This window comes from Pleurodeles waltl, chromosome 7, assembly GCF_031143425.1.
Source record: "Pleurodeles waltl isolate 20211129_DDA chromosome 7, aPleWal1.hap1.20221129, whole genome shotgun sequence".
NCBI lineage: Eukaryota > Metazoa > Chordata > Amphibia > Caudata > Salamandridae > Pleurodeles > Pleurodeles waltl.
The window spans coordinates 823,907,383-823,979,471 of NC_090446.1; positions in this window are offsets into that span (position 1 = coordinate 823,907,383).

The following is a 72,089-nucleotide window of genomic DNA, read 5'->3' on the forward strand; positions in this document are numbered from 1 at the left end:
TGAAGAAAATCTTTAAAAAAGTGACCGAACGTAGGAAGTTGACTGGGACTTCCCAGGCAGTGTATCCAAAGAGGCCTCCAAGGACGTCAGATCAAGATTCAGGTTTGTCCCGGTCGAAGGATTTTCACCTTGAAAAAACTACTAAGTACGAAGGTAGAAATCTCCACCAAGGGCTCCCGCAACGCATATCCTAGGAAGAGTTCCAGGAGGTCGGATTGGACTGGCAGGTTTGTCTCGCTGAAGAAAATCTCCAGAAAAACGACTAAGTCCTAAGGTAAACATTTGACTGAGGCCTCCAGCGGGCTGTAGCCGAGCCGGGCTCCATCATGGTCGGCTTTAATCTTTGACTTTGCCCCGGTTGAGGTGCAACCAGATGACCAGATTGACTCTTTTTGTTTCTACGTACTAGAAAGCATTAATTCTTTAAAAATTCATATCTCCGGTTCCCCTTTTCCGATTTTATTCGTTTTGGTGTAATTTTAAAGCTAAAAATATTTCCTATTTTATAAACTGAATTTGGATTTTTAAATGGTTTCCTGTGTTTTATTTCATTACTGTTGATACTTGAATGCTTTATGCTTTATCTCCTAAGTTAAGCCTTGTCGCTTGTTACCAAGCTACCAAGGGTTGAGCTAGGTTTAATTTACTGAGATCTACCTAGTCCTAAGTGGAGGTTAGTGGCCTATTGCTAAGTGTAGGTACTTACCTGCCCTTACCAATAACCCATTTTCCAACAGCCTCCCTTTCTGCTATCCTTTTCTCTGCCTCACTTTGTGCTCGCTTCTCCTCTAGGTTTAATCTGGCCAACTGTAATTGAAACTCTCTTTCCTCTGTCCTTTCCTCTGTGGTCAGGCCGTGACTTGAGACACTGCCCCACTGCTGTTGGCAAATCCTCTAGAGAGCCATCCTCTGGCTCTTCCACCTCAACATCCTCTTTTGAACAGGCTTCTGCCCAGGCCCTCTTCGCCTTTTGATACTCCTCCTTCCTGGGGGTACCCCGGGTAGTTACTCCCATCCATTTGCAGAACCCTTTTAGCTGGGTGACTTTGTATGTCTTCAGCTTAGCTAGGTCAAACTCTCCAGCTCCTCCTTGAGACCCAGCCAGAGAGATGTTGTTCAGGATTTAGATTAAAATGTCAAGCAAAAAGAAATTTCAGCAAAAAGAGAAAAAATCAAATTGACCTTTAACTGTGGGTGGGTATTGCACAAGTAGCTATTGTATGTCACTGCACAAACACAAGTCCTATCCTCACCGCTGATCACCAATGCTAGAAATTGGGTCTCTAGTTGGAAGAAGTATACACCTTTGTCCAAGTAGGGACCAAAATCCTAGTCAGGGTAAGTCACACACAATCCAAATGATCCTGTGCCTACCCTCTTGTAGCTAGGCACTGAGCAGTCAGGCTTAACTTAGAAGGCAATGTGTAAAGTCTTTGTGCAATAAATCATGCAATAACAGTGAAAACACCACAAAAAATACACCACACAGGATTAGAAAAATATGTGATATTTTTCTAGTTAAATTAAGGTCAAAACGATAAAGATCTAAAAAGCACAGTGGAAATATCACTTTTTGCAATGTTAAGAAGAGTCTTACATCTTAAAAATCAACAGTTGTCTCTTGTATGCACAAAGTACCTGGTTTGAGTCAAAATTACAAGCACAGAGACCGCAGAGGAGAAGATAAAATGTGCATTGGATTATCTGATGTGGCACAGATGATGTCGCGTTTCTTTCCATGCTGCAAGGGGGTTTGCATTGATTTCCGGTATGCAGTTTTGGGTCCTCACTGCAATGCGGGGTTCTTTTGACGCCCAGGGATGATGCGTGTAAATCCTGGCTGTGCAGGATGGAGTCACAGGTGTTGCATCGATCCGGTAGGTAATGCGATAAATTTTCTGTCACACAGCAGGTGCTGTGTTGATTCTTCACTCAGGAAGTCGGGCTGCATCTTTTCAGCTCGGCTGTGCGTTGATCCGGTATGGCTCTGCGTCAAATTTCTGGTCGCCACGCATGTGCTGAGTCGCTCTTCATTCGAGAAGTCGGGCTGTGTCATTCCAGTTCGGCTGTACAGCAATTTTCTTGTTGCAGGGCAGGCTGTGCGTCTTTTCCAACAGGCTTGGATTTTCAGTGCACAAGGAGTTTCCTTGAAGAGATGAAGTCTTTTTGGCCCTGAAGCTGAAAAAGGAGGCACGTTCAATCCAAGCCCTTGGAAGAGTACTTCTCAGTAAAGTCAGAGGGCAGCAGGGCAACAGCAGGCAGCAGTTCTTCACAGCAAAGCTGTCCAGATGAGTCCTTTGGGCAGCCAGGCAGTTCCTCTTGACTGGTTGCAGTTTGAGGTCCAGCAGTGTCTGATTTGGTGGGGTCAGAGACTCAGTTTATATATTAAAAAATGCCTTTGAAGTGGGGGAAACTTCAAAGAGTGGTTTTGAAGTGCCCAAGGTCTCTCTGCAGTACGGGTCTGTCTGCCAGGGTCCCAGTAGGGGGTTTGCAGTCCATTATGCCAAGTCAGGCCACTAGCCTTTGAAATGTAAGTGTCAGGCGTTCTACCCTTCCAGCCAGGAAGACCCATTCAGTATGTAGATGAATGCAGATGAGTATGAGTGTCCTGTGTTTGTGGTTGTCTGGGTGAAATGCAGAAGGGAGCTGTCAACCAGCCCAGCCCAGATGTGGATTGGAGACGAGTTGTAAGGCACAGATGGATTTTAAGTGCAGAGAAATGCTCACTTTCTAAAAGTGTCATTTCTAAAATATTAATATAAAATCCAACCTCACCAATAAGCAGGATTTTCTATTACCATTCTGGCCATACAAAACATGACCTATTTACCCCTTTCTACCACTCAGACAGTGTGTGAGGGCAGACCTACTACTAGCCTATGAAAGAAGCAGGGTGCCCAGTAGTGGAAAACAAATGTAGGGGTTTTCCACTACAAGAACATATAAAACACCCCTGTATAGGCCCTGCCTTTTACCTACATAGTACCCTGCCCTATGGGTTACCTAGGGCCTACCTCAGGGGTGACTTGTATGTAGAAAAAGGGGGGAGGGGTTTAAGGCTTGTCAAGTACTTATTAAATGTCAAGTCGAAGTGGCAGTGAAACTGCACACACAGGCCTTGCAATGGCAGGCCTGAGACATGGTTAAAGGGCTACTTATGTGGGTGGCACAACCAGTGCTGCAGGCCCAATAGTAGTATTCGATTTAGAGGCCCAGTGCACATATAGTGTACATTACTATGGACATACCAGTAAATCAAATATGCCAATTGGAAATGAACCATTGTTACCATTTTTAAGGGAGAGAGAGCATATGCACTTTAGCACTGATTAGCAGTGGTAAAGTGTGCAGAATCCTAAAACCAGCAGAAACAGTGTCCGAAAAGTGGAGGGAGGAAGGAAAAAAAGTTGGGGGCTGACCTCCCTAAGGCTGTCAGGTCTAACAGTGAGTCTGTATCTACTTGTATAACATTGAAGCTGACATGTGTCTCAGTGGTGGCTGCCACTTAATAGGGGTGGTGGGGTTGGATGGTTGGGATGGGGCGGGGTGTTAAATTTTTTTTTCAAAAAATAAAAAAATGTACCTTCTCCTTTTGGAGAAATGGTTTGTCTCCCAACTGTCTTTGTCCTTTTCCCTGCAGCCACAGGCTACCCAGCTAATCACAACACTGCTGTCTCCAGCATGACAGCAGCACCATGATTGGTCTGAGTGGCCTGCTTCAGTGGTCAGATTGGGAGTGGGAGCCATGCATGTTCCCCACTCAGCTGTGCAATACAGCCGGGTAGAGAACATGCAAAGTGCGCATGTCTGTTTGGCTGGCCCAACACGGCCAGCCAAACAGGCATGCGCACTTTATGGTGCACATACATCTCCTTTAGCCCTCCTCCGGCCCTGTCCAGCACAGTACTGCTCCCTTACAATTAGGAAAAATAAAATGATAATTACTTAGCATTATTAGCATTTTATTTTTCCTTTTGCTAAAATCCAGTGGGGCGATGCTCCTCTACCTTAGTGGAGGAGCCACCGCTGATGTTTCTATGTTAGCTGTCAGGCAGGTACAGAGAAAAGTTTTCTGATTAAAGTGCTGACTGCATTTGTTTAATGAAAAACTAGCTGTGACCTGTCATGTGTTGTGACTGCTTCTACTGGACTACCGGCTCACAACATTCATGGAATCATATTTCACAGAATACTTATTTTGCCTGTGGAAAATGACAACAAACTAGAGTACCTATAGGTTTGTGGTGATGCTTGTCATAAAGTGTCCAGACTTCTGTAGACATTGAAAGTCCTTGTTATTGATGAGGGAAGCATGGTATGCTTGCCAACTCAGAATTCAGGAGGTCTTCAGAAATGAGTACAAAGCTTTTTTGGTGGTAAACTCATCATAGCTTTTGGTGACTTTCTAAAGTTGAATTCTATCAAAGGTCAACCAGTTTATAAAAAACTTGTTCATGAAGAACTAAAAGGTCATTATGTAGTATTGGAAATCTTAACATATGGTGACATTTCCAGCACGCTGAGTTGACAAAAAATATGGGACAGGCAACAGATGTGGAGAATGGGAATATTTTAAAACATGTGAGAAGGCGATTAAGTAGCAAACAAGCTAAAAAAGCTGTTGGCTCTCACATGATTAGATCTCTATCCTCACACAAGTAATCATCAGCTTCTATAACGCAACACTTTATGAAAACTCAGAAACAGATTGTGTGCCTAATGCACAATTTAAGTTAGAAAGTTTCATTTGGAAAAAAAGGAGATAGTGGCTCTTAGTAATAAAGATAAAATGGAACATCAAGGTTTAAAATAACTACTATGCCAACATCTTTTAAAGAAACTGGACTCACTAGAGAAAGGTTTCACATACTGATGGTTTAGAAGACTCTAAACCTTTGTAAATATTGCAGAATAATTTTGCGACGAAATCTGAGTGTCGAGGAGGGATTAGTGAAGGGTGCAATAGGGAATGTGATAGATTTCCTTACATATCCCAAAAGAAGAGAGAATTAATATATTCTGATTAAATTTGATAACACGGAGGAAACAAAATGAATTGGAAGGGGCACTGTCAGATGTCTCCTTGTAAAAGACCTTTATATGAAAAGACAACAGTTTCCTAGGTGTTTGGGCTATGCTGTCATGGTACACAAATCTCAAGAATTAATTTTTGATGCAGCAATGATAAATATAAGTCACACAGTCTGTGAAGAAGCAATGTCTTATGTTGCTTTGTCATAGGTGAGGACATTGTCAGGGTTTTACCTTCTTGACTTTGATGAAAGCAAAGTCAATGCTGACTCGTCATGTGTGATAGAATACAATCATTTGCACGGGATCTATGCTCCTTATCTAAGCTTGTATCCAATTGTTGACAAGCATTCAATTCATAGAAAGTGAAAAGGATCTGAGATTGTAGATTTTTCAATAGATTTAAAAAAGTGAAGCATCTATAAGCGCTGAAAAAGTTAAAAACTAAAGAAGCCAGTAATGTAATACGTTTTCCATTTTCTAACACTTATGGAGTTACACGTTACTGTACTGTAGTACTTAATGTTCCATTCCACCTACAGCCGGTAGTCAAAACATTGTACAAAACAAAGAAAAACCTTTATGTTAAGATTTCACAACTCTGTTCAGTTTAGCACACACTGAAAAATATATATGCAGTTCTACTGCATTTATAAGTGATGTGGCTGACTTATGTAATGGTGGCACAAAGTTAACTTGAACATGCAAAAATGCACAGGAGATTTTCCTGGTGGTGCTAAATGTATGAAAATAAGAGGGAACTGCAAATAATGATTTCTTTACAACAAACTATTCATAGAACCATAAATGTGTCAAATGTTGCACATCAGGCAGAAGACATTCAATCAGAGCAATGTGTGTACCTTATAGTACAAGATTGCAAGTCAGTGGCTTTTAAAAAACTATTTGTAAAAGCAGTACATAACAACTCTACTGTCTAGGTTAATTGTATGACACAGTTCAAAATATCTCAGTCACATGCTACAATGATGTAGAGCTGATGGTAGCAAAATCAATATTTATATCACTAACGTTAAAGGTGGTTATACTTCAATTCATAAGTAAGCATACACTGCTGTTGCTAAAATTTTTCATCTTGGACACGCAATCAACTCTGATCACTATGCAGTGTACCTTAAAAAGTCCCCTGGTGGTACTGAATGTAATGATGCTTATCTTACAGTAAAGCATAGGATACCCCATATTCCTATGGCTAAATTTCTGGAGGAAATCATATTTACAATATTCTATGAACATAAAAACTGAGAAAAAACATTAAAGTTCATAATCATTACTGTTACGTGGCCTACCAAGGATAATGACTATTTAATGATGGAACTTTTTCTATTATTAATGAATGGAATTAAAACAAATACACATTTATCAATGTAAGATAAGCACCAATGTTGGTCTCATGCATATAAACCCTGAAGGTATTTAAAAAAAAAATATTTGAAATATTTTTCCCCACAATTATATAACAGATTACATTTCATGAGGCCAAACAAACTGTTAGTGTTCAGGTGCATATCAGTTATGCATATAACATCAGAATATTTTCAGTGAAAAATGGTCTATTAAAAAAATGACAGTCTTGTGAGAGGCTCAGAAGGGGAATAGAGGAAGCATTGCTCCCTTGTAGTGCATGTGAGGGATTGTCTCAGTTGCTCGCATAAGCTCTTGCAAACTCTCACAAGAAGCTCAAGATAGCTGCCGATTATATTGGGCATTTCTGGTTCTCGGAGTCTCACAAGAGTTTTTGAGAAGGAAATAAAGGAAAGTGCAAACAGCATAGATAATAAAACTATGTGGTGTATCTGAATAGAGCTATTTATGCTGTTTTCTACAACTTAAATTTTTTGTGTTTGTTATAATTTTTGTAACATTTATCTGTATTTTATTTTTTTAAATACAGAGGAACAAAAGCATACAACTTGGGGGGAACAAACACCAACAATAGCTCCTTAAAAACAAAAAAGAGACACAATTTGGGGGTTCATTTGTGATCTTGGACAAGCTTGGACAAGCTTGTCTTGTGCAGACCTGCTTGTCTCCGGTGAAAAAATCATCTGCTTAAACAAGCAGCAAAATAGTACTTTATTCAGAAAACCAGGGTTATTGTTTACTTTTGCACTTAGGCCCAGATTTATGAAAAATGAAGAACAATTGCATTAGCTCGGTTGTATATCAAAACCTTTAATGCGAGCTAACATCCTTCCCTAGCGCCATCAGTGTGCCATATTTAAAAATTGACCCACAATGGCGCTAAGGAATGGATATCGCCAAAATAAATTATGCTAACCATTGGAACATGCTGTAAGGAAAAATTACGCTAATGTTCAAAAGACTGTTTTGCAGCATATCTTTTTATGCAAAACGGCTTAGCGCCATATTTAACCGCATTAGTGTTAAAAAAAGTGCAAGCCCGATAAAAACATTGGGGAGCACAAGATGGAGAATGAAGGCCAGGAGAGACCACAGGGAGATCCTAAAAAGCAACACACCAGCCAGGAGGGCCCAGCAAAGTTCCAAGGGGAAGGGGAACAGGAAGCAGAATGTCATTTTAGTGAGGCGGGGCATGACATCTTGATCAGAGAGGTGACGGAGCACCAACACCAGCTCTTTGTCACCTCCAAATTGCCAATAGGTAGGAGAGAGGCCATATGGCAGGCAATAGCAGACAAAGTTAACAGCGTGGCAGAGGTGAGGAGGACTGTCACCGAATGCAAGAAGTGCTGGCACAATTGCAAGCACAGAACTAAAGAGAAACTGGCCAGGAACTGAAAGGCAGCACTGCAGACTGGAGGTTGAAGTCCCGCACCACAGGAGAACCTGGATGAGGTGGAGGAGATGGTCGCAGCGGTCATACAGGAGGAGCTGGTTACTAGAATCAAAGGACAGGACAGCACAGACTACCAAAAACTACCACAAATGCAGGCTAAATTGCAGGGGGGGACTATTTTGAATCTCACAAATGGCAGAAGGGGGAGACACATAGGACACATTCAATGCATTTTAAAGGGTTGCATCAGGAGACATATGCCCTGAATCAAAATGCCCCATCGCAACCTAAGCCACACATATACAACATGGACATAAGTTGTTTAGTATGGATTTACACCACCATGTAAATATGCAGCACATGGCCTGGAAGGGATGTGCAATTAGTGTGGCTGTGCCACAACAACACCCATTGCATATTGTCATTGCCCCAGATCCAACACAACATGTTCATCAGAGACTGGTACTGAAGTTTATACCACACCAGGGGTAGGGTCAGGATGCTGCAGCACAGCAAAATGCTTTCCTTTCTCCTTGTGTCATTGCCCTTCTCATGTGAGCTGCATCCTGCAGCACACATTGAAATGCCACCTTGCCATAATTGCTTGTACATGTGTAGGAAGAGTCACCTCCCTGCATCTAAACAATCTATCCCCTCAATGTAGGCACCCTTTCATCATGGTGCAATGATGCCTACGTTGGTGCAGGGAGAACAAATCTGCACAGGTACAGGGGGAATCACAGGGGTGTGCCATATTCCAATAAGCATGGTGCATCCCTGTGTTTCAAAAACTGGTGCTGCACTGTGTATTATACATTGCTGCAGCACTGAGCTGTGCCACTTGAGAAAAAATCAGGCCCTAAGTGTGCATCCTGTGGAACGCAAATGACACAGGCTGGACCAACAACAACTCCCACACACCTCCATGCACCGTTTGAGAACGCGCACAAAAGTGAACTCATACAACACATGGGGCATGTCTGTGACCATCATTTGTGCAGCTGTACAAGTAACTGCAATCTCACCATCTAACAATGTTGAGTGTGTTGTGTGAATGGTTTGTGTACTGCATAATGGGACATTCAACATGTGTAAGAACTGGCACAAATGACATCAAAGTTGCACTACCGACATAATGTCCCTAGCCCGTAATGCAACAGTACCATCATGCAAATAGTTATCCATGTGGGTCCAAGCTGCACATTCCCTTTGTGCCACATCAACAAAGTCTCAAAATGCATGCATTGATCCACATTCTACATCCTTAGCCCAACATATGCTGTATGTAAGGAAATGTCCCAAATGTAGGGAAGGACAAGCTAATGGGGCAGATAATCCCTAATGATTGGACTGTCCCTTCCAATTAGCACATGTGTGGAGCCTGCTAGAGGCAGATGAGAATGTAACACAAGCATTGTACGCAATGGGACTGCCTGTGCTATGCTGCACTAGTGCCATTATTCATGGTGCCAATGCATTATAGCACCAAAAGAGTGACAGCACACATTACACTACTGTGGGAATGTCCACCACGGTGAATAGGAAGGCAAATTACGGTGCCACCGTGGTGTCAGTGGCAAGGAGCCTAAAAGGAAATTGTTGGTGTGGGATCAAAGCACAAGATACCTTGTATGGTTGCCCCATGTGTGATTCACAATGCTACACATATTATACAACTACAACCTGGGGTCTGTAACATGTCACTGAGCCTCCAATAGCAAGTAAATAATGTGCCATGTCAACAGTCACCACAGTCATAGATTGACATATAACTATCTCTTTGCAGATGATGATGACCTTCCTCCTGCTGAACTGCTTGTCCTGGATTTTACAGAAGACATGGTTCACCAGCTGCCGACCATCAATGAAGAGACACTCCAGGATGTCCTAGGTTCCCCCCAGACACCACCTCCAGTCACAGGAAGGATGCATACTGTTGCAGGGTCTCAACATGAGCCGCCCATTTCCCAACACACAGCACCAGCCAGTCCTGGCAGAACCCTGGACTCCGAGGACCCAGACATCACCTTTCAGAGGAGAGTTGTAGGAGGCAAGCAGGACATGGCTAAGTAGGTGCAGATGGTGATGGGGACCATGGCAGGCAGCCTAGAGGGAGTGTATAGGTTCCTCAGTCCAAAGAAGGACAACTCAGCTGCCAGCAGAGGCACCCACTCCCCGCTACATGGACTCCAGGACTACCTGGCCAATGTAGCTGCTGTCATGTGGCATAAGCTTCAACAATTACCCTCCCAAAGTTGCAGCAGCATTATAGACAGCAGGCTGGGGGCTAAGCAGAATACCCTGGAGTCCATACAGCGGGAAGTAGACTCTCTCAGGGAAATCATGGCTGCCTACCACTGTGATGTTGCTGTGGTGTTGAGAAATCAGCAGTTCATCCTTGCAGCAGTGATGCCTTATGTGTTCCCATAAATGGCAGCTGCCGGGACCTTTGATTCCACATCTCTATCCCCTGATGTGTGTGTGGCCCCCTCAAGCTCAACAACAGCACCAATCATGGCACAGGAGGCACCACACACATCAGAGGATGAAGATGTGGAAGGAACAATGTTCACAAGGAAAACCACCTAGTAGCACCAGTCTGTGCCACATGGACAGTATCTCCTTAGTGCTGTGCTTAAGATCCTGCCAGTGTTGTGACAGCTGTCAATGTGCCCTCTTCACTCAACCACTGTTGACTTGTCTGCTATGTAATGTAATTGTCTCAAACCTTACCTATTGGCAATTTGGACACCTCACTAATGCACACTTCTCCTAACCATTTCTCATGACATGTCCCTCACTTCTGGACTCTGACTGTACAACAAATGTTTCAGGATCTCTCATGGGGTCAGTGAACTGGCATTGTATTGCACTGGAAAATACACTTGCACCTGTAAATAAATCACCCTGTATACATGTACCATTTCAAAGTTTACTGTGATCCATCAACTCAGCTAAATGTATGCAGTGTGTGAAGCTATGCCAATGAGAACAGAACCTAATTAAATGTGTGCATTACTGTCAGACTCAAAGCTACACACTAGGAGCCTAACATGAAAAAGGTAAATGATGGTGTTGTGGGCTACAACCAACTTACAGAGTCTTAAATATATGTATTGAATGGATATCCACTGAAGGTGACATATGGCATGTATGGTTCAGAACCAAGTGTAGGCTAATTTACCCAGATGCAACTACCAGTACAAATTATATGTGTGGTTAAGAAAAGATGAATTTCACCAGTGACAGGCAGTTGTCAGTGTGGCAAGATACAGCTCTTAAAATAGCTGAAGTCATATGTGCCACACTTTTCACTAATTATTCTGCCAGACCTGAGCAATGACAGTTGATTTTACATACTTACCTGTCCAAGATTACAAATACATACACAATGTGAATGACTGAAACTGTGAATGACAAATGTTTTGAGAAACTGATGCCATTTAGCAGCCAATCTCTTAGCTCCTTAGTCATAGGGTATGCCCAAGGACATCCATGGAAATAAAGATAGAAAGCATACCCTAAGCCATTCCTCCTACTCAGCCAGGGCACATATGAGAACATGCAGACACTCAATTTAACAGGATCTATTAAAATGTATTAATAACATCATTTCAAAACCTAACCAATACACTATCCTACACTAAACTAACCTAAACTAACGTATGTTGACTTACTTCTATACCTATCTGTCTTATTCTAAACTATATCTTACACATGTAACATCACACTCTAAACATTGTCCCTCCAACCCCCTTAAGAGACAAGACAGGAGTAGGGCAACATAAACTAAGGCTACACATGTACTAACCTAACCCATTTTTTTGTAAAGTTTTTTTTTTTTTTAATTAAAATATAATCCCCAAAATAACCCCCAACCAAATCCCCAAAATAAAAAATTTACTAAGAGCCACCCCCAACTATATTAACACAAACCTACACATAAATGACACTGTTTTACTATCCCAACAGTACCCACCGAAAACCCACTAATAAAAAAGGGAGAGGGAAGGAACTGGGAGGGTGTAGCACAAATAGTTCACAACATTGTCAGTTTCTTCTTGCCGTTCTTAAGTAATTTGTAATTCCTGCATTGTCTCTTTCAAACTTATACACCCTTGCCATCATGGCTGCCATGTCCCATCTCATGTCAGCTTCGAAGTTTGAGGTTGTGGTTGGAGCAGGTGGCTGTTGGTGTGCCTGGCTGTAGATGTGGAGGGGGTAGGACCAGCAGAACCTCCCTTGACCCGCAGATTTCTTCCCAGATGTGGCCTGCACAGTTGGGGGCTGTAGCAAGGTCCCCCGTTAGAAAATAAACGCTAAGCCCCAGTTGATTTCTCCCTCCTATATTTCTTCTCCATCCTTTGGTACCCAGTCTGTACTTCCATTATGTGCCTATACCTGTCAGCCTTCTTCTCAAAAGGGTGTTTATCGGCTGGGGTCATATTGACAGCTGATACAGGAGGAGGACATAGCATCAAATACAGCATTGGATGGAGGCAGAACAGACATGCAATGTACACAGCGTCCTCAGATGACACATTCTGTCTACCGCACTTTCCACAACACTGACAAACTCCAAATCTATAGTATATTCCTACCAGCCATCTACAGTATCATTTAAATGTCACTGGGGTAACGGCTATCCATTGTTGACCATGAGGGCCCAGTGGTAAGTTGACTACTATGTCCTTGCTCAACATTTGTGTCATCAGACTAGTGAGGATCAAGTGACCCTACAAGTCCAGAATCCCTGTGCCATTGTCACAATGAAGCACATTTTACGCAATCCACCACTTTGACACCCCTGGTGCTACATTAAGCCTTGGCCACATACAATGGATGCAAGGTGGGAGTCATCTGATAGGGTATAGGAAACATCCCACTGGCAATTCCAAGGGTTGGCAAAGCATCATTCATGTGTCCTTGGGTTAACACCTGCTCAGAGCATGCGTTATAAGGGGGCACACTATTGCTCACAATGGGCCCATTTAGAGTTCAGGCTTAGTGCCCATATAGTTTGGCCAAAGCATGAACAATACATCTATGTTGTCTACAGATGTGGTACCTAGTGCCCCCTACCCTGTGCTATGTTGTGCAAATTGGGTAATGCAGCACACATATTGTGGCTGCATGGATGCCCTAAGGGGCACAGTAAGATTGGCACTGCACTGGGTGTAACTACAGTACTAAACAACATGTGCACATGCATGTAAGACATCTCCTAAGAACCAGGTACAGACTAAGCATTCCCATTCTATGCACATGTGATGTGACAAAGATCACTCACAAATATCATGATGGTAGACCATGTTGGTAATTCTGCACACATCTAGCTTGCTAGATTACGTAGACATGTCCCACAACCATCTCAAAACATGTACATCATATGTATTGTTTCTTGATTAACTGAAAGGTATGTCTGGCACACAGTGCTGTTAAAAGTGCTGTGACATATATGTTGGCATCAGGCATGCTGATCAGATAAACAGCAGCTCAGACACATATCATGATTGACATCAATGTATATGTGGTCATGCTTTCTTTTCCTAACACCAACTATTCCATATCAGCACACATTGGCACTTGTGCAAAAATCAACTCCATCCTCAATATAGCATCAGACATGAAGTCAAAATACTAACTCAGATGACATAATCTCTTTGGTCACACAATAAATTTCATCTTTACATTGCAAACATCACACCCTCTCACACAAAATCCTGGAATGAGACATATGACACAAAACGTGACAGTTACTGGCTACATTGGGGTCTTCAAATCGGGTCACTTCTCCAGTGGTATATGGTGGAGGCCCACATGCAATATATGACAGGAAAACATAGCTTCGTGATTTTTGGACATTTCTGTGCATGGACAACAGTTTCACATTCAACTTGTTAAACTGAGCAAGCAAGTCAACTTAGTTTTAGGTCAGAATAGTTGCCAAACATAAATAATCTGTATGTGAGATGAAGGGCCAGATAATGGAGACCCTGGCACCACCAAAGTATCACTTTCCCTGATGCTCCTTTAGTTCATTTCACTGCACAACATGTACATGGATATGTCCTGCAGCTATTTTGTTGCTTTACAGCTCCATGTCCATATGGGGCAGCCTGACTCAGTATTCTGCCTCAGAGGGGCATGCAATGGTTGTTGCAGTAACCATCCCATTGCAACACCCATTGCTTTTGACACTGCCCCAGATGCTGAAGACACCCTACTCATTATCAGCACATAAATACTAACTACTGCCCAGGGGTGGTGTGAGCATAGCAAAGTGCTGAGGAATGCATTGATACGTCCTTTTTCTTGTCATTAACATGTGTGTGCCATTTCAAGGCACACACACTAGAGCTAAAATGCTATGGGAGTTTCTTTATGTTTACATAGTTGTCCCTTCCTGCACATTAACTGAATTACATTTTGCATGTCTTGCAAATACAGTGTGGCTCACCATTGTCACGATAGCACACCACGTATGTACAGGAAGGGAAACAACCTGTGCATATACACTCCCCTAAACACAGACACACTTACCTGTAAAAAAGGGCAGGCCTGTGGTACAAATTCAGCCCATGTGTGTCAGATATTAGAAACATTATTGGGTGTATGTCATACACAATCTACACAAAGAGGAATGTGCAAGTAGTCTGGACCTGGTGCAAATGTAAGCTCCCTTAAATGCCCTTGAACAAAGACACAAAGGGGCAGATTTAAGGAAAGTGATCCTGCACCTAGTGCTTCAAAACTGTCCTTGCACCCCTTAGCGCCCTTCTTCACCTACCATGTGTGCGCTGTATGAAATATATGGCGCACCATGCTGCAATGTAGGGGGCAATTGCGTCATTTCATGTAGACTCAAATGATGCAAATGATGAACTCACCAGGAGTGGCACCAAAATGTTTGCACTACTGTTGAGGAGTACATAGGGGACCATCACATCTAAAGGTATGCCCCCTTTTAATGCCTGCTCTGAGCAGGCGTTCAAGGTGTGCGAAGATGGTGCTAGAATCTATCAAAATATTCTCTGCCCCATTTATTTTGCCCCCCCATAACAGGGGTAGCCCCCCTCCCATACATGATACCTGGTGCAGCTATCATGTTGTGCAAGGCTTAACAAAGTGGCGCTATGCATGCATCGCTACACTTTGTTAATATGACATGGGGAAAATGGCACTTCAGCCCTGCTTTAGAGTCATTTAATAATTTCACAATGGCAGTGCTAAGGTGTTGCTAGAGGCTGTTAAATCTGGCACACAACAACCTATCCTGACTCTTGACAAAACATGCTGCACTCAATCTTATGTCCGCCTTTCACTCACATGCAAATGAGGATGTTAGCAATGCAAATGGGGTACTTACTAACCGGTTCACCAATCTGAATCCCCAGGTGATCCAATAGATCCTGCTCCCATGCTGTGAGGTCAGTCCAATGGTGTTTCAACTGGTGGTCTGTGAGCATTACTCCAAATAATCTGTGTCAGTGGTGGAGCACCTTGCCCCACCACAGCTTTCATGCCTCTGTGGGGTAGCACTGTATTACACGGGCACCCAAAACTACCATCATCGGAAGGTAATGCTGCACCAGCCAAATTAATCCTCCCAGGTCATCTGCTACCATCTTGATTGCCCTCCCTTTCCCAGGCATTATACAGTCGAGCAAACTGCAAATGTAACAGCCCAAAAAAATAATACAAAAGGCTGACGTATGAAGACAAAATGCACACAACAGCAACAGGACACAGCACAAAACTCTTCAACAACACCAATCCTCCACCAGCGCCTGCTCCACACACCCTCACACAGTCACAAACAAAAAGACTGTGAAGTGAAAGTGGAAGTGAATGCATTGTACCATGTATGCAGCCAGTAAGTCCTGTTTCATCACTTCCTGGGCCTGTGTGTCACGTTATCTGATATGCGTCTTTTTTTGATGCATGACGGTCATGCGTCAATTTTATTCCCATTAAGGCCGACAAAGCCTCAAGACTTGTGATTGAGACGCATGGGCCAGGCATCATTGTTTTGCTTAGCAAAGTAAGAAGCTTTTGCGATTGAATAAAAAAATGTGATGCATGACAGTCATGCGTAGTATATCTTCTGATGAAGCCTGACAAGGCCTGTGGGCTGGCAGTTGATGCGCAAGGAACAGGCGTCAGATTTTTGGCATAGTGGAGTATGGAATATTGCTGTTTGCATCAAAATGTTTGACATATAACGGGAATGCTTGGATTTTGTTGGAAAGGCTGACAGTGCATCCAAATTAACATACTGTCACAGGCGCTATGCATGTGTGTAGTAAGTATATTATGGCTACCTGTGTGTGCATGTTCGTTCATATCTCAACTGTAACATCGGTATGTGTTGCCATTATATTTGTATGCATGTGATGACTGATACCGTCTGCATATATGCATAGACTTTGTACACATACATGTTATCACATGTGTACTAGGAGTGTACATATCTGAGCTAACTTTATTTGTGAGTCTACAACATTATAATGTCTAATTTCCAAATGTACATTTAACAACAACACAGTAGATATGATGGGCTATGTCCAATACATGGTAATGCATGTGATACCCATGACAAATCGTACTGAGAGGTTGCAGTGGAAAATGGCTGGGTTGATTTCATGTTCCACTTGACAATGTGAGTGCATGTGTTTCCATACTGAGGTCTGTTGTTAGGTTCAGGCTTCATGATGCTCTGCTGTGCGTGTGACATATAGTTCCTCATGCATTTATGATGCAGGAGATGATGTACTCAAATGTTTCAATGAAGGTTGGTATGTGGCATGTGTGTGGAAAGACATGTGTGGTGTCATAAGTTCAAAATTTACCACAGCAGTGTGTTCATGAGATATGAACGCTCACATATCTACCTTCCTGCATGGACACATGTTGGACTTTGTTAAAGGGCTGTGTAGTCATATAAGTCCCACCAAAGTTTCCGTATGTTGGAATACATCTGATAGTCATTTATGTCTGTCAATGATCAGGTGATACCAATGCATTTTCATTAGTGGAAAAGTGACTTTGTGCAGACTCCAACACACAATACAAGGCCTGTGCCATTTAAGTGGTGAAGGTGTGCAGAGATATAAGAAATATGTGTGCATGCCACAAACTAGGTATTTACAATTGACTACAACATGTTTGTTACAACAGTCACATTCAATGGCATAAAACTGTGTAGCAGTGTTGCAGTCAGGCATTGATGGCAGCCTAGTGATCATTTGCGCCGATTGACTTTTTTCACCCACACAGACACATGGTTGCATGTTTTGGTGCAGGATTTCAGTGTTCTACTGCTTAGTACAATGTGCACATGCATCAGGCCCCTGACTGTGTCAAGAGCCAAAGTATCCTCAGCATTGGGGTTAAATGGTGTTGGGTGGGAATCTAGCTTGCTCATGATAGCTCTTCAACAGAGCAGTGTGCAGTCCCCTGCAGACTAACACATGCACAATTATAAACAGATGGCCTGGAATTTTCATTTTCCATTGGGGTACTTGATGTCAGGCTTGCCCTATTATGTACAGAGGACTAGCTTGTATGTGTAGGACATGTCTCATGATTTGGCACGGTCTGACAGACATGGTAATACATAGTAATTTCCATTTGCAGCTTGGTTAGGGACTGTATCTCTAGTGTAATTGGAATTTTTGTACGACCCAGGGGATAGATGATGTCATCTGTCACTGCCTTCTGTCAGAATAGTATGCGATGGGCAGCTACAACATAGTTGTTGTAGCAGACATGAGTGGGATATGTACTGACCAAGGCATCCTCTCTGAACATATGTTGGGTGATCAGATGGTGACATTGTTGCATTGCAGAGTCAGTATTGGTCTATGTGTGTACCTTCTTCATCATTTATGGCACATTTTGTTTGGAATAGATTAGGTCCTACATTGCTGGAATTCCTTAGGCTGCTTACACTTTGTACACATCGTCTACTGCAACACTGTCTGGTCATACATGGACAGGATGTGACTTGTGTAATATGAAGATGTACACATCTTATGCTACTGGCTACATGCTCATTTCTGTCCCATTTCTATGCTTTGTGTGTTTACTTGACTTACACACAGACATGACAGTACTCCTGCCACAGCACTTGTGTAGTCTCCAAGTGACCTCCCCATGTTGTATCTTCATGTATCTGTGGGATTCTCTCAGCTGTCCTTCCCCAGCCTTTGGTGTACATGTGTTTACACTAAATTCTGGATTCCACAACCTATGTCACTGTCACCATGAGTAAATCTTGTTAGTGAGTGAAATCATCTCAGCTCTGTATCATTCGTTTGACACATGCAACATACCTGTCTCCTTCTTCAGCCATACATTTTAGGATAGGTCTGTTACATGTTTGAACATAGCTAGACATACATTCACATTCCACACCTTACTGTCTTGTTGGAGACCTAGGGGGTTATTACAACTTTGGAGGAGGTGTTAATCCATCCCAAAAGTGATGGATATACAACCAGCCGTATTACGAGTTCCATAGGATATAATGGACTCGTAATACGGCTGGTGGTATATCCGTCACTTTACCGTCACTTTTGGGACGGATTAACACCTCCTCCAAAATTGTAATAACCCCCCTAGTCATTTTAGGGAATTTTGTCACTGTTGGTAACTTTTTTTTGGTCAGGCAAGTGAGTGTCAATGAGAAGTGTGTTTTCATATGTGGTGTGTGGTGGTATCACACAGCCTACTGGGAAACCTTGCTGACATATGTCAATCATTGTAGGTGATTGAAAACCCTTTCTTATATAGGCCAAACACCCATACATCAATCTTCACATGTACACCTGGGTTAGCTGAAGGCATGTGTCAAGAGTGCTAGAATATACATAGAGGGTGGGAAAGACTACATTCTACCCACACATTCATTTGGTGGCGCATTATCCGATTTTATACTTAAAGCCTGGCTATAGGCCATATGTATGGAGAGTGCACCCATTGCTGCTTCACTGGTCTAGAAACCCTAAGCACATTCAACAGCCAACATGTGTGTTATATTTGAGGTACAGCACACCATTTGGGAGGGTTGGGCCCAATGGTGGTGCCAGAACGTAAGACCACTGATATACGGTGCAGGCTTAGGCTCAAACCTTGGTTCCAAACGATCAACAGTCAATGAACGCTCATTGATACCAATTTTTATTGACACCATGGTAGCCCTACAAAGCAAAACTCAAGCCCCAATGTTACCATGTGGCAGTACGCATACAGTGTGACACTTTATGCCCCTTTATGGCAGATGATGGCTGTGCCAAAGATCATATGTAGAAGGATGTGATTCACACAATGGGAAGAGTAGCAAAATAGGTGCAGTGGAATTTCCGAGGTTTTTATACGTGGTTTATCACAGACTTTTTCAACAGATGCACAGTGCAGGAGTTGGGAGGGGGCACACCATATTTTTGCATGTGTCTCTATGTACGGTGCATGAAAGGTCAGGTATGTTCTCAATACTCCTACAGAGTTCTACTATGGCATCCATTATCTTTACAGTATTGCCCCCACTCTGTGCAATGGTGGGTCATTTCTTGTATATGGTGCACACATGGTGGCACTAGTGGTCACTAAAGGGCGCATTTGAAGTGGCACTGGACTAGGTTCAGCACCACTTCTCATTTATCTGCCCCATGGTCTTTTATAGCTGGTGATATTGTATTCATTTTTATGAGGCACAATGCAGCGGACAGGTGAAGGTGCCCTCTACAGGTAAATTAGTTATGTGTAGGTCATATGTAGTTGGTAATGGCAACATGTGGGTGGCGTTTGATATTGGTGCCGCCAGAGCTTTGTACCCCATGACAAATGTGGGTCTGTGCCTATGTGTGACTTTCTTTACATTGACATGGCCTATGCCATTCACATAGCTGAGCTAGTCATTGTTTGGTATAATGTGTGTGGGATCTGCATTTAGTTGTCAGCCAGTGGACACTTGTAGTGGTTGGGGCCCAGCTTCTGTATGAAAAGAGGACATAACTCCACCTGTCCTCCATGTGGTGTGCCAGTCAGGTTGTGGCTGTTTTATGTAGATTTGGGTATATGTGTGTGTGATGTGCAATTAATGCTGTGTAGTGTGGCATGTGGCTTATGTGTTTTTGTCTGCACATCTGTGTTCCCCTGCCCATGTGTGTTTAGTGTGGTGTATGTCTTGTTTGTCCTACAAGGTTGTTGTGTTGTCTGTGTACTAGTTGGTATGGTAGCTTACCTACGAGGTGGCCATTTCCTCATTGCCCATCCTGGAACTGGTAATTGATGATGGAATGCCGGCATATGCAGTCATCATGGACACTGCCCGGGTATGTGGCTAGGATGTTTGTGAAGAGCCCACAGTGGTCCACCTGGCCTGCACATTTATGGAATGGGTGTGTTTGTGGTTCCTGTAGAGGTGTTTTGGTGCTGCAGATGGCACAAGTTGGACATGGGAACAGTCCACTGCACCCAGAACATGCAGGAACCTATCAATTACGTAGAAACCTTGCTTGGTTTCCTGCTGCAGGTGCTGGGTGTTAGGGAAGCAGATGTGGTGAGGTGTGAAGCAGATGGTTGCATCCAGAACCTTTGGTGGTAAGAGATGGATGACTGGGAGATACCAGCCATTTGTGCAACCATTGTCTGGAATGATCCTGACGCCAGCCTATGGAGGACAGCGAAGGGTTTGGTCATGGTTGGAATATTTGCTGGAGTTTTCACCCTTTCAGTGATGTCTGGAACTATGTGATGCAACCGGCAAACAAAGGACTCCCGCTTCAGACAGTAGATTCTAATGACTTCTTGTTCCCTGAGCGCAATAATGGTTGTGCGCTGTCGAAATATCCTCTCATGCCTTCTGCACTGCCTTTGTGGCTACTGTGGTGGTGTTTGGGGTTGCTGTATTGGTGCTGAGGGGACCTGTTGTTGTTGCTGTCATCTGCGGCATGTGCCAAGCTGGAGCATTAACAGCTCTATGTTGCCAATGCTGCTTCTCTGTGTTTTTCCTACTTAGTGGTGTGTGGGCTCAAGTTAACCCCTGGTCTGACCAGGCATTAAAATTTGACGTAAATCAGCCTTTGTGTCATTTTTGGAGACCGATTCCATCTGTGCGTCGTTTTTGCATCAGGGAGAGCTAGCGTCACTTTTTGGAAGGGAACACCTACCTTGCATATCATTTTTGCAAAATGATGCAAGGTGACTTGGTGCTGCCAAAAAATGATGCTAACTCAGATATTTTGATGCTTGACAAGTCTAGCGGCAAAATATAAATGTGGCGGTAGGTTTCCACCACTTTTGCAGAAAATAAATGATGCAAAGGCGGCGCAAACATTTCATAAATATGAGACTCAGTACTTATGCAGACACAGTATCTCCAGGAGCAAATGATGTGAAGGCCCCTGAAGAGTTGTCAAACTCTGTAGGAAGAGCTAACTCTGCCTGAGCAACCCTTTGTAGATGCATAGATTTGAGGTGCTTCCACATGCCTGTGGTACTCATACGAAAATGCTGATTTATGCTCCCTTGGCTGAACTTCTTGCAAAGTTTGCAGCTGATGTACTTTGCAGCCACTTTTTTGTCCACCTGGTCTCATGTTGAAGAACTGCCACAACAAGGATTCCTTGGGAGGGTGAGATGGCTTAGCTGGTGCAACTGTCCCCATCCGCTCATCAGAATCTGATGAACATATCTTTGTGTTGGAAGTCAAACAGAGAAAGAGAGCAAGCCAGAAATATCTACCTTCACCAAAATCTAATAGGGAAATAAAGCAAAAAGAAAATAATCTTTTTTCATACATCAAGACAGCCAATTAAACCAGTCGCTGTCCTTCCTCGGGGTGTGCTTCCTCTCCCGGACCTATTGTGAGTGCCTCGCAAGCATCTCACGGGTCCATAAAAATACACCTGCTGTATATCTTGAAATGAACAAAACTTAATCAATGTTTCTAAGTTTATCAGTATCTCTAAGGTATTATTTTGTTCAGAATAACAAGAAAACACTGTTAATAAATGAATTCCAAATGTACAATCTTGTGAGTTGTTTGTGAGAGTCAAACATGAAGTACAGCTCCCTTAGAGTCTATCCAGGGGATTGTGTGACCTTCTCCAATGAGTATCTTGTGAGTCCCATCACTTTTATAAATAAACAACCCACCATATTTTAATGAACATACTATTACAGAATAGCGATAAATGATAACTGAAAACATGTTAAAGAACTACATACAAAACATTACAATCAAATTTAGAACTCTACAGTCTGGTGAGTATCCCGCAAGTGGCTGGTGAGCCTATCGAGAGAGGGTTAAAGAGTTAAGTTAGCTCAAAAATAGAGTGCTGGTAACATGTTTCTATAGGAGAGTTACAAGAACTGGGGAAATGCACAATCATAAGTTAAATATAGCAATATTAATCTGTATAATATTCACATATTTGTTAGAAACATTTAACAAACTGTAAAACATTACCTGTTGTGTTAAAATAAAACAAAATACTGTTCAAAATAATCCATGCATAGTCAATATTATTGTTCAATCCACCATACATACACTCACAAAATAAACTAATTTACTTTAAGAAAACCAAAGAAATTAACTGAAAAAACAAAGGTTAAAGTGCCGTTAAACATAGGTGTAAAGAAACATTGTTTTAATTTAAAAAACAACTTAGACTTCAATGAAAGAAACAAAGGTTAAAGTAATGTTATAGTTAGGTGAGCTTCTCAGTGACAACATTAACGATTCAAAGTAAAAAACATAGATATTCAGCAGTTATAGTTTGGAACACTAATTATAAATTGCACCCCGCCATGCACTGCTCGCGACCTCACAAATGACATCACTTGTGACACTTTCTATGGTATCATTTGACATTATTGATGACATCACTGTTGACAGCATACAAACTTCATTTTCAAAATATTGCAGTATATAGTACTGTGGCATTACACATGGCACAGTTCACATTACCAATCAACCACAGATATATGGGTAACCTCTGAATACGGTGTTCAAGCTGTACACAACATTAACATTTTGAACGAAAAAAAACACATACGTTCAACAGTTTTAGTTAGTGCTACTAACTATAACTTGCACCCAAGCCATGCACTGCTTATGACCTCACATATGATATGGTTCATAACATGTTCTGTGATATCATGTATGACATCACTGATGGCATCTCAAGTGACATCATTGATGACATCACTAATTACATCACTGATGACATCATACAAACTTCAGTTTTCTACACAGTGTTGTATAAATTACTATGGCAGTACACATAGTACAGTTCATACTATGACATATGGGAAATCCTCTTTGAAAATGGTATTCAATGTGTATACTACTAGTCAGAGAAAGCCAAAAGAGTGAATGCTAATTTCAAAACAAAGGCCCTAATCTGGACACCTTTTATCTCCATGAAAGTGCTGACATACACCAAAACTACATAAAGAAATGAAGTTGATATTTAGTAGAGAACTGAATACTGTAAATAATGTTTTTTCTATGGAGAGAGTATATTATTAGCACACTATTTGTAAACAGTGCATCCAACAATATCTTGAGGGGAAAACATCTATTCATTTTATGTGCACCTCTTTTCAGAATGGAGCGTGTTTCAATATGTAGATATATTACCGAAACAACAGCTCAGAAGTGAATTGTTACGGATAAGGATTGGAATTAACCTGTATTATACTAATGAGAAAATGCAAATGATCATGAAAGATACAGAGGGAAACTGTATATGTGTTTTAAATACAAAATGTAATATTTTACACATTTTCTTAGATTCAGTAAAGGTTTTCTCCTTAAGTAAAACTATTTTACTGTATGATATTAAACATTGAGTGCAAGCAGCTTAATTATTAAGTGACAAGCCTTCTTTAGATATTGCTTGTGCTAATAGAAGATGTATGATTGCGGTAAAGATGGTTTTTATGTGTATATAGGATAGCATGTTTTACGTTGTAAGTATTTATGAAATGTATTTGTAGATTCTTGATCAAAAATGTTTCTTCTTCTTTTTTATCAAAAGGTTTAATACATATATATATATATATATATATATATATATACTCCACAAGAGATGAGAAAATGTTCATCAAATGGCTGCACCATGTCAAAGTACAGGTCCAAACACGGCAGCAAAAACAATTTCAACCAGTATAATTAATCCGCTTTATTCGTAATAATCACCACAACACTGTCTCCACACACAAAAAATGTCTATGCGTTTCGGCTACTGCCTTCTATTGGACATTGACGGACATCTTTTCCCCATCTATAAATACAATCTAAGTCCTTCATTTGTTTTAATAACACACTAGTGAAGATAATATGGCGGTCATCTAAAATCGTATATACTGACATTGGTAAAACACACTAACGGTTAACAAAAATGTTTGAAAATCTCTTGAAAGTGACAGAGGCGACATTTGTATATGGAGAAAAAGCACTTGAATCACTTACCAAACATTAATAAACTTGAACATATATACTGAAGCTTAATTGGGTCAGATCATAAATGACAATACATTATTGTTAATAATGGCAAATATTCAAACCTAAAACTCAATATAGTCAATTATTATCCTAAATAATCTATTAGTCATAGTTAAAGTGCTTGTGCTTAATTTGTCTACATAAATATTATTAGTCGAACACACTATTCAATAGCAGCAATATCTCTGGCAAGTCCCTCAAAGTGTAAATAAGTCATCAAGGGATCCTCATTTTGCTAACACATGTAGCTAACCATTGGAATGTCAAAGGCTTAAATGAACAAAAAAGAAGAGCAAAAGAATATTATGAAAATATGTTATAATGTAGCTACAGATCCAGATTTTTCCAGCAAGTGAATGTATATACACAATTCAAAACAAAGTTCATTGAAGACGCCACCAATATGTGGCAAAAGATTGGCATGCAGGTCTAAAGTGGGAGCAGGAGTAAAAGGTGACCCGAAAGGGGGGACTCGTATTGACTTCATCCAGAAGCAGCTCATAGATGAACATGTAATTCTGCATCTAAATTGTGTCCCCACAGGTTCTCTGACCCAAGCAAAAGTATAATTCTTGATTCTGCCAGTCTCAGTTCCAATGTTCGGTCACCTGTCCTGGAACTCAATTTAACAGATTTAAATTCCATAAAAGATCAACGTACTGCAATTCCCTGCAGATGTCTCCCAGAAGTGTTTGGCCAGAGGAGAGGATCGATCCAGATTTTTAATTGCTCTTAAATGTTGTAAAAATTTCACTTTGAGTTTGTGAATAGTGCTGCTGATATATTTTTTCTGGCAACCACATTCAATAACGTATACAACATGATCCGTTTCACAAGTTATTCGGTCAGAAATCATGCACATTTTTCCATCAAACATTTCATAATGCTGAGTATTGAATGCATAATTACACACTTTGCAATGGTCACATTTCCTAAAACTTAAACTCCTTTTCTTAACCATGACGTAATGTCTCTCACAGAAAAGAGACTCTTAGTTAAATAGTCTCCTAAAGACTGTGATTTAAGATAGGTAATTTGAGGATATTGACCAATTTGATCCTTAATATGTGGATCCAGTTGCAAAACATGCCAATTGTGTTTGATAATATTTTTAAGAGCTACATGTTGTTGATTGAACTCTAAGAATAACTGCGGAGGGGATCTATTGGTATTGGAATTAGCCTTATCAGACTTTTTAAAGAGTAATTCTTCTCTAGTTTTCTTCCTCACACTATTCTGTGCATCAATTAAGATTTTTAAAGGATAGCCTCTGTTTGCAAATCTTTCAGTCATTTTCACAATTTCGACTTCAAATCCCTCATCTCCTGAACATATCCTACGGGCCCGCAGGAATTGACTGTAAGGTATACTCCACTTTAATGCATTAGGGTGCCCACTGTTGCTATGCAGTATAGAATTGCACGCTGTGGGTTTGTGATATTCTGTGGTTTCCAGTTTATTAATCTTAACTTCCAGCTTAACATCTAGGTGTGTCTACTGTATATAAGGTCCAAATGAACGTCGAATGTTGCACATTGCATAATGAACGGGATTGGAGTAGAGAGACAACAAGGTCCATCCAGGAGAGCTGTCTCAACTACTTGGAAGGTAGCCTCCTGTGGTATGTTGGTGTACAGGGCCTGTACTTCAAGGGTGATGAGTGCATGGACATCATCAGTTTGATTGATCAATTCAATCAAATTCAAGACATCCTTTGTGTCTTGTAAGTAAGTTGAGGACCCCCTCACTAATGGTTGTATGAAATGGTTGCAAAACTTCGATAGAGGTTCTAATATAGACCTGATCATAGATACTATGGGGCAACCAGGAGGAGGGTACGCTCCAGGACAATTGAGTTTTTTTATAAACATGAATTGATTGTCATGGTATGCCAGATGATCAGACTCTGGGGGTGATTCTGACCGCGGCGGTCGGCGGTCGCCGCCCGCCAAGCGGTTCCCACCGAAAGACCGCTCCGCGGTCAAAAGACCGCGGCGGTCATTCTGGCTTTCCCGCGGGGCCGGCGGGCGACCCGTCAACAAGGAAGCCGGCTCAGAATTGAGCCGGCGGAGTTGAAGGGGTGCGACGGGTGCAGTGCACCCGTCGCGATTTTCACTGTCTGCAAAGCAGACAGTGAAAATCTTTGTGGGGCCCTCTTACGGGGGCCCCTGCAGTGCCCATGCCATTGGCATGGGCACTGCAGGGGCCCCCAGGGGCCCCTCGACACCCCATACCGCCATCCTGTTCCTGGCGGGCGAACCGCCAGGAACAGGATGGCTGTATGGGGTGCCAGAATCCCCATGGCGGCGCAGCAAGCTGCGCCGCCATGGCGGATTCCCATGGGCAGCGGAAAGTCGGCGGTACACCGCCGGCTTTCCGCTTCTGGCCGCGGCTGTACCGCCGCGGTCAGAATGCCCGGCGGAGCACCGCCAGCCTGTTGGCGGTGCTACCGCCAACCTCCGCCCTGGTGGTAATTACCGCCAGGGTCAGAATGACCCCCTCTGTGTGACTCAACATCATATTCTCTAAGCTTGTTGAATGTGAAATATATTGGTTAAGGTATGTGATTTTACTCACTGTTAAACTATTCTTTAACGTTTATGGGATTGAAGAAGTTTACCCTTCCTGATATATTGCCTATATGAACATGTTTTATGTGTCTCCAGTAATTGCACCAGTCTTTTGGCAAGTGTATACCTAAGGAGCCATGTCGAAACTTTGTGATGGTAAGCAGTGACAATTTCACTCTACTCACTACCACTGAGCACTTTGCACACGTTTTTGCACTGAGTGCCACACAATACGTATATATATACATATGATTTATGTTGGACATACACCTTTCTTGCAGGGTGACCTTTTTTAATTTCCACCTGATGTACAGTTAGCTTAAGTAAGTGACTTTTTCTTAGTTGACTGACTTTAGAAATTATTGTTTTTTGTGAGTCTAACATAGGAGAAGTTTTTGAGTTGGTCCTGATGAAGCGTCACTGGATCCATGTGGACCACTGAGACGTTAAACATGTTGACCCAGAAAGGAAGGGCGTGCGATAATTTCCTCCCCCCTGTTTTTGCATTATAATTGAGAGAGTGATTGAGCATGATTTCTCAATTGTCACTCTCGATTTGTTTTTAACCTTGCCCTTGGTCCTATACTGATACGAATAAACATTTGATGATGTCCTAGGTCTTGAGACAATTTTACCCTTTTCTCTCCTGCTCATTCGGTGACTGTAACTTGGCAATATCTGCTACACACCAGAACACGGCAATCACTATTGAAAGATCTCCGGCAAAGAGCCCCCTTAAGTGGGGAGCCCGTCAGACATTGCAGCACCATTCTGACGAGGAGCATTCCCGATGATGAAGCATGACATCCGTTTGGATGTGTGAAGGCTCTTGCTCCTAATATTTAGGTTCTCCTGCCGTTTCTATTTGGAACAGTGTACCCTGTTTTAGATATTGATAATACTTGGGAGATTGTACACTGGACCATTAATCTCCCTGTCCCTCCTCTTTGAGTATATTTCTTTCTTCCACCACCCCATGTACAGGTTGGCATATGTGGGAGCGATAGATGCCCCCATAGCTGTACCCTGTTTCTGAAGGTAATATTGGTTGTCAAAAAGAAAAACATTATGTGTGGGACAACATTCTAACATGGACATAAGCATATTAGTGTGTTGAAGAAATTCTATGGGTCTGGTTCCTAAGAAATATCTACAAGCTTCCATCCCGTAGCAATGTTTAATGAAAGTATGTAAGGAAGTTACATCCATGGTGACCAACAGATAATTCTCCTGCCATGGAATATTGTGAACTTTAGATAGAAAATCATTAGTTCTTATGTATTTTGTGTAGAAAATAAATGCAAGGAGTTTTAGGAAAGTCAGTTCTTAAATATAAGTACCCATCATTATCAATAAGACAGTTGACGACCGAACCATCTAACATTTCCCAGTAAATCAGCTGATGTTGAGCTATAAGGTTGGAACACAGCTTGGTATAATGGTCAACATTGTACAGCTGTCGATTAGCTTCTTTGACATGTTGAGTTGTATCCATAATGGCAATGTTACCACCCTTATCTGAAGATTTAATAATGATGGTGGAATTGGATATAAGGGAATTAAGCTCTTTCCAATTATTGGCTGTGAAGTTAGGGGCCTTACATCTATTGGAATGCGAATTCATACAAAATTTGTCAACATCACCAATCACCAACTCATGAAAAATATCAATCAAGTTGCCACTAGGTAGCTGGGGATTGAATTTGCTTGAAGGTCTTAGAGAGGTAGCGGTGCAACGATTGGTGGTAAACCCTATCTCAGTTAGATTAATAACATCACTATTTCCACTCTCAGTTTTCTGATGTGTACCAGTAGCCCCCTCATCTGTCAATGCTTTGATGATAACTAATTCAGAGGTGTCTGCAATACTGAATCCCGAAAGTTTGACCTCACTAACTGCACTGTTCAATTTCATCATCTGTGATTTACTGGAAAAGTGATTCATGAATCGCAATTTGCGAACAAATTTATATAACTCAATGTGTGTCTTCAAATAATCCCAATGAATAGTGGAACAGAAACTGAGTCCCAAATTGAGAATGCGTTCTTGATTGGGGGTCAAGTTGATTTTAGAAATGTTTACAATAATGTTCTCATTCTTCAAGTCTGTGTCAATATCTACTCCTTGTTCTTGTTGTCTCTTCCTCTTCCCCTGCCTCGTCTTGTGCCTCCCTGACCTCTTCCTCTGCTTCTGCCTGATTGTGGTGTAGCAATCTGCATGAGTCACATTTCCCCATGAAAATCCAATTTTTTCAATGGAGCCTCATTGTTGAGGAGCCAGGATTAGAGCTTTCATACATATGATTGGTTTGTATGATACTGTGTCCACCATTGTTCATTTTGTCTTTCAATCTTAGTGTATCATACTTGCATGCAAAAGTGTAGATTCTCCCATGTTCATAGTCCATTTTGTCTCTGTTAAATTTGTGTGCCTTACGTGATTTGATCTCTTCTTCTTTTTCCTTGATTCATTCCTCCATTTTTGTCAATAAAGATTGTACTTCCTGCTGATCTGCTGCACTTTTTAGTTTTTTGACCAATGACTCGATGATTTTACTTTGTTCCTCCATGCGTCTTGTCACCTGTGTGATCAAAATGCCCATCAGTTTCAGAGAACAATCGGCTGTGTGGATCCTCCACTGTTCTAACAGGTCCAGATCCATATCCTCTAAAGTCGGTAATATCATAATGCGTAGACCTCTTGGTACCTGACCACTTTCTATATATTTAGTGAGGGAGGTCATCTCCCACCATTTTTTTAGTTCTGAAATACACACTTTTTCTAGCTCAAAAATTATATTCGATGTTGTTCGAATATGGTTACCATGATGTGCTTGAATCAGCCTAGTTTTATCAATTACTTGAACTACCGCTTGTTCAAAAACCAATCGCATGTGGCAGAATTTAAAGTGAGCCAACTTCTAATTACTTGAAAGTTCGTCCAATCTTCAAAAACAAATTTCAAAATCAAAAATACAAAAATTTGTGCTGGAAACCATATCGCCAGGGGAGACAGCGTCTACATATACTCTATATTAAAAAAATGCAGAAGAGAAATTGGTTATTATAATAATATGTTAATATATGTATATGTTTAAATAAACATTTCTATTGACAGACTGACTAACTTTTTCAATGTCTCTAATCAAAACATGGAATTAATCAATCAATTAATACGGTAAACCAACAGTACATCTCTGGTTGCACCTGGACACAAATATTGTTCATTTGTCTCACCTGGTTTTTAACCACCTTCACAGTTTTTCAGCAAAACAAAAAAGAATCTGGTAAGACATGCTGACAAGACACCTCTTTGACATAAGTGTAAAAGCACTAAGGGCCAGATGTAGGAAAAAAGCAATTTGCGACTTGCAAATTGCGAGTCCCTGCGACTCGCAATTTGCAAGTCGCAAATTGCTATGCAGTACGGTGTCTCAGACACCGACTGCAACTCGCAATGGGGTCGCAATGACCCACCTCATGAATATTCATGAGGTGGGTCGCAAATTGCGGCCCGATTGCGAGTATAGGCACTCGCTAACATGGAGGCCTGCTGACGTCAGCAGACCTCCATGTTAGCGACCTGCTTTTAAATAAAGCAGTTTTTTTTTTTTGTAGTGTAGCCCGTTTTCCCTAAGGGAAAACGAGCTGCACTTAAAAAAAAAACGAAACCTTTAGTTTCGGTTTTTTTTCAAGGCAGGGAGTGGTCCCTCGGACCACTCCCTGCCCTGAAAAAATATTTTGGGCTCCAGTCACAAACTGGAAGGGGTCCCATGGGGAGCCCTTCCAATTTGCGATTGGGTTACCATCCACTTGAAGTGGATGGTAACTGCGATGCCATTTGCGACCGCATATGCGGTCGCAAATGGTATTGCATCCCAATGCGACTCGCAAATAGGAAGGGAACACCCCTTCCTATTTGCGAGTCTGAAATGCATTTTGCGAGTCGGTAACGACTCGCAAAATGCATTTCTGCATTGGGATACGCGTTTTGCGACTCGCAAACGGCAAATTTTGCCGTTTGCGAGTCGCAAAACGTTTGGTACATCTGGCCCTAAATGCCTTTGGTTATGCACATCTTACTTTCTCTGTATGCTCTCACACTACACATTACAAGTAGCAAGGTAATAAATGAATTTTGCATATTATAATCGACAAAACTAAACACATGTTATGTGGACACTTCTCGGAATAAGTTGCAGCTGGACACCATGGTGTATTTAATTTCTTTATTAAGTTGCTACACGCACTAGGAACAGGCCATCCTCCGTCTGTCTCTGCCAACCGCCTCCCGTCTCTCCCCATTCGAACATCTAATCCTCCCTGGTTCTACAATTCTATAATTGCCAACACAACAACACATTTAACAAAATGAGGTACCCAGACGGCAATTACCTCATCATCATATAATTCAAAACACTAAAATATCTCATTCAAAAAGGGCAGTTCAAATGTGCAGCATAAAGCTCTGTTCTCATATGCACAAACAGTCTTCAGCTCCTAGGTTGAGAGCGGTAAGGAGAGTACTACCAGCTCAGCATGTGTTGTTATCAGACATATACCCAATGTGTAATCCTTTACTATTCAAGTAGTTGGGGGAAAAAGGTATGCTGACGTGGGCACGCCCCTGGTCCCTCACCCAGGTAGGTAAAGGGGGCATTTCATAACACCTATGCATTGCTTCTCGGTGTTCTGCAATGCTATTCTTTTTGGTTTATCCTGCATATTAGCTTCAAATTGACATGATGCATTCATTAGCATTGCTGTGCATGGCTCCCTCCATTGAGTTAAGAATGAGAAATAATCCTTCTTTGGTTATTAACTTTATCTGAATCTGAGCTGATAGGAGTGTTGTGCCTTCTGTAATAAAAGAACACCAATATGCTACTGCTATGGATAAATTCTACACGTTTGTGTGCAATTGGTTGTGTGACAAGCTCAAGTTGAAAATGCCTTTTGTGAACTTTACTTAATTGTTAATTGAAGTTCATATGAGTAAACGTCAGCATGGTCCCAGTCCCAAATTCGTTTTAATAGGCACTAGCTGTGATCTGTACCTGTGTGGTTTGTGCATTAAATGAACAGAATGATATCAGTACTTTCATGTTACACGTTCGACTTTTCTCATGAGGGTAGCTAAGAAAATAGGGCGATAATTTCTCATCTTCTATTACCGTTATTTGCAATTTTACCACTCCTATGTAGAAAATAACTTATGTCCTCATTATGAGTCTGGCGGTCAGACCGCCAGAGACAAAGTGGCAGTCCCACTGCCGATGCACAGGCAATGAAGACCGCCAGATTACGAGTGTGGCGGTTTGGCCTATGCCAAACCGTTACTCATCCGTTCCCACTGCCAGGGCGGGTGGAGTGCCTGGCCAGAGATAAGCATATCCAACCCTGCGGTCCACCAAAGACTGCTGGGGGTATCACAAGTCCCCTTCCCAGCTGGGATTTCGCTGACAGGAAGGCTACCGGCAACAGGAATTTGCATTCCTGTTGCCAGTAGATGACTCCGCAATCCCAACACCGCCCAACCCTCCCTTCCATACCACAACCCAACTCCCCCACCACACTTCCATACCAGACCCCTGCCACCATACATACAAGCATACACACACCCTCACGCACCCCATATACCATTTCACAAACACCAACATACATGCATTTACTTGTGTGCATCATACACACATTCACACAGACATTCCAATATGCAATCACTTCAACAATCATACATGCATTCATACACCCATACACACATGCATAAACACATGCATACACAGACGCATGCACACACAGGTATGCACACATGCATTAAAACACACTTACCAACATGCATACAAACATCCATACACACACCCATACACACTTACATTCACACACGGCAACAACACCCACTCACACAAGCACACACAACATCCCCCACCCTCCGACCCCCCTCCTCTGTTGGACAATCAACTTACCTTGTCAAGCGAGGAGGTAGTCCAGCAGGGAACGGGATAGGGCACTTCCACCGCTGGCAGCACCCTGCCATCAGGACAGCGCCAGGCCGTATTACACATTGTAATATTCTGGTGGAGTCCTGGTGGCAGGGATGGTGGTGGAACCACCCCAGTGCCTCTGACCACCAGCACGACTACTGGTGGATTTCCAGCCAAATTATGGCAGAAATCCCTCAGTACTCATACTATGGCAGTCGGAAGACCACCAGCACTGGCTGTCTTCCAGTGCCCACGGCTTCGGCTGTCTCTTTATAAGACTGCCAAAGCTGTAATGAGGGCCCAAGTAACAGTTGCATAAAAGTTCTGAGCAGGAGGGCAATGGTAAGAATTGCAATTCAAAGTCATCTTTTGTATATGCGTAACATTGTTTGACAATTGAAAAGTAAGCTTCCCTTAAACAAAGCTTCATTTCAAACCTCACTGGTAACGCATGCAGCAATAACATGCCCTTGTGTCCAATTAAACCAGATCACTGTATTATGGGCCCAATGCATGAAGCAATTTTGCATGTGCAATGTTTTGCAGGCTCATCTCCAGTGGACAACTGCTTCCTGACCCCGAAATTACCTACAGGTCTGCCTTTTTTTTTAAAAGCTTCCCTTGTCCCTCTAAGGGACAGCTGAGGTTCTTAAATCCATATGTCAACATACAGGAAATGCAAATGCAAGGATGGTTGCCACTATCCCTTACAGGTCTCCATCCCTTCAGTAGCAGTTATTCAGAAGAGGGTCACAAAATGTTTCCAGCCCCTTACATCCTAATGAGGAAAGAAATGTTGTGTCTTTCATGAATGCATATTTTGCAATGTGACTTTGATGGGTATATAAGTTACATCACTGAATGAAGGACGTACATCAAATCAAGTGATGTGCAAAAAATGCTGACAGATTTGCTAATTCTCCTTTCGTATATCAGGCCCCATGCACTTAACTCATGGTAGAGAAATCAGTGTGACATTTCACTCTATAAAACGGGCAGTTACAAGAAGAGACATGGCTTTGTTTTTCATCTGGAAAGTGGTAGTGTTCTCAAATAGGAAGTGGTCAGCAACTGACTACTTCCTCTTTGTTGCTGTATGACTACGACTCAAGGCAAAAGGAGTCAGCCCTAGAACTGCTGGCATGACCACTTTTTCAAACAAGCATTTTCAATGCAATGGGTCTCGTATTTGTTCGAGTTAGAGCTATTAGCATTGTACACTCTTAACTAGATTTTTCTTGTCACATAAATTGAAAATGAAAAGTTAAACAGTTTCTCATAAGCGAGCCGAATCAAAGTGCCATGCCATGACTGTGAAGGAGACACATTAAAGGAAAAAGAAGTTTGTTTGCAGTCAACCTTATCGCCAAAAGTTCAATTAGCCATGTAACAGGGTCGATGTCCAAGGCAGTAACCAAACTGCCTCAAGGAGGGACAAACTAAAAGCATTTACCAATGATAACAAAGTATTTATGAAGGGCAAGGCCATGAACAAACGATAGTGAAGGGTGTGAGGTGGGTGTGGTTAAAAGCCAAAATAGATAACAACAGGTGGAAAAACAGCGCTTGCGCGCTGCTATGGTCAACCTGAAAATGGCACATACTGTTATATGTTGTTCTACCATCCAAAGAAGTATTCCATGCCACCATAAGGGTAGCAGGGTTGCTACATCTCTGTTTTAGATCAGCACTAAAATGTTGCATAACTATTTTAGACTGACATTGCAAGTGGGATACCTAAAGGAAATTTGTCAAGGTTGGTGCATACTGGTAAAAGAATGACTGCAGTGTTTCATACCTGTATGAGACACATGAGAGTGATGCCATACTAGTAGGAGATAGCGTATGGTGTTATGTACCTGCATGAGACGAGAAACAGAGGGGAGCTCGCTTTAATGATAAGGCAATTGGTGTTATATACTAATTCTCCACTTGAGGAACAGCTGCATACTCAATGAACATGACTGATAGAGTGGGTTACATGAGTCAGGCATGGCTGTTAGAGTACGTACCTGTGTGACACGGCACAAGAAGTACAGCATTGTAAATATGTTACGCTGCTGTATGAGCTAAACCTACGTGACACACAGCTGTAGTACTGAAACATGGATTTTTACATACTTGGATGAGACAGACAACGGGTGTTACATACCTTAGCTATAAAGGACTGGCAACAAACTATAAATATTTGTACGAGATTGGAGTGACTCTATCCCAAATTCTGCAGCTGGGCTTCTCTCGGCCCTACAGTTGCAGTCCACTTTTAAACAGACACATAGCCTGATTACTAGGTATAAACAAATACATGTGGCAAAAGGTGAGCCACCCATCCCTCTGCAACTGTCCTCCTCTGCTGCCTTCCTCTGCAACTGACATGCTTCGATGGAAGTGTAAATTAGTCCAAAACAAGTAAAATGACTATCAAAAAGCACGTGCTTTAGGCACTGGACGCATGAGTGTTGTATGTGGCTTCAACTGAAAACAAAATGAAGGACTAACTAACACAATGAATACAATATCCATTGTACTAACAAAAGTCCCAAAAAGGCTGTTTTTTTAAATTGTCGTTTTTTCTTCCTGGTCGCCCTTTTAAAAAATGTTTCTCTTTATCTCAATACATGTTTTTTCTTGCAGTTTGAAAATTGATAACTTCGACACCAGTTCACATTGACTCTATATAAGGCAGCATTTAAGAAAATAATACATATTTGAAGTTCTTCGACATTTTTGTCTTTTTCAAAGAATTCCCAAGCCTAGAAAGCAAATCCAAGTTTGTGAATTTTACTTCATAGAAACACTTTGCATAAGCGCACAGAATTCCAACAATCAGATTAAAAAAAAACAAGAAGTCAGAAGTGCCCCAGCATTGGCACGGATATTACTTTCATTGCCATTTTGAAACTAATGGCATGTATTTACACCCTGATTAGTGCTAGCATTTAGCCTTTTCATGGAGCACTACATACTCAGTGACAGCTTCATTGAAGTCGCTGACACTATCTTATCAACTTCGAAAGGATGAATGTCTGAGTCAGCCCTAGAAATCCAGTCACCAGCACATTACATAAAGAACTCAGCAGAGAGCACTGACATTACTGGGCTTCCATGCCAAATTACATTAGAATGTTTCCAAATGGAACGTGAGTATGGTCTGAATGAAGCTGTCACTCAAGACACGGGGCTAGTTTCAGTTCAACATTTACCATCTACTTTTCCTTTTTTTTGCAAGTATTTGCTATAGTTACGCTGAGTTTTGAATTTTCATATCAGTTTGCGTGAAAAAAAGTTTTCAATATTTATATTGTTTTATTTCTTCTCGAACCAAACATCAACATTAAAACAGAAAAACAAGGGGAGGTTCGGGTGGCGGTGGGGATATAGATGGGGAAAAATTACATTTTTTCTTTAGAAAAACTATCTCAATCACACTGTGTAAAATCTTGAATTTGCGAAGCAGAATAGGATAAACAATAGAATTAAACTGGTAGTCATGAAAAGCGCTCAATAATTGCCCAGCAAGATCGCTCTGCGTAGAAAATAAAAATAAAAAGTAGTCCAGAAACCATACAGAAAACATGGAGCCTCATATGTTTTCAGTAGTTGCCAGGTGCTATCGAGGAGGGCTAAACACCAGAAACGGCATGACTTATGCATGCTTTTCACAAATGAAATCAAGCGATCGTACAAAGGCAAGCTCACGAACCAACAAAACTGATGGGCATGCGGTGGATGTGGTCAAAAGCCCACAGAGAGATTACAGCAGGCTAGAGCGCTCACACGCTCCACCCTAAAAACTTAAAGATTATAGACCTATTCAGCTTATGACCTAGTAAGTGATTGCTGTGGAGGATGCAAAATGCAAAAGAAAACTTGCTGGTTGGAGAAAATGTTGCCCCCTCACAACAAAGTACAAAGAAATGTTGAACACGTCCCAATTGCCTAATTTAATTTTACCCACCCTGTGAAGTGTACCCCTGTAAAGTGTTCAGAAGAATCTGAGCAGGTAATAAGTGGAATTTCTCTATTCAAGCCTCCCCGTGATCCAGATATTAACTGATGTTATTGAAGGTCTCCTTAACCCGTTAAATGCGGGCGTCGGCCACTGGCCGACGCCCACACTCCCTCCCTGGTGCGGGTCACGACCAGTGGCCGACACCAGGGAGGGGGTTAAAAATCCTCCGGTGCAATGCACCGGAGGATTTATTTTTTTTTCACCGTAGGAGACGCGGAAGAGCTTCCGTGTCTCCATCCCACCCCCCTCCCGCCCCCTTATGACGTCAGCGCGCCGCGACGTCAGCGCGCCGTGATCCAGATATTAACTGATGTTATTGAAGGTCTCCTTAACCCGTTAAATGCGGGCGTCGGCCACTGGCCGACGCCCACACTCCCTCCCTGGTGCGGGTCACGACCAGTGGCCGACACCAGGGAGGGGGTTAAAAATCCTCCGGTGCAATGCACCGGAGGATTTATTTTTTTTTCACCGTAGGAGACGCGGAAGAGCTTCCGTGTCTCCATCCCACCCCCCTCCCGCCCCCTTATGACGTCAGCGCGCCGCGAGGCGCGCTGACGTCACATTTTTTCCCCACCGGAGAAGGAGAGACGGAGGTAAGCGTACTTTCCTTCTCCGGTGGGGAAAAAAAGGCCAAAACGGCCTCCCCAGATGCCAGGGAGGCATCGATGGAAAGGGGAGGCTCTCCCCTTTCCATCGATGCCTCCCTGGCACCGTTTCCTGGCCGTGGATCGCAGCGCGGCTGCGATCCACGGCCAGGAAACGCCACTAGGCACCAGGGATCTTCTTTGGGGGGGTCGGCCCCCTCGTAAAAGGGCCACCCCCCCCCCCGGCAATATTTTAATTATTTATACTGTTTTGGGGGGCGATCGCGCCCCCCACAAAAAAAAATAAAAAAAAAATGGCGGGGTCGGCCCTTGGAACACGGGCCGACCCCAGGGGAAAAAAAAAAAAACGTAGTTTTGCCTGGGGAGGCCGATCGCCCCCCCAGGGTAAAAAAAAACAAATTGTTGGTGGTCAGCCCTTAGGGTGACCATCAATGGGGCCATTTTTTTTTTTATACATGTGTGCTTTGCCGAGGGCAAGCACACATGTATAAAAAGAAAAAGATTTGTGACATGAGTCTCATATATATGTGTATATATGTATACACATATATATATCTATATAGATATATATATCTATATAGATATATATATATATATATCTATATAGATATATATATATATATATATATATATATATATATATATATATATATAGATAGATATATATATTTTTTTCAGGACAAGCATTGCAGCGTCCATGTGCTGCTTTTCTGACTTGTTGGTGTGTATCTGGGCTTCTAACAACGCCCACCTCACGCCCATCACTACCACTCCTTTGATGGCATTGGAAAATGATTTACCTTTGTCCCTCCTTGGGGAGGTTTTGCTACCGCCTTGGCCATCGCCCCTGGTACATGGCTAATTGCACTTTTGCTGTTACGTTTAACTGCGAGCGAACTTCTTTTCCTTTTGTGTAACTCTTCACATGATGCTCATGGTGGCCATGGCGCTGTGAATCGGCTCTCTTATGTGAAAGAGTTTAACTTTAAATTATCAATTTATGTGGCAAGAAAAGTTGGGTTAGGAGTTTATAACGCTAATAGCTCTAACTCGAGCAGATGCGAGACCCATTGCATTGTAAATGCTTGTTATTCTTGTGTGTGTTGTTTTATAATGGTGAACAATTTCACCGCACTCCACGAGGACCGTGATCAAGACTCCTTGGTGAGTTGAAACACGTTGGTGGTTATTGACTGCAATAAAATACACGTTTATTTGTACTTCATGGAGTGCGGTGAAATCTTTCGGCATTAGATAATTTCTAGATTGGTCTTCCCTGTCACTGGGCACCGGCAGTGAAGTGTGCCGCCCAGCAACCCTTCAACCACTTTGTTTCTAAACATATAAATATATATATATTATTATATATATATATATATATATATATATATATATATACACACAATATGCATGCATGCATGTCTTTTCTGTAGTGGCAGTTTTGCTGGATAGTACTGAGGGAATTAGAAGAGGAGGTAATGGGAGGCAGAGCACCAAAAATGACTGTTGCACAGGGTGTGTGGTAAGGTGAAGTAATACATTCTTTTTTTGTTTTTTTCAGTGTTTTCAGAGAATCTGCAGAATTGGAGAAGAAGCGAAGGTAAGGTGACGACATTTCCTGTTGTACACAACAAACATACCAACAAGCAATTTTGTGACTATCTGCCTTCTACGTAGGATAGTAATTTAGAGGGACAGTTTAGCCAGTTGCAGAGATGGCGTCTCGTTGGATGACTGCTGATCAAGCCCTAGCTCGGGTTATGGAGGACAGTTCTGATGTAGGCTCAGAGACTGAGACAGCAGACACTGAGACAGCATCTGAGGGAGAGGACAATGGGGCAGATTCTGGGAGTGATTTTTCAGTCGGCGGAGTCCCATCTGACGACACCTCTTCCAGTGAGTCTGAAGGAGACAATGACGACATCCGTGCTGTCCCTTCGCAAGCACATTCTGGGCAGCGGGACCACATTGGGTTAGCCGAACCCAGAGAGCACGTGCTTGCTGCCGCAAGCACAGAACGAGTGCTCTCTTGGCAGCCCCCCTGTTTGGTTCAGCCCCAAATTCCACCTTTTACTGGTGACGCTGGATGTAAAGTCGATACAGCTAACTTTTTGCCAGTCGACTACATCTATCTGTTTTTGGATGTTGACTTTCTTCAGAAAGTTGTGCAGCAAACAAATTTGCGTGCAGACCAATTTCTGAGGGAGCGCGGAGGCACTCTAGGGCCCCGTTCTAGGGCACGCCAGTGGACTCCCACTTCGCTGGCGGAGTTGAAGATATTTTTGGGCCTTACCCTCAAAATGGGGTTAGTACAGAAACCCACCTTGCAGTCCTACTGGACGACTCGCACGGTTTGGGTAACTCCCATCTTCGCACCATACATGAGCAGAGATCGTTTTTTGCTACTGCAGCGCATGCTGCATTTCAATGACAATTCTGCTGCATTGCCCCGGGACCATCCAGATCATGACAGGTTGTTCAAAATTCGGCCTGTCGTGGAACATTTGTCTGCCAGGTTTTCAGAGATCTATACTCCTGGAAAGAATATAGCAGTCGATGAGTCCTTGATCCTGTACAAAGGACGGCTGCTTTTCAGACAGTACATTGCGAGCAAAAGAGCTCGCTATGGCATAAAGCTGTACATGCTGTGTGAGAGCTCTACTGGCTATGTGTACAGCCTGAGAGTGTATACAGGGAAGGATTCTACCCTAAACCCTGTAGGTTGCCCTCCCACGTTAGGGGTCACAGGTAAGATTGTATGGGAACTTGTCCATCCACTTCTTCACAAAGGTTATAACCTTTATGTGGACAATTTCTATACAGGAGTAGAGCTGTTCAGTGAGCTCTACAAAGCTGGCACTGTGGCCTGCGGTACAGTTCGTTGTAACCGCAAAGGATTCCCGCGGGAGCTTGTTTGCTAGAAGCTCCAGAAATCACAGAGTACTGCATTGCGTTCTAACGAACTGCTCGCAGTCAAGTTCCTAGATAGACGTGATGTATACGTGCTCACTACAATTCATGATGAGAGCACTTCTCCCATCACGGTTTGGGGTCAGATGGCCGAAGTCCACAAGCCCATCTGTATACTTGATTACAATAAGTACATGGGTGGAGTGGACAAGAACGACCAGGTTCTTCAACCATACAATGCGTGTCGTAAAACTCGCACTTGGTACAAGAAACTGTTTACCCACCTGATTCAGATGGCAACATATAATGCGTATGTTGTTTACCGTCAGACAACAACAGGAAGACTCATGACTTTCCTTGACTTCCAGTTGTCTGTAATTGAAAGCCTCACTGCTGTTACTGAAGAAGCAGCAGCCTCCACCTCATATGTTCTGGAGGATGTGGCAAGGCTGCAGGAGCGACACTTTGCTGATCGCATACCTAAAACACCCAAAAAGGATCGCCCATGTCGTCGCTGTAAAGTGTGCTCAAAGCATGGAAAGCGGCAGGAGAGTCGGTATTACTGTCCCCAGTGTCCATCACAACCAGGCCTCTGTATCCCTACTTGCTTTACGTTGTATCATACTAAAGCAAAGTTCTGGGAAATCGACTGAGGTTGAGCTGCTGTTGGGTAATCCTTTCAGTGGCAGTGCATGGATACCGAACGTCCATGGGCCACTGCTTCGTTAGGCAAGGAGCCACAGAATTTTACTTCATCATGGACTTCCTTTTGGCGTGGTCGGTGTTCTGTCCAATTAACATGCATTTTCTTCCCCCTACTGCATATACTAGTAGACAGAACATATGCCACATTGCCACGGAGTACCCTTTCTTCACCTGCATGTCTTCCTTACTTTCAACGGTAGATATGCTCTCTCAGTTCGAGAAATCACTTTGTAGGGCATACTTGGAAGCCCCCAACTTGCTTCCACAAACTAGTATGGGTTCACTTGGCTATTATACAGGATTAGCCAGGACTCTGATGAGAACAGAGACATGGATGGGTAAGGAAAGCTTATGGTAGGAGTGCCTTCACAGGGTTATTGCACAGGTAGAAGGCAGATAGTAAAGGTAGTACAGATGTACATCATCTACACCTATGGATTCAAACCCATTGGTGCCATCCCAGCACTAAAGGAGAATGACTTGTATAGGTCAGTGTTTGACCTGCTTTTCATGTTCATCCTCCATCAGAACTTAGTAGATGTTCAGTTTGCTGTATAAGTGCATTATAGTCACATCACTGCACATAATGTTGGCTGGGACATATGCTACGTTCTCATGGACTCCCCTATGTACCAAACACTACCCTTTTCCATAGCCTATGACCTTCTCTTTAGGGAACATCATGAGAAATCCCCAGCATGTCTCCCTTAGTTTCAAAGGTAGATATGCTCACTCAGTTCGAGGAATCGCTTTGTACGGCATACTCGGACACCCCCAACTTGCATCCACAAACTGGAAGGAGTTGGATTTAGCACAGAGATTGCGCTAAAGGCGCATGAAAAACATGTCTTCCTGAGCCTCAGGTGGCTGTCACAGGAGTCATTAGTAAAGGTTTGTTACGCATGCATTTGGTAATGTTAAGGAAGAAGGAGGCAGGTAGCCTATGACCTTCTCTTTAGGTAACAGCATGAGAAATCCCCAGCATGTCTCCCTTAGTTTCAAAGGTATATATGCTCACTCAGTTCGAGGAATCGCTTTGTACGGCATACTCGGACACCCCCAACTTGCATCCACAAACTGGAAGGAGTTGGATTTAGCACAGAGAGTGCGCTAAAGGCGCATGAAAAACATGTCTTCCTGAGCCTCAGGTGGCTGTCACAGGAGTCATTAGTAAAGGTTTGTTACGCATGCATTTGGTAATGTTAAGGAAGAAGGAGGCAGTTACTTGACAGGTGGTAAAATGTAGTCAAACTTAATCCGTTCTGTGGCGTGTGAATGTGATGGGCCCTTGTCTGGCAGCGGTAAGTTAATGTGAGTGGAGTGATTGATTGGATTGGGCCCGTGGCTGGCGATATGAAAGGGTTGTTTGTTGTGCGTGAATGGCGTGTGAATGGACCATAAAGAGGTTGGTGCCTGGACGCGGCTTTATGGCCCACCTTCAGAAGGCTTGGTTTCAACATTCAGATACTTTGATAAGTAATCATGCTTTAAAACCATAATTTCTGGAGGTGCTAAAACCAACCAGTGTGAGTGGTGGTTTAACTTTAACAAACTAGTACCAGGGGAGACCAAGGGTGCAGGACTTGCATGGCTTTCACCAGTTTTCCTTCACCCAGAATCCCCTTGAAATTACATTATGTGCTTAAAAAACACATTTTCCTTGCATTCCAATGAGCAGAAGTCCAGGGATCTGCAGGGATCCTCAAAATTCCTACCACCCAGTGTTTCCCCACTTGTCCTGATAAAAACACAACCCCGCTTGTGTGCCTGCGCCTAGTGCCTGCTTCAGGAATGAATCACTCCAGGGTTAACAGTAGACCTCAAGCAAGGACTACCATTGACCCTTGTGTGATCCATTCCTGTCGCGGGCGCTAGGCCTACCCACACAAGTGAGGTATCGTTTTTATCGGGAGACTTGGGGGGACGCTGGGTGGAAGGAAATTTGAGGCTCCTCTCAGATTCCAGAACTTTCTGTCATCGAAATGTGAGGAAAACTTGTCTTTTTAGCCACTTTTTGAGGTTTGCAAAGGATTCTGGGTAACAGAACCTGGTCAGAGCCCCGCGAGTCACCCCATCTTGGATTCCCCTAGGTCTCTAGTTTTCAAAAATGTACAGGTTTGGTAGGTTTCCCTAGGTGCCGGCTGAGCTAGAGGCCAAAATCTACAGGTAGGCACTTTGCAAAAAACAGCTCTGTTTTCTGTGATGTGTCCACGTTGTGTTTTGGGGCATTTCCTGTCGCGGGCGCTAGGCCTACCCACACAAGTGAGGTATCATTTTTATCGGGAGACTTGGGGGGACGCTGGGTGGAAGGAAATTTGAGGCTCCTCTCAGATTCCAGAACTTTCTGTCATCGAAATGTGAGGAAAACTTGTTTTTTTAGCCACTTTTTGAGGTTTGCAAAGGATTCTGGGTAACAGAACCTGGTCAGAGCCCAGCGAGTCACCCCATCTTGGATTCCCCTAGGTCTCTAGTTTTCAAAAATGTACAGGTTTGGTAGGTTTCCCTAGGTGCCGGCTGAGCTAGAGGCCAAAATCTACAGGTAGGCACTTTGCAAAAAACAGCTCTGTTTTCTGTGATGTGTCCACGTTGTGTTTTGGGGCAGTTCCTGTCGCGGGCGCTAGGCCTACCCACACAAGTGAGGTATCATTTTTATCGGGAGACTTGGGGGGACGCTGGGTGGAAGGAAATTTGAGGCTCCTCTCAGATTCCAGAACTTTCTGTCATCGAAATGTGAGGAAAACTTGTTTTTTTAGCCACTTTTTGAGGTTTGCAAAGGATTCTGGGTAACAGAACCTGGTCAGAGCCCCGCGAGTCACCCCATCTTGGATTCCCCTAGGTCTCTAGTTTTCAAAAATGTACAGGTTTGGTAGGTTTCCCTAGGTGCCGGCTGAGCTAGAGGACAAAATCTACAGGTAGGCACTTTGCAAAAAACAGCTCTGTTTTCTGTGATGTGTCCACGTTGTGTTTTGGGGCATTTCCTGTCGCGGGCGCTAGGCCTACCCACACAAGTGAGGTATCATTTTTATCGGGAGACTTGGGGGGACGCTGGGTGGAAGGAAATTTGAGGCTCCTTTCAGATTCCAGAACTTTCTGTCATCGAAATGTGAGGAAAACTTGTTTTTTTAGTCACTTTTTGAGGTTTGCAAAGGATTCTGGGTAACAGAACCTGGTCAGAGCCCCGCGAGTCACCCCATCTTGGATTCCCCTAGGTCTCTAGTTTTCAAAAATGTACAGGTTTGGTAGGTTTCCCTAGGTGCCGGCTGAGCTAGAGGCCAAAATCTACAGGTAGGCACTTTGCAAAAAACAGCTCTGTTTTCTGTGATGTGTCCACGTTGTGTTTTGGGGCATTTCCTGTCGCGGGCGCTAGGCCTACCCACACAAGTGAGGTATCATTTTTATCGGGAGACTTGGGGGGACGCTGGGTGGAAGGAAATTTGAGGCTCCTCTCAGATTCCAGAACTTTCTGTCATCGAAATGTGAGGAAAACTTGTTTTTTTAGCCACTTTTTGAGGTTTGCAAAGGATTCTGGGTAACAGAACCTGGTCAGAGCCCCGCGAGTCACCCCATCTTGGATTCCCCTAGGTCTCTAGTTTTCAAAAATGTACAGGTTTGGTAGGTTTCCCTAGGTGCCGGCTGAGCTAGAGGCCAAAATCTACAGGTAGGCACTTTGCAAAAAACAGCTCTGTTTTCTGTGATGTGTCCACGTTGTGTTTTGGGGCATTTCCTGTCGCGGGCGCTAGGCCTACCCACACAAGTGAGGTATCATTTTTATCGGGAGACTTGGGGGGACGCTGGGTGGAAGGAAATTTGAGGATCCTCTCAGATTCCAGAACTTTCTGTCATCGAAATGTGAGGAAAACTTGTTTTTTTAGCCACTTTTTGAGGTTTGCAAAGGATTCTGGGTAACAGAACCTGGTCAGAGCCCCGCGAGTCACCCAATCTTGGATTCCCCTAGGTCTCTAGTTTTCAAAAATGTACAGGTTTGGTAGGTTTCCCTAAGTGCCGGCTGAGCTAGAGGCCAAAATCTACAGGTAGGCACTTTGCAAAAAACAGCTCTGTTTTCTGTGATGTGTCCACGTTGTGTTTTGGGGCATTTCCTGTCGCGGGCGCTAGGCCTACCCACACAAGTGAGGTATCATTTTTATCGGGAGACTTGGGGGGACGCTGGGTGGAAGGAAATTTGAGGCTCCTCTCAGATTCCAGAACTTTCTGTCATCGAAATGTGAGGAAAACTTGTTTTTTTAGCCACTTTTTGAGGTTTGCAAAGGATTCTGGGTAACAGAACCTGGTCAGAGCCCCGCGAGTCACCCCATCTTGGATTCCCCTAGGTCTCTAGTTTTCAAAAATGTACAGGTTTGGTAGGTTTCCCTAGGTGCCGGCTGAGCTAGAGGCCAAAATCTACAGGTAGGCACTTTGCAAAAAACAGCTCTGTTTTCTGTGATGTGTCCACGTTGTGTTTTGGGGCATTTCCTGTCGCGGGCGCTAGGCCTACCCACACAAGTGAGGTATCATTTTTATCGGGAGACTTGGGGGGACGCTGGGTGGAAGGAAATTTGAGGCTCCTCTCAGATTCCAGAACTTTATGTCATCGAAATGTGAGGAAAACTTGTTTTTTTAGCCACTTTTTGAGGTTTCTAAAGGATTCTGGGTAACAGAACCTGGTCAGAGCCCCGCGAGTCACCCCATCTTGGATTCCCCTAGGTCTCTAGTTTTAAAAAATGTACAGGTTTGGTAGGTTTCCCTAGGTGCCGGCTGAGCTAGAGGCCAAAATCTACATGTAGGCACTTTGCAAAAAACAGCTCTGTTTTCTGTGATGTGTACACGTTGTGTTTTGGGGCATTTCCTGTCGCGGGCGCTAGGCCTACCCACACAAGTGAGGTATCATTTTTATCGGGAGACTTGGGGGGACGCTGGGTGGAAGGAAATTTGAGGCTCCTCTCAGATTCCAGAACTTTCTGTCACCGAAATGTGAGGAAAACTTGTTTTTTTAGCCACTTTTTGAGGTTTGCAAAGGATTCTGGGTAACAGAACCTGGTCAGAGCCCCGCGAGTCACCCCATCTTGGATTCCCCTAGGTCTCTAGTTTTCAAAAATGTACAGGTTTGGTAGGTTTCCCTAGGTGCCGGCTGAGCTAGAGGCCAAAATCTACAGGTAGGCACTTTGCAAAAAACAGCTCTGTTTTCTGTGATGTGTCCACGTTGTGTTTTGGGGCATTTCCTGTCGCGGGCGCTAGGCCTACCCACACAAGTGAGGTATCATTTTTATCGGAAGACTTGGGGGGACGCTGGGTGGAAGGAAATTTGAGGCTCCTCTCAGATTCCAGAACTTTCTGTCACCGAAATGTGAGGAAAACTTGTTTTTTTAGCCACTTTTTGAGGTTTGCAAAGGATTCTGGGTAACAGAACCTGGTCAGAGCCCCGCGAGTCACCCCATCTTGGATTCCCCTAGGTCTCTAGTTTTCAAAAATGTTCAGGTTTGGTAGGTTTCCCTATGTGCCGGCTGAGCTAGAGGCCATAATCTACAGGTAGGCACTTTGCAAAAAACAGCTCTGTTTTCTGTGATGTGTCCACGTTGTGTTTTGGGGCATTTCCTGTCGCGGGCGCTAGGCCTACCCACACAAGTGAGGTATCATTTTTATCGGGAGACTTGGGGGGACGCTGGGTGGAAGGAAATATGAGGCTCCTCTCAGATTCCAGAACTTTCTGTCACCGAAATGTGAGGAAAACTTGTTTTTTTAGCCACTTTTTGAGGTTTGCAAAGGATTCTGGGTAACAGAACCTGGTCAGAGCCCCGCGAGTCACCCCATCTTGGATTCCCCTAGGTCTCTAGTTTTCAGAAATGTACAGGTTTGGTAGGTTTCCCTAGGTGCCGGCTGAGCTAGAGGCCAAAATCTACAGGTAGGCACTTTGCAAAAAACAGCTCTGTTTTCTGTGATGTGTCCACGTTGTGTTTTGGGGCAATTCCTGTTGCGGGCGCTAGGCCTACCCACACAAGTGAGGTATCATTTTTATCGGGAGACTTGGGGGGACGCTGGGTGGAAGGAAATTTGAGGCTCCTCTCAGATTCCAGAACTTTCTGTCATCGAAATGTGAGGAAAACTTGTTTTTTTAGCCACTTTTTGAGGTTTGCAAAGGATTCTGGGTAACAGAACCTGGTCAGAGCCCCGCGAGTCACCCCATCTTGGATTCCCCTAGGTCTCTAGTTTTAAAAAATGTACAGGTTTGGTAGGTTTCCCTAGGTGCCGGCTGAGCTAGAGGCCAAAATCTACATGTAGGCACTTTGCAAAAAACAGCTCTGTTTTCTGTGATGTGTCCACGTTGTGTTTTGGGGCATTTCCTGTCGCGGGCGCTAGGCCTACCCACACAAGTGAGGTATCATTTTTATCGGGAGACTTGGGGGGACGCTGGGTGGAAGGAAATTTGAGGCTCCTCTCAGATTCCAGAACTTTCTGTCATCGAAATGTGAGGAAAACTTGTTTTTTTAGCCACTTTTTGAGGTTTGCAAAGGATTCTGGGTAACAGAACCTGGTCAGAGCCCCGCGAGTCACCCCATCTTGGATTCCCCTAGGTCTCTAGTTTTCAAAAATGTACAGGTTTGGTAGGTTTCCCTATGTGCCGGCTGAGCTAGAGGCCATAATCTACAGGTAGGCACTTTGCAAAAAACAGCTCTGTATTTTGTCAAAAAATGGGATGTGTCCACGTTGTGTTTTGGGGCATTTCCTGTCGCGGGCGCTATGCCTACCCACACAAGTGAGGTATCATTTTTATCGGGAGACTTGGGGGAACATAGAATAGCAAAACAAGTGTTATTGCCCCTTATCTTTCTCTACATTTTTTCCTTCCAAATATAAGAGAGTGTGTAAAAAAGACGTCTATTTGAGAAATGCCCTGCAATTCACATGCTAGTATGGGCACCTCGGAATTCAGAGATGTGCAAATAACCACTGCTCCTCAAAACCTTATCTTGATCCCATTTTGGAAATGCAAAGGTTTTCTTGATACCTCTTTTTCACTCTTGATATTTCAGCAAATGAATTGCTGTATACCCAGTATAGAATGAAAACCAACTGCAGGGTGCACCTCATTTATTGGCTCTGGGTACCTAGGGTTCTTGATGAACCTATAAGCCCTTTATATCCCCGCAACCAGAAGAGTCCAGCAGACAAAACGGCATATTGCTTTCAGAAATCTGACATTGCAGGAAAAAGTTACAGAGTAAAACATAAAGAAAAATGGCTGTTGTTTTCAGCTCAATTTCAATATTTTTTTATTTCAGCTGTTATTTTCTGTAGGAAAACCTTGTAGGATCTACACAAATGACCCCTTGCTGAATTCAGAATTTTGTCTAGTTTTCAGAAATGTTTAGCTTTCCGGGATCCAGCATTGGTTTCACACCCATTCCTGTCACTAACTGGAAGGAGGTTGAAAGCACCAAAAATAGTAAAAATGGGGTATGTCCCAGTAAAATGCCAAATTTGTGTTGGAAAATGTGGTTTTCCGATTCAAGTCTGCCCGTTCCTGAAAGGTGGGAAGATAGTGATTTCAGCACCAGAAACCCTTTGTTGATGGCATTTTCAGGGAAAAAACCACAAGCCTTCTTCGGCTGCCCTTTTTTCCCATTTTTTTGGAAAAAACGAAATTTTCACTGTATTTTGGCTATTTTCTTGGTCTCCTCCAGGGGAAACCACAAACTCTGGGTACCATTAGAATCCCTAGGATGTTGGAAAAAAAGGACGCAAATTTGGCGTGGTTAGCTTATGTGGACAAAAAGTTATGAAGCCCTAAGCGCAAACTACCCCAAATAGCCAAAAAAGGGCTCAGCACTGGGGGGGAAAAGGCCCAGCAGCTAAGAGGTTAATTCTTCATTTGATAGGTTTGCAAAACTCAAAGCTCGTCGTGAAAGAAGGACAGAGAGGTTCAAACAACAACAGACAGAATGTAAATAAATTAATACTAAATACTTTATTGGATGGACAAAAAACATTCTAACATTTTAATTAACTGAAAGACATAAAAATATGAAAGGACCAGATCGAAGCAACACAACCGAACATAAACAAAATTCTTACTTTATGCATTGGGGCATATGCTTATGGTCTTAAAACAAATATTTATTTAAAGGAACAGCACAAATAAATGGCAGTTCTGTAATGTTATGTCACTAAGTCGATGAGGAAAATATATTCTTTTTAACGCTCATGCCTCCTAACGGATGCTGGTGCTTCTAGGCATAAGACAGTTCTGCCAATGGTAAAGACACATATTTTAGCAGTCCTGATGCTGTATTTTATACAAGGCATACTTTCCTTGTTTGCACCACAGTACATCTTTCAAAAGGTGCGCCTTGCTGAAACAAAGAGAGTGCACCCTATTGTGTAGAATGCAGTGCCTCCAGGGCAGCCGCAAACTTTCTCTGTACATTCAAGTAAAATACAGAGCGGCTGCTTCAAAGGCATCCTGTGTTTCACAGTACAGGTGATCCTGCCGGGAATTTCAAGATGGAAGCACAATCTCCTTGCAGGTGGGTGCAGTGAGTGACCACACGTGCCTGCAGGAGGATGTCTGAGGGGCCCATGGGATCTCCCTTTGTTCCCTCCCAGAGTTCTCCCTTTAAGAGGCACACTGACAGTGTACCACCTTTTTGTGGTGCACTTTCAGTGCACCTTCTAAAAGCACGTGTGCATCTGTGCTCACGTGAGTCATACAGTGCAAATCTAGAGATAAAGAGATGCCCCCGTTTCAATGGGTCCACCTCCCTGTAAAAATGAGGGAACACCCTCTAGCACTAAAACTATATATACGACAGGGCTATCCACCTTACAGAAGGAGATGCACAAGCATCTGCTCAGGGGTGCACAGAGCAGGTGTTAAAGTGGTTGGTTCTAGCTAGTTGCTTCACCGAATTTCCTGATTACCTTCTAAAGCAACTAGGCCAGGTATACAGGCCAGGCTTAAAGGTTCCTGTTCTTCACACCCTCTTGTTCAGTGGTGCTGATTCATCACAATATCAGGGCTATGATACTCACCATTTTAGGAATTGGTCTACAGAGATCAGGTAATTCTGGTCGTTCCCATATGAGGCAGGAATTTTGCAGTATTTCTGGGGGTTGGTCTGGGAAAATGCAATCTTATTCTAGAAAGTGCTGCAGTTCTTAAGAATAAAAATGACATTTGGCAAACTTAACTCTTGTCAGATAAAGGGGTTTTAGTGACTAAACGTTCCATGATGTTTGGCCAGGATGAGACGTTCTGGCAATTTATTTGGTTTTGCATTGATTCTCTAAACTATTCAAATTCATATCACCTAAATCTGGACCGTATTAAGAGAATTATTTATTAGGGTTTTGCAGTGGCGTTCACATGGTGCAAATTGATAGAAAGCATTGTGTCAGTTCAATTACGAAGATAAAAGTTTTGTATGTGCGGTGCAAAGTTGCACAGCGCCATGCAAGTGGTCGTGGAACCGTTTGTGAATAACCCCCTAAGAGTTGGATTAAAAGCAACCCGATTGTTTTCATAATGATATGATCAGCACTGTAGCTTGGGTCTAATTGGGAAAAATGTCGACTGAAAGGAAATATGCTTTATAGTAGCTTGGCTCCCTGTTATCCCTAGTAAAAACCGAGGTGATTCAAAATATTATACAAAACAAGTATTTCCAAGCTTCTGGTGCATTTGTTCCTGTTCAAGGCAACACCCATTATTCCACAGTAGGGACTCATACACAATAGCAGCTCTTCTCCTGCAATTAGAGCGAGAGTCAAACCTAGTATGAAAGACATTTATACAGACCATTAGAAAAAGGGCTACTCGGCAGTGACACCGTTGTTTTTATATAACATAAAAAATTATTTATATGATTATTTGTGCACTTATGAACATACTGTTACTAAACACCGTTAACATTCATTTTAGAATTATATGCATCATTATAGAAATAGCATAATAGAAGTATGAAATGTCACAATATACAAAAAGGTGTAAACTATTTCTAGAAATATTGTTTTGTCTCCAGAAGTGTCACTAAAAACATTTAACATGTGACGTTAATGCTTTGCCTATCGCCATCATTTTAAGATACTGGGCTGTTTTGAGAACACTCATGCACTCTCTCCTTTGCCAATGCCTGTAGGTTCACAGGTTGCTTGCAATTTACTGCAGCATAGCACAAAAAATGAGAACCAAATAAACAGTGCTTATTAAAGAAGACTTCTAACCCAACATGAAACATGAAATCAAAGCATGACACCAGAAGCAACATGCCACCCTCCCAAAAAAACAAAGTACGTCAATTGTGCAGTTTCACTACCCAGGACATCTTGTATGGATGCGCAGTGTAGGGAAGTCCTGCCAGTGGCTCTTCACCCTAAAAGCGGCCGAGAAACCCTGGTATCCTTGTGGCAAATGAGCCACCAGAGGTTCTGTTGGTAGAGCCACTTGAGGCTCCACTGTCAAATCCGAATGCTTTTCCAACTCTCAGTAGACCATAGAACTACGCAGTTGACAGTTGGTAACACCACCGCTTGATGGCACTTTTCCTTTCCAACTGATCTTAAAAAACATGCAGGCATCCAAGCCTTTACACCATTTTTAAAATAATGCTATTATATACCTAAGCTGTCGAATCACATGGCCAAGGCACATTAAGCAGACCTCCTTTTAATAGCCCCTATGAAAATAAAAGTGGCCTCAGTCTTGTTGCTAACATTATGTATTTTTAGGTTTGCCGGGTTATTCGGTTTTGCACATGCACATCTTGGCTTTATAAAGAATACATTTATGGCACACAAATACCAACAATTCTTCTTGGTTAACTATACCCAATAATTTACACCAGACATAATTTCAAAGACTACTCACATCATTTTTGTCTCCCCTTTACCCCGAACTCCAAATATGTTGTGTTTAATACCATCAAGATGAATGTAGGAAGGAGCATTAGTAGTAACCTTGGGGAAAGGGGGCGGTAGAATGGTCATAATCCTAATATTATTAACTCCATCATTAAAAAAAAGCACATCAACAGTGGTGGTTTTCTTTAGTCCTCCAGTTGAGAGACGCCATCAACCATATATGTATGAGCCACTTGCCAGCTTCAGAAATTGAAGCTGAAAGAAAGGACTGTTGTGAGGGTAAGTATGAACATTGCACATGGTGAGGATGAAAGGTCTGCTGGAAAAGATGGAAATCATACATACACTTCCTAAAGAAATGCATTATAGTGTTACAATTGTGGAAAGTAGTGATGAGACAAATTGTGGTACGGGGGGGCTAGACTACTGTATGTGAAAGTAGTGGTTTTATTTTGTGCGACTTGAGACAGGGCCCTCATTTTATTTGTAAGAAGCTTCATAGTACCAGTGTGACATGCATTCAGAAATTTAATAAGATACCTCCTGTTTTCTGTGTTTGCTGATGTATCCGTTGAAGAAATATGTATCATATGTTTCCCACCCCCTGTGCCAATCTATCACTTAAATATGTTGAGTCAAAATCAAGACGTGTTGAGTTTCTCCTGAGGAAAGAATCTGAGGATGTCTGCTAAGGGAATTGCCACTTTCCACTATACTGTTCATTTCATCTTCGAAACAAAGATATGTTGTGAGAAAACAGGGCTGATTGCAGAGGCCCCCTAATTTTTTTCCCCCATTTTACATTTTTTGCTGGTGTCTTCCTGAATATGATGGTGCCCTGGCTACTGCTAACCAGTCCCAGGGCCTGTGCTCTGTATAAAATAAGTATGCAAATTAGGCTAATTATAATTGGCTAAGTTAACCTACCTATAAGTCCCTAGTATATGGTAGGGAATGTAGGTTTAGGGATCCCAGCTTAGGTTGTGCCCCCATAGGTGCACTGCTGAGGTGCCCAGTGTCATTTTAAAAGCAGGCCTGCCTTGCTGGCTGCTTTTAAATTAAAGTTACATGCAAATTCGACTTTGGAATTAAAAGTAGTTCCAAAGTCTTTAACTACCTCGTGGTTGCATATAAGTCACCCCTAAGATGTGCCCTATGTGCCTGTAGAGCTGGGTGCCATGTAACTATAAGCAGGGACCTTTTAAAAAATAGTTTTATAAGCCCTGGTGAGGTAAAACAGCCAAATTTGTTTTTCCCTCATTTTAGTGAATGGCCTCCATAGGCTAGAATGGGGAGACTTTATTTGAATTTATAAAGTCCCTTTAACTAACAGATACCTTAAGTTTGGTATCAAATTAATTGTTATAATAAATTCCACAACTTCCAATTGTTGGATTTAATGTAACTTGTTCAGGTAAAGAGTTTTAAACTTTACCTGAAAAGTTGCCAACTTCAGCCCTGAAGTATTTTGCTGCTTTGCTCTTATTGGCCATCCTCTGGCAGCCTGGCCAGGCTGCCTTGATGAGGTGTGAAGTGGCCTGGCTCAACACAAAGAGATGTGCCTAGAGAGGAGATCTTTGCTCAGCAAATGGGAAAGCAGGAAGAGGGGTGCTGCCAAACTGGTCTTCAAAGGCAGGGAAGGACATTTGGAGCAACCCAGCACCTCCCTCACATCATGAAAACCCAGACTATTTGGTGCCCCCCTGATTAGATTAGGAAAGGGCAGGAGAAGGGTGTGTTTAAGATATGTAGCCACACCAGTGGGTGGTATCAGCCAGACGGAACCTCCAAAAATCAGTTTCAGCCATGTTGGATTTTTGAGGAATGTTACTTCCTGGGATTGATTTTTGCCACACTTCCCAGGAAGTGGTCATCACAGGGGGAACGACCCTGCACCTGATTGGAGAACCAGGACACCCCTGTTTTTCACTCAGGAGCAAGGATAAAACTGGCAGACCTGCACCCACACCTCAGATCCCTACCAGATTCCAACAAGGAAGAACTACATAAAAAGAAGGACTGCCCTGCTGGTCCCCTGACATGCACCTGGACACTGCACTCTGGAGGACTGCACCAGCTTCACACTTGGGCTTCACCACAAGAAGGACTTTGCCTAGCTTCAACTGGTTCAAGGAGGGACTCCCTGTTTGCTAAAGGTGAACAATTTCTAACCAGAGTCCCCTGCACCAACTCCTGAAGAACCTGACCAGCTGACCACTGTCCAGTGGTCTAAAAGGAGTTTGCACCAGGTGCATTCTGGGAGTTGTAGTTCGCACTCTCAGGGAGCATCTCATGCTTCTGGAACCTTTGGGTGAGCTGTGGACCTCAGAATAACCTTAAAGGAACATCTGGAAGAAAATCCAGAAGTATGGAGAACTTAGGAGAACTTTTGGAAAAAAGCTCCATAAACGGACTGACCTGCAGCGACAACTCTAGCCAGCTTGCCTCAACAGCGACCCGGCCTAACTTGCAGGTTTGTCCCGGTGAAGAACATTTCTGAAAAAGTGACTAAGTCCAAATGTAGGAAGGTGACCAGGACCTCCCAGGCAGTGTATCCGAAGAGGGCTCCAGGCACAGCAGATCAAGATTCAGATTTGCCCCTGATGAAGGATTTTCACCTCGAAAAACTGTGAAGGTAAAATCTCCACTGAGGGCTCCTGTGACGCGTATCCGAGGGAGAGTTCGGATTGGACTGGCGACAACTAAAACAACTAAGTCCGAAGGTAAACTTTTGATGAGGCCTTCCGCGAGCTGTAGCCAAGCAGGGGTCCATCGCGGTCGGCCTCAAACTTTGACTTTTCCCTGGTGGAGGTGAAAGCAGATGGCCAAATTGGCGCTATTAATTTCTAAGTGCTAAAATGCACTCATTCTTTAACAATTCATATCTCTGGGTTCCCCGATCTGATTTTAATCATTTTGGAGTAATTTTAAAGATACAAATATAATAAATCTTTATGAATTGGTGTTGCATTTTTATTGTGTTAGTGTTGAACTTATTTACTGTTTTGTGATATTTAAATGCTTTATACATATGTCTCCTAAGTTAACCCTTGTCACTTGTTGCCGGGCCACCAAGGGTTGAGATAGGTTAAATTTATTGAGACCTCAATGGAGGTTAGTGGCCTATTGCTAAGTGTAGATACTTACCTGCCCTTACCAATAAACCATTTTACAACAGATGTTTAATACACTATTAATAACCATACCCAAATTGGGTGGGATCCTGACCCTTTTAACATTCAGATGAACTGGAATGCAGTGCTCTTTTCAAGGCAGTTGCACTTTCAACATTGGTTATCCATATTTTATAACAGTTCTTGTTACTGTGTTAAATTTAATTTAGTCTCAGGTTAAATTCTGTGCCATCAGCTTATCATTTCAATTTAAGGTTTATAAAACATGTAGATTACAGTACTTAAATCAATTGGCACATTCTGCTAACATGTTAGAGGTCATAGAAGGGAAAAACACCTTGTTTTAAGATGCTAACAGTTGTCTTCGTAAGTCTGCCACTGCAGCAAAATATTGAAAACATAAAGAAGGCTGTAAGAGCTGTAGTCCGATTGAACAAAGCTTAAGACAAGGTTTGGATAGATGGCAAAAAAGAGATCCATCTTTGGATTTTAAGACATTGCTAGGTGTTTTTTTAGGAATACCACTAAATGAGAAGGCACATTAAACGTAAGGCTTCTGATTTAGGGGCAGTGTGGTTCTGCAGAAGAACAGGTGGATGAAGGCGGTGTTCTGGCAGCAGAGTAAGCGAAACAGAAAAAGACGTAAAAAATGTAAAGGGAGGGGTGCTTGCACCAACTGCAAAAACCACTGAAGGAGTTCAGCAAACAAAGATGAAATTAAAACTTTACAAAGAAAAGGTGCTTTTTTGGGTTGGTGTAAATCCATTTAGTATTTTTTATGAGATAAACATTTAAATCATGCTGGGCCTAATGTGCTACACTAATATATGTCTGTGTCATTTAAAGCTACAATACGTTGATTCACACCTCATTTCAGTCACATTTAAATATTTTAACAAATGTGACTGAATTGTGAAGTTCTCTTTAGAAACCTTTGTCACCTTAACATCTTAAAATTTTAAATAATGAATATATTGAATGTAAAAAAATATAGCAATGAGGGGTGCCACGGAGGTGTATGACATCTAGGGATTTGCTATGGCGGACCCAGAGCATGAGCATGTTGATTGCCTTAGAAAAAAAAGAAGAAAATAATATGTGATTTGTGAACCAAAACACAATTGTTCGAGCCTCCATATTTCTGCCATTTTGTAAGAAAAATGTGAATCAGATTTGATTCACAACTTTCACAAAGAGTTGAAAAAAGAAAAAAAGTGGTGTGATGTACAGTGATGAAGTTAGAGAAAAAAACAGAGCTGGGGCAAAGCAAATGTCGGGCATAGCTCAGATGTGTGCAGTAGAGGTTGAGCACCATCTACGGCATGAGGCAAGGGTCAAGCCAAAATCCAGGTCCCTATGACTACATTGCAGGCTAAAGATCAGGGGCAGTGAGAATTGGCCACCTCTTGTGGGTTTGATGCAGAGGCTATCTGATCAGTTATTGATCAATAATTTTACTGCAGATATTACAGTGACATTATCAATGATATTATCAAAGATGTCATGAGTGCTGTAATTTGTGGGGTAATTAGCAGTGCATGGGGAGGGCACGAGTTATAGTTACCTGAAGGCAGGAGTTATTGTTACGTGAGATAACTCTAACTATAACTGTTGAAATTCTATGGTTTGGCAAATTTAAAATGTGAGGCTAACTATAACATACCTGTACCCTTTGGGTTTGTATGTGAATTTCTATGTTTTTTAAATTCTATTTCCTAACTATAATGTCCCTGTAACATTTGTATTTTTCAGTGAATTTCTACAGTTTTTTCCATTGTAAAGTAAGTTTCATTAATATACGTTAATCCAACCACCACAGCACCTGGCGTTCGGCCGTGGATGCTGGCGGTTGGCCGCAGAGCCTGGCCTGCAGTCAGGCCCTGCATCCCCCCCCTATAACAACGCAATCATGTGCTGCGCATGGCATTCGGCCAACCACTATACCCACCCAACCCTGTGCTGCACACAGCAGGTGTTGGCTTCAGGGTCTGGCCTGCAGCCAGTCCCTGCGGCCATGGCCCACACCAACCAAACCCCCTCACCAGGCCAATCTCAGCCCCAGTGATCCCATCCTCCGGTGCCCATTCTAAACATTTTTTTTTTTTTTGGGGAGGGGGGCCACGTGGCAACATATCTTCTTTGAAAATGTCATGAACATTCACCAAATGATGGCAAAGTTATTAGCAAAACAAAAAAACACCTTTTCTATAGAAAGTAGGTCTTAACTATAACTGCCTAGTGGTTACATATGTTTATATAAATATTCTCATTGCAAGTTTTGTACTTATCCATCTAGTCGGGGTGAGAAAAAAAGGGGGAGGGCAAAACACTTTTATCCCATGGTAAAATATGGAAAAGTGATACCGCATAAATCGCTGTATGGAATTACACCAACATTTGTCAAAAAGCTGGAACTTGGTGCAGAAAGTGATTTAGGCCCTCATTATGAACACGGTGGGAAACACCGCACCACCAGTGGCAGCGGTAAAAACCGCCAACAGAGAAGCGGTCCAGACCGCCAAATAATGAACCAACTGAAACACAGGCATCCTGAAAACCACCCACCGCCAGTAGAGGAGTGCCGACAACGATGGCAGAGGCCGCCCACAGGCCGACGGAAAGGCCCAACCTGCACATCAAATAATGAACCACTAGATCACCATCAGTTCCGGGGCAGGAACCACTGCCACGCAAAGCCAGGCGGAAACAAACCAAATATAAGGAAACACTCACCGGAGGCTCACACAACACGCCGAAGCAGACATGGATAGAGAACTGCAGATCATGCCTGCCCTGCTCCTTGCCATATACCCGCATGACCGAAACCCCCGACGAAGACGACGACGATAAGTACGGCAACATACGAAACAATGGAAGAAAGGGCACAGTTACATACCCACCCACTCCACCCACCCTGCAATGCCCCCACAACCCTTCATAGCAGCACAAGCCATACACCCCACAGCAAGAGGTCCTTACCCGGCACCAGGCAAATCCAACCTGACCATACTACATACAAATGCCCCACACCCACAAACAATGAAACGAGAGACCTGGGATCAAGAGTGTGCCAACAAAACACAGGCCACACATAAACGGAATGGCGGAAGATGATACAGTAGGGTTGGGCCCACTAGGGTCTGCCACCGCCAGGGAGCCCCCATTGGAGGAGGTATCGAAGTCACTACCTCCAGTGGTAGTTGTCTCCCCCGTGGTACTCCCCTCGCCCTCCAACCCACTGGTCCCCTTGGTGTCGGATGACTCTACCTCCGAGGATCCGTGGGCCACTGAATCCCCACTCGCCGGGGCCTCAGCTCCCTTTCCAGATGATGCTGATGTCCACAAACAAAACAAGAAAACAGGGATGGGGAGACAAAATAGGAGAGACACTTATAGCTAGCTGAAAGGAGTGAACATAGTGGTTCATACATACACCCACCCAGAAGACCCTCCAGCAGGCAGCACCTTCCACTATACCCATGACAATGCCCCTGACTAGTGTCTAGAACCCTGCTCTACACCCATTCCCTAAACAACTTAAGGACCCGACGTGTAGGAGACCTGACCAAAACACCCCTACTCCCTACGGGGTCTATCATGTAGATGGACATCAGTCAGAGTCCCTGCAACTAAGCAGCATAAACCCGAATCCACACACAGACATCCATCAAGGGTCAAAAATATGGTATGTGTACTCACCCCCTTGTGCCTGCTGTGCATCCTTCAAGCGCCCATCCAGTTCTGGGTACGCCACCACCAGGATGCGTAGCATAAGGTGGGGTCAGTGTCCAACGGGCACCCCTTCCCCGTTGGGAGGACTTCCCCAGCTGGGCCTCCCACCTCTTCCTGCAGTGGGTGCTCAGCCGGTTATAGACCCCCAGGGTCCGCACCTCCTTGGCAATGGCATGCCAAAGTGCCCTCTTCTGTTGGGCGCTGACCTAAAAGGGACACACAGAAATGTAACACAGAGGTGAGGCACTTGCAAACATATAGAGCTGGCTATACGTCCACTATGGGATGGACAGTACAAACAGACTAACAGCACATACGCACACAGCATGTCAGGAACCATGGCCTGTCCAAGGTCAAAGGTGCACACATATATGCTGGCAACACCATCCATTACTCACAACCATTGCCCACAATCCCCCTACTCACCTGTACCTCTGGCCATCCGTAAAGCTTGGCAAACAGGGGTAGGACCCCATCCATGAGCCTCTCCAATTCCTCTTGGGTGAAGGCCGGGGCCCTTTCCCCTGCAAAACGAGCCACTTCTATGACCAGGGGCAGGACACAGCAGTACACTCAGTGGAGTACTTGCTTGCACGAGATCAGGGAGTCAAGTGAAGTTGGGGTGCCGACTTCGCACATGAATCGCGGCGCTGTGCACTGTCACTGCCGGCGGCGATCATGATACGCTGGGATTTCCCATTGACATCCATGTTAACCAATGACTGTGCGCACGGCAGTAAACACCGCCTTACGCTGTTACGTCAACCGCTAGCGGTATCAGGTCACTTCCACCATGACAGTTCTGGATTACAGGGGGGAGACATTTTGCTAATAACAACGCATTTATAATAATGGCATCTGCACAGTGCAGGCCCTAATGTTCACCAAACACACATCTGCATGTGACAATTAACAATACCACACTTGACAAACCCTGATCAATAATTATGGTCTAGTTGATGTTATGTCAAACACATTTTGCATTTGTGTCCCTACAATAAAGTCAGCAGTGCTCAATGACTGACAATGTGTGCAGGTGTATGTGTCTTCCTCACACGTGTTTCAAAATCCTCCTGGGTACCGACTCTTGTGGTGAGAAAGGGCCCCATCGGTGTACAGACTACTTGTGGATATCCGGACCATGCTGGAGCATCACATCATTATCACTTACAGACTCACCAGTGCAACTATTCTTGAATTTTTTGCATTACTGGATCCTGCACTGACTCCGGCAAATTGTAATCAGCATGCCATCCCTACTGAAGTGCAGGTGCTCTCTGCACTCTATCTCCTGGCCCAGGCTCATTTCAAGTGACAGTGGGCATGGGTGCTGGATTTTCAAAGCCCATCTTCAGCATGATACTGACAAGATTTCTGAATGCATTTGTACAACACCTGCAGTCCTAAACCTGGTTTCCCCAAAGTACTGAACTCCCTGCCATCAAGTCGGACTTCTATGCATTTACCAACATACCCCATGTGATAGGTGCCATTGATGGCACTCACATACCTATAATCCCCCCAAGAGTCAGTGAACAAGTTTACAGAAACAGGAAGAACTTTCACTCCATGAACATTCAATTGGTATGTACTGCAGACTAGTACATCACACATGTGAATGCCATGTTTCCTGGTTCAGTCCATGATTCCTTTGTGCTGAGGAACAGTAGTGTGCCACACAAGATGGAACAACTACAAGAGGACAGAGGGTGGATCATAGGGATCATAGGTTGGTGTTTCTGTCACTAACTGCCACCTAGCAGACAGGCACACTGTCTGCCTCTGAGGCTTGTCAATGACAGTTCTGTTTTGCACCTTTTCCTAGGTGATTCTGGCTATCCCAACTTGTGTTGGCTCCTAACACCAGTGAGGAATCCTGGGACAGATGCAGAAAGGAATTAGAATGAGGCCCATTGACGTAGTAGGATGGTGATAGAGCGCACAATAGGTCTCCTGAAGGCTAGATTTTATTGTCTACATATCTCTGGCGGTTCCCTGGCCAATGGGCCTCAAATGGTGTGTAGAATAGTGGTAGCCTGCTGCATTCTGCACAATGTGGCAGTGAGAAATTATATCCCCCTCTTGGAGGTGGAGGGTGCTGTATATCAGACCAGCTTCCTCAGAGAGGAGACAAGAGTTATGGTGATGATGAGGAAGGGGAAGATGTAAATTCCAGGACCCAACTGATACAACTCTTCTTCCAGTAACTATGTGGGACTAAGGGCTGAGATTGGTGTCTGTGAATCATACTGTCAGTGTGCCTTGTCGTCTAGGGGGGGTTTGAATGTACTAATTGCAACTGTGTCCAGGTCTGCATAGGACAGAATACAATTTAGTGTTTCTTTTTCTAAACATATTTAGGCACAACAACATGTAAGGCGAGTGGGTACTTTCATGCTACACAGGTACAAATAAAGTAGTTATCAGCCAGTTGCATCCGTACTTCACTTTGTTCACACATTATGACAGGTGACAATGATGCAGGTGTGATATGTGTTTTATTTGGTGCAGGGATTGAATCATGCAAATTACAGTGATGGCAGTTGGTCATGGGTGGTTATCCTAAATGCCAACATGGTGGGAGCCTTGTTGTAAGTATTGGTAGGTCCATCAATGCTTACATGAGTTCTTAATTATTGTTAGCACTGTTTGGTGGTTGATTGTGTGGGATAGTTGGTGGACAGATTGTTGCAGAGTCACTTCTTTGAGGGAGATGTTCCTGGCAGGTGTTCCAGTCCCATATCTTGGCCGGAGGGTCCATTTGGGTGCCTGCTTGTGGCCTATAGGGGATGAGATGGTTGTCCCCTCCGTTTCCTTTGTGAGTAGTTTGTGTGAAGTTGATGCTGATGCTCTCATTGTCCGGTCTGTCTCCTGTGCTGTAGTGGGGGCTTCCTGTACTGTGTGGGCATCAGGCTGGGTTTGTACAAGCTGCAGCAGCACACCTGCTATGCTGGCCATTGTAGCATTGTGCATTTTCTACTGCTCCATGGCCTCTTGGTGGTGTGCTTGCTGCATCCTCTGACTCTGCTCTAGGGTAGGTACTATCTGAGCCAATCTGTCATGGATATGCTGGTAGGCCCCCAGGGCCTCAGAGATCACGTCCTGGGCTGCAGCATCCATCCTGTGGCCTCCCCCCTGGCCCACTGATGCCCTCCCACTGGGCCTAGCTCCCTGTGCCTGTGTCCCCTGTACAGGTATGGCAGTGCCACTTCTACTGGGGCCATCGTCTTCCTGCCTGTTGGTTGGGGGTGACTGTGGCCTCTGTACTTGTGTTCCACAAGTCTGTGGCCTGGAAACACAGGTGTGTGGACGGTTGCCCTGGGCTGATATTCTTGCCTGGGTGGTAGGGGTGTCAGTGGTATCCTGGGTGGGGCTGCTGGATGGTGACAGTCCAGGACTGTGTGAGGGGGCAGCCTGATCATCAGAACCAGGGTTCCATCCCCAGTGCCCTGTGATGTGCCTCTGTCTCCCTGGGGGGCACTGGCACTCCTTGTCCTGTCCATCAGGGTGGCATGGGTGGTGGTACCTTTTGTGGGAAATCGGCATGTCTGTTACATTTGCATGGTCAGGTGGGGTGCCGAGGCCTGGGCGGGTTTGTGCAGCTTACAATATTTGGGACATGCAGGATGCTTTAGTGGGGTTAGCATTGCTTTTGGCTTTGTATGTGGAGATGCATTGTCGGTGTTATAGGCCATTGTGTTTCCTTGCAGGGGTGGGTGGCTGTGCACAGGGGGAGGGATCAGGGCCTGTTTGTAGGTTTGTGAGTATGTAGGGGAGGTGGATTCAGTGCCTGTGGACTGGGTGGGTTGTTGGTCTTGGTGGGTGTTGGAGGGGTGGGGTGGTGCATGCATTCCAGGTGTGATGGATAGGGGGTAAATGTAGATGACTTACCCGAGTCCATTCCTCCAGGAGGTCCAGTGAGTCCCTCAGAGTGCAGGATGGCTAGTACCTTTTACTCCAAGTCAGTGTAGTTGGGTAGTGTTGGTGGAGGTCCTCCCCCAGTCAGTACAATGTGGTGCCTGGATGCCATGGCCCTGACCTTCCCCCACAGGTCATTCCAATTCTTTCGAATGTCATCCCTGGTGCATGAATGGTATCCCACTGCATTGACGCTGTTAACAATTGTCTACCATTGCTCCATCTTCCTGGCGATGGGTGCATTCTGCACCTGAGCCCCGAATAGTTGTGGCTCCACATTCAGGATCTCATCCACCATGGTCCTTAGCTCCCTTTCTGTGAAGCATGGATGTTTGGGGGGTGACATGCTGAGTGTGGTGAATGGTGTCTGGGGTGGAACCGCGGTGAGGGTGCTCTTCTGTGGTTGGGTGTGAGTCTTGTGTACTGTGGCGTTCGGTGTCTGCTTCTGGTGTTCTCTGTCTTAGTTGGCCTACTTTCATTTCAAAGGATTGTGGGGTGTGTCTGTGAGTGTTTTTATGGTTTTGTGGATGTGTGTCAGGTGTGTGGGTTTCTAACTGAATGCACTTCGTACTGTTGGGTCCACTTGCTGCCCGTGGCGGTCTGCACCGCCAATGGTTGTTCAGCTTCCACTGACTGCCAAGGTGATTTCTGCATCATTATTTGGAGGGTGGGATGTGGGTGTGCTCAGCGGTGGCGGGGTGTGAGGTCCAGCATTTCCGTCGACAGGGTCCTGGCAGAGACTGGTGGACTGGTGATTTTTGGTGGAATCTGATTTTTGGTTCACTACATGGCAGGTTTCTGTTCACCGCCAATGGCGGTCTTCTCTTTACCGTTGCCACAGTGATCAGCTGTGTTTAACACCATGTTCATAATGACCGCTTTAGTGTAAATCTATTAAGTAGCTTTTGGGAAATTAAAGGTCAAAAGTTATGTATATGCAAAAACAACAAGGTGATGGATGGAATGCTTGAATTATTCAGAGCCATTGGCAATCACTCGGGGCTGCATCCCAATTCATCGCTTTGTTTCATGCCACTTCAGTTAGGACCCAGCCTTATTCTGTCAAGAAACAGGCTTCTGTGATGTGTATTAGTCATGGGACAAAGATTAGGGTGTTTGCAAAACATCCAATGATTAATCATTAGAAAACTGTATAAAACTTATATTTGAGACACACTCCAAGATATGGCTGTCGCTTTAGCATTAAAAACACACTCTTCAGAATTCTCAAAAGATTTCTCTCAGAGTTCACGGGTGCATAAGCTCCACATGACACACTTCAATTAGAATTCATATGAGACTAGAGTCTCTGCTTGTCACCTCTGTAGTAAACCTGTGTTTCCGGTTCTGAACAGCGTTTTCCTGAAGAAAAGAACATAGGTGATCATTATGACATTGGCAGTAAATCCCACTTACCGCCATGCCGACTGCTGCTAACATAACGTTGCAGCGGCGGATAACCGGCAAGCATATTATGAGACACACATACCAATCTGCCACTATACAGCCACACACACAAGTTCGCCAGTCCCAAGGTCAGTGATAAAGTGGCAGTATCCAAACCAACACCGTTATGCCAACAGAACTACGCCCATCACATTATGACCCACGAATCACCACGGTGGACATTCAATGGCGGCAAATCTGTCAGGGCAACAACAACCATAGAGGGCAACACAACCATGCGCAATATGTCACATGCAGAAACAATATCACTGCATTCACATCTCCCCAGGTACCCCAGCCAATGTCACCGGAGAAGAGGTACCAGCAACATTCAGTCCCCCCCAGAAGAGGCCCACAGTGATGACAGCAGCTCTGCTCGCCTGGATCTGGATGACCAACCTGGCCCATCAGGGATCTCTGGACAGTCGGTTACCCAGGCACATTCACACTCCACCACAGAGCCTCCCCCCTCAGGAAACACCACCACAGCACCCACCCAACGGGCCCATACCTCTGGCCCCAGGACACGTCAATCAGCAGTGTGTCCACCACTACAGAGACCCCAGGCCACCCCATAAACACAGGACGATCAGGGACCTGGGGTCAGTGGCAGTGAGCACATGGTCAGGGGACAGAGGCACAGGACAACAGGGAAGCTGGGAGGACTGCTGTGTGACAGGCGGAGGACAGGCCCAGGGAAATTACTCTCCAGGGGGCACTCACAGCAATCCTGGGAGCATACCAACATTCTCAGGATACGCTGGCCCAGATTCTGGACAAGTTGCAGGAGAACATGCGGCTGCAGGCGAGACAGTACCTGGGTATCAGGGAGCACTTGAAGAACATCAACACCACCCTGGTCTCCATTGCAGGGGTGCTGGCAGACATGGCCAACACTATGAGGGAGGCAGTGGCACACCACCGGGCCCCTGACACTATCCAAACCAATGAACAGCCCTGCACCTCCGCTGCCGCTAGTGGACAGGAGGCCCTGCCACAGGAACAACAGGCCACCAGCATCCCTCTCCCTGCAGAAGGAAAACCACCCCACAAACATTCCCTTTGATCCAGGCAAAAGCCAGAGACTATTGCCAAGACCCGGCAGGAAATAAGACTCTCCTGATTGTCACCCTTGTGTCCCACTCTGTCACCCTGTCCACCTTGAACTGCCAATGCTCCCCTTCCTATGCCCCCTTGGACAATGCACATAGATTGGACTCTATCCTGGAATTTCCTCCATCATCAACCCGTCCCATTCCACTACCCCCTCTACTTCTTAGCACTTAAATAAACACCCTCTGAAAAAAAGTATGGAGTATGTATTCGCTTTTCCAGGTTTAAAAATTGCAGTTCAAGTGTACAGTAATATATACATAGCAAAGAACTGTAGTTGGCTGTAGTCAACACACCAGGAGCGATAGTGGGGCACAAATATCTGCAAATAGAGATGCCAAAGGGTACAGTGAGTGGCCATAGAAGTGGGAAAAACAGCCTGCCAGTAACAATGTCAAACACAAAACTTTCAATTAAATGTGAATTTACACTGTCTTACCTGTGTGTCATTGTAAGTACTGACAAATTATTGCACTTCTGTTGGCCTTCAGGAGGCCAAAAGTCCTCTCTAAAATTCTTCTTCATGTGCCTCATTGTAATGTTCCTCTGCCGTTTTCCTGGGATTCCTCACAGGGGTCAGTAGCCATGAGAGGTTGGGGTGACCAGTGTCACCTGCAAATATCGAGGGACAACTGTTAGCCACACACTAACCCTGAGGGCCCACACCATACCTATACACCAACATCCACTGGGTGGGAACCAGGGCTCACCTATTAGCCACACCCTGTGCCTCTGGAGTTGAGCCATCACATTTGGGATGCTGCTATTCCTCAGGATAAAGGCATCATGCACAGACCCAGGAGATTTTGCATTGATGGGGGAGATTTACTGGTCCACCAGGAATTATCTGCACATTCATGGAGTGAAAACTCTTTTGATTTCTGAACACCTGTTCATTTTGCCAGGGGAGGGACAAATGTAATATGTGTTCCATCTATTGCCCCAATTATGTTGGGGATATGCCCCAGTGCATAGAAATCAGCTTTCACTGTGGCCAAAACCTCCACCTGGGTTAAAACGATGTAGCTGCACATGTTTTTAATCAGGGCAGACAACACTCTGGTCAGCACTATTGAGAACATTGGCTGAGACATTTCTGCTGCCAAGCCCACTATCATTTGGAAGGAGCCAGTTGCCGGAAAATGGAGCACAGATAGCACTTGCACAAGAGGGGGGATCCTGGTGGTGTGACAGATAGCAGAGATTAGGTCAGGCTCCAACTGGGCACACAGCTCTGTGATTGTGGCCCTGTCCAGTCTGTAGGGATAATATGCCTGCCCTCCATTGTTGCCAAGTCCACCAGGGGTCTGTACACGGGGTATGTCTCCATCTCCTATATATCCGCAGCGTTGCAGTCTATGGGGCAAAATGGTGAGCAGCTGGTAATTATCTCTTAATTCCAACCACTACAGTTCAATGCATGTTGTGATTGTAACATTATTTTGTTGGAGATGTCCAAATGGTGCTTTTGTGTACTGTGACACAGTTAGGATCCATGGCCTACTCCTCCCCCTGAAATGGCGTCCGCCTGTCTTGTATGGAGGGACGGATGGAAATGAAGTAATTCAGCTGACGTTGTGAGCCGTTGCGGGAGATGGTCGAAAACCGCAGTGCAACTCCTCATTGGAGAACATTGGGCCCTAGGGGGTACAGTGGCTAATGGTGATGCACGTCGGCAGTGACGGTATGCACCGCCGCGGATGTCACCGCCATTTTATATCTGTTCACTCACTTGCTACCTGACCTTCAACAGGAGAGGACCTACACTGCATGTGCTGCTGTGACCTGTGTCTGGAACTGACCATGGCTCGTGTGACTGGGGAAAGGGCCCCTGCCTTCACATCGGCGGAGTTGGAGAGGCTGGTGGATGGGGTGCTACCCCAGTACCGACTGCTGTATGGGCCTACAGACCAACAGGTGAGCACACCGTGAGTACAATGCATGGGGCGTGTATGTATGGAGTGCTGTGTGTGAAGGCCTCATGTAGGGGGTGTGTGGTGGATGGGCCCTGGGACGTGTGCAGCATGTATGGTGGGCCATATCTGTGATAATGGGGATGGGAAGGGGCATGAGTGTAACAGGAAGGACGGTCAGACTAATACCTTTCTGTGTGTCTATTTCCCTGCAGGTGAGGTACTGGGTTTTTCAGAACCGGTACTGATCCGGTAACCCAGCGGTGCCAGGGTACACCCAAAGACCTCGGGTACTTTCCTGATTCAGACTACAGAAACTCAGAGTCTTCTAGGTGAAGTCAAAGATCGAATTTATTGGCTGCAACCAATTGACAAGTGTCCTAGAAGTACAACAGCACGATTTGTATGTTCTCAGGAGACTGTGTGTCAATGCAAAATCAGGTTTCCTTATATACAGTTTTTTAAGCTTCAGGCAAACATTCTTGACATTTTGGTTGGTCATTCACATGTTTTCACTACAAAGGAAAAACCAGTGTCATGATGAAACCTCATATTTCATGTCATCCAGCCCATAATAAATTACCCGGCAAGGCCTAGAATTTCACATCAGATAAGTGTGGACCCCCAATAAAAACGGGCACCTCCCCCTCGTAAAGTAAGAAGAAGAAAAGAGCAGGTGCAGGTGTGAGCAAGTTAGGCAGGGTGTGTGAGCGATAATAAGGGTTTTATGGCCTGGTGTGCCTTGATGCTATCTGATTCGGCCACTGGGAGAGGGACTGACCAAACAGGTTTGGCCTGAGGCAATGGTTCCAGCTTGCCCAGGTCAGAGAAAAGTCAATCAAGGTGTACGTGTTCTTGGAATCAAATCTGACTGTATTATAAGCCTATGTGAGGGCAACTTTTAAAAATGGCTGCCGTGTATAAAATGGGAGCCACGAGTGCAGGACGAAAATGGCGATTTCGAGGTGAAAACGCTGCTGGAATTGAGCGAAAATGCTCATGCTTAGTGTACTAGTCATTATCGGTCTTTTGATACTAAAATCGTACTGCTGTGGCAAAGTAAATTACATGGGTCCAGAATTTTTAGAACCACTCAGGTCAGCGCCCATCAAAAGAAGGGTATATGGTGTGCCATCGTCAAGGACTTGCAGACCCTGGGGGTCTATGGCAGGCGGAACACCCACTGTCAGAATTGGTGAGAGGATCTGAGACGCTGGACACGGAAGACCGAAGAGGCCCAGCTGGGGATGGCCTCCCAATGAGGAAGGGGTGTCCGGGGGTGTGGGCCCTGTGGGTGTCCCTCGGCCAGGCCTGGTATTGCAGGGGTGGTCCCATGTTGGGCAGGGATCTGTTGTGAGAGTACTCCAACCAAGCTGGTAGGCATCCACCACTAGGCAGGGGACTGTGGGTCTCAGGTATGCTGCCATTGGCGTTAGGTGTCTCTATCCATGGGCTGGTGACTAGCATTGTGACTGGTAGTGCATTGCCTAGTGCGTAAGGGTGTTCCCTGTGTGTGAGTGTGTTGTGTACGCCAATGGTGGTGTTGGTGCCACCAATGACCAAGTGTATCCTTTGTCTCTCCCGCCCTTTTTGTTTTGTCACCCTGTCCCTGTGTGCATTAGCATCATCTGGTGGAGGAGCAAAGGCACCAGCGACAGGGGGAGTTGCATCCCACAGGACCCAGGATGCCGAATCCAACGACGGTGAGGGCACCAGTGGGACGGAGGGCGAGGGGAGCACCACGGCGGAGAGGGGACAGTTCTGACATGGATTCCTCCTCCGATGGAAGCTCCCTGGTGGTGGCGAACACCTCTGTGCCCACCCTAGCTACAGGTACAGCCGCCACCCCGGTACCCGCACCGCCCTCCCAGCAGCCCTTCAGTGAGTTTCCCGTGCCAGCTCACCCAGGTGAGTGGGCATCTCCTTTGCCCCAGGCACCTCAGACCCTGCCCCAGTTAGCGCTGCTGCCCTGAGTGAGGAGGCTATTGACCCTCTGCGATCCATCTTTGTTGGGCAGTCAACCATTGTGAATGCCATCCAGGGGCTGGCAGCCCAAATGGAACAGACAAATGCATTCCTGGAGGGCATTCACACTGGTTGGTGGCCCAACATAGATCAATCCAGGCTCTGGCCTCCTCTCTGATTGCAGCCATTGTCCCTGTTTCTAGCCTCCCCCTCCAACTTCCTCTACCCAATCCCATTCTCCTCAACGCCAACCTATCCCAAGCACACAGTCAGATGAGCATGCACCCAGGACAACACACAAGAGTGGACCTGGCAAACACAAGCACCACACTTCATCCCACAGGCACTCACACAAACACCATCCAGAATCAGACATACCAGCATCCACTCCCTCCACTGTGGCCCCCTCCTCCTCCTCCTCGCCCACCTCCCTCCCAGTTGCGTCGCCACTCACACCTGCATGCACTATCTCCTCATCCACTACCACCATCACCAGCACACCTAACAATACACGCCCCCCTCACTAGCAGTCACCAACCCCACATCCATGCACATGTCCCCTGTATCCTCTCCCAATGTGTCAGTGCCCCCTTCTCCCAAAGTACACAGACGCAGGCACTCAGACACATAACAGCCATCCACATCACAACAGCATACAGCCCATGCAACTGCACCCAAACACAGCAGACTGACACCCCGTACAACCACTATCTCTTCCGCCACTCCCAAACCTTGTCCCCTTGTCCCTCACATCAGGCCATGGCAGACAAAACCCAGGCAAGCACCCCAGCCACCTAGTCCACAGGCACAGTACTGTCTACAGCTACTCCAGGTGGGAGAGGATTACGGGCACTAGGCAGCCACACTGAAAGGGTGCCTGCACCAAGTGCTGCAAGGAAGAGCAAGGAGGAACCCCATTTGCAAAAAGGAAGGGCAAGGAGGCACCCCCAGCTGCCAAAAGGAAGGGCAAGGAGGCACCCCAGCAAATCATGTGGGTTTAACACCCAGGTGAGAGAATGTGACCTTGCACTCCCCAAGATCTGCATCACAGGGCACAATGCCCCCTCCAGAACCAGTGGAAGAAGCCATCCACTCACCCCATCCTCCATGAGATGAAGCTCACTGGGCACAATGCCCCATCCACTCACCCCATCCTCCACAGGGAGAAAGCTCACTGGGCACAATGCCTCCTCCAGAACGAGTGGAGAAGCCATCTAGTCACCCCATCCTCCACAGGATGAAGCTCATTGGGCACAATGCCCCCTCCAGAACCAGTGGAAGAAGCTATCCACTCACCCCGTCCTCCACAGGATGAAGCACACTGGGCACAATGCCCCCTCCAGAACCAGTGGAAGAAGCCATCCACTCACCCCATCCTCCACAGGATGAAGCTCACTGGGCACAATGCCCCCTCCACTCACCCCATCCTCCACAGGAAGAAAGCTCATTGGGCACAATGCCCCCTCCACTCACCCCATCCTCCACAGGAAGAAAGCTCATTGGGCGCAATGCCCCCTCCAGAACCAGTGGAGAAGCCATCCACTCACCCCATCCTCCAAAGGATGAAGCTCACTGGGCACAATGCCCCCTCAGAACCAGTAATACGCCAGACTCGAGGAATGGTGGGCATGGTGAGATGCGTGAACCACAGGAGAAAGGAAATCAGCAGTAAACCGACAGTAACTCGACAGCCGAAAGTGTAGGATGGACGATCCAGGTCCAGAGCTTGGAAGACTACCCAAAGATGCTAGAAGGAGTTGTGCAGACAGGGAGGGATGAAGTGTTTCGAGCGTGACAGACCTTAACATGACAGATGCCTTGAAGGCCCGGACCCTCAGGAGCCCACCTGCTGAGCAGCCGTGAAGCACCGTAGCGCTGGAATAAGAGACAATGCCACCATGGCCGCCCAGCTCGACACAGGGCCCCATTGAGCACCAGGGGGGCACAGGACCAGTTTGAGGATGGGAATAAAGGAGATGCTTGGCACAACAGAGTGACCTGCTGTAAACACACTGCACCTTCAATGCCTGGCGCTAAGATTTAAATGAGACCAAAAGAGCCCCCCCAAGCCCAGAGAAACCTGCTCTCCCTGAATGACCCAGAGAGGGGGGTCAAGGGCAACTAATCAAAACAAAGGAACTATCCAGGCGCCAGCTACCAAGTGGAAAAACATCACAGCGTACTGCCCCCATTGAGGTTGTCAAAAGCTGAGGAACTGTCATTGAAACGGCTACCCCTATGCCACTGAAGAAAAGCCAGTCTAATAAAGTCACTGGTTACTTTACGCAGCCATTAGAGCAGAACCAAGAAACTGATCATGTAATGGTGCTGACAAAAGTGGACCTTCTCACCTCCCTCTGGGATTTTAAAACAGAACTTACGGAGGAGCTACTTACGGATCTTAATACATTTCTAGATACCCTGAAGGCAGATATCAATGCCCGACTATCCTTGTTACAGACAGGCATTGATGCAATTGGATCACCCACCTTAGACCTGGAAGCTACTACATAGAACTTGATAAGCTCATGGCCCCACTTGAATAGGATACCGAACAGTTTTGCAACCAACTAGAGACAGCCATCTACAAGTGTGAAGATCTGGAGAACCTTTCCGGTGAGATGACATCTGAATTAGATGCCTGGAGGAAGGAGCTAAAGGGATGGACTTAGATGCATTTGTGGGTGGGCTATTCTCAAACCTGCTAGGAGAAGACCAGCCAGAGGGAAAAGTGGAGAAGGTCCACAAGGTAGGCCCACAGAGAATAAAAGATGGTACCTGAGTCAGGGACATCTTAGCCAAACTACACTCCTTCAAGGTAAAAGAGCAGTTCCTCCTAGAAGCCCGCAAATAAGATTTGGTCTACTTCTAGGGAGCTACCTGCTCATTATATCAGGATCTG